This window comes from Berghia stephanieae, chromosome 2 (genome assembly GCF_034508935.2).
Source record: "Berghia stephanieae isolate SIO BIC M18660-M18661 chromosome 2, UCSD_Bste_1.3, whole genome shotgun sequence".
Taxonomy (NCBI): domain Eukaryota; kingdom Metazoa; phylum Mollusca; class Gastropoda; order Nudibranchia; family Aeolidiidae; genus Berghia; species Berghia stephanieae.
In genome coordinates this window covers 111578887-111633886 of record NC_088361.1, presented here as the reverse complement: position 1 = coordinate 111633886, position 55000 = coordinate 111578887, and the positions used below count along the sequence as shown (strand labels likewise).

Here is a 55000-nt window from a genome sequence, read left to right as displayed (position 1 = left end):
AACAATAACAAAGACCTGAGTGACGTCAACTTCGAACTATCTATAGCGTTAACAGAGACTTGGCTATCTCCTCACATACCATCATCATGTTTTAATATTGAACAATATTCACTATTTCGAGGAGATCGGACTAATGTAAATAAACGAACTGGGGGTGGGCTGTGCACATATATTAACAACAAATGGTGCCACCCCAATAATTGTCAGATAAAGAAAATGTATTGTGACCATTATATTGAATTTATTACTGTTTCGTCACGACCATATTATCTACCCCGGGAAGATAGATAGTATGCAGATGACGTCACTCAGGCCTTTGTTATTGTTTTTGCCATCCGCGTTTGTGAGTTGTTCTCACTAAACTGTATTAACCAGACTATAAAAGTTCATGGTTACACAGAGTTTGTGTGTTGGTCCGTTATACTTCCGGATGGCAATGTTGTGAACTCCTTGCCCAAGCGCATTCTATCTATAGATAGTTCGAAGATGACGTCACTCAGGTCTTTGTTATTGTTTTTTGCCATCCGCGTTTATGAGTAATGCTCACTGAACTGTTTTAACCCGACTATAAACGTTCATGGATACACTCAGTTTTGTGTGTGGGACCGTTATACTTCCGGATGGCAATGTTATGAGCTTCTTAGCCAAGCGCATACTGTCTATACGTGGACTGCGAGACAAGGGACACAAAAACATTAGATTTATTCCTGTGTAATATTAAAAATAGTTATAAATGTTTACCCCGTGCTCCATGAGGTTTATCTGACCACTGCATGCTCTTGCTACTCCCCACCTACCGCCCTGTTTTTAAACGTGTAAAACCAGTAAAGAAAAGTGTACAGATCTGGAACGGAAGTGTGTGTGTGAAGATTTGCGTGGTTGTTTTGAATGCACTGACTGGAATGTTTTTATCGAATCATGTGATAGTGTGGATGAGCTGAATAACTGTGTGAGTGAGTATTTAAAATTCTGTGAACAGCTAGTGTCTTGTAAAAAAGAAATAAAATATTATCCTAACAACAAGCCTTGGATAACAAAAGATCTAAAACTTTTATTGAACCAAAAGAAAAGTCTCTTTACTAGTGGAAACAAAAAAGATCTGAAAACAAAACAAAAAGAGATAAAGAGTGTAATATCTAGTTGTAGAGACAAGTACAAAAATAAAATTGAAAAATGCTTTTCTTCTGGGGATATACGGGACACGTGGCGGGGGCTTAAAACTGTTGTTAACTATAATCCAAAGCCCACGATTATATCAGAAGATATCGAAATTGAAACTTTAAATAAATTTTATTCACGTTTCGACACAGCAAACAAATTTGATATTGAAAATGAAAAACATAAATTAGACAGGGCTTTGGAAGATGAAATGACTATTGAGGTCAGTGAAGAGGAAACGAGATTCGTATTTTCGAAACTAAACGAGAGGAAGGCTGCTGGGCCGGATGGATTGAAAGGAAAATTATTAAAAGAATGTGGCCATCAGCTTTCCCCCATTTATACACATATTTTAACTGGTCCCTCCAATGCGTTTCGATCCCTGAAATTTAGAAAACTTCAAAAATTATTCCTGTTCCAAAAAAAGAAAAAGTTGAAACTATGAACGATCTCAGACCTGTTGCACTGACTTCAATAGCCATGAAATCTTTAGAAAAACTTGTTCTTGTTAAAATTAGGAATCAGTTTATGCCATTGAGTGATAGTCATCAATTTGCTTACAAACCAGGACGTGGCGTAGAGGATGCCATTTTGCTGTTTACAAACAACATCTACAGGCATCTAGATCACGCTAGGAGCTATTGCAGATTGCTTTTTGCAGATTTTTCTTCAGCGTTCAATACAATGCAACCTCAGTTGGTTGTTCAAAAATTGACTAGTCTGAATTTAAACCAGTATATAATTGCTTGGGTGCTCGAATTTCTTACGGAGAGAGCACAATATGTTCAATTAGGACAAAACAAATCTTCCTGTATAACTACAAATACTGGTGCTCCTCAAGGTTGTGTATTGTCCCCTGTATTATTCACAATATACACGAATGACTGTAGAAGTCAAAACCTGAGTGTACCTTTAATAAAGTTTGCAGATGACACCGCTCTTCAAGGCCTCATAACAAATGGCAACGAAGTGGCTTATAGGCAAGAAATTGATAGATTTGTGTCTTGGTGTGATGCCCACCACCTAGAGCTTAACATAAGCAAGACAAAGGAGCTAGTGATTGACTTTAGGAGAGTGAAGGAACCGATAGAAACGTTAAAATTAAAGGACCAATTCGTCCAGCGAGTTCCTCACTATAAATACCTTGGTGTAACGATTGATGACAGGCTCAAGTGGGATGAACACTTGAAAATAATTAGGCATAAGATGTGCAGACGTACATATTTTTTATCAAAACTCTCTCAGTTTAGAATAGATAAAACCCTCTGCACATTATTTTATAGAGCAGTAATCGAAAGTGTTTTGTCATTTTGTATAACAGTTTGGGGAGGCAATTGCTTAGCAGTGGAAAGGAACAAAATAAATTCAAATATTAAAAAATCCATTAAACGCTATATAAATGATGTTGACGATGTAGATCTTTTATACGAGAAATTTTGTATAAATAAAATAACTAAAATATTAACTGACCAGTATCATCCACTAAGACCATCAATTATTATGTCAGAAAGAAGTGGTCGCCCTTTCTCTATTTCAACGAAAACAGAGAGACACCGAAAATCTTTTCTGCCGTCCAATATTAGGCTTTATAACAACAAGCAATAATCATTTTATATAATTATTTCTCATTTTTACTTTTTAAAAATATAAATATTAATTTATTAATTTATTTGTTTTGCAATCATTTCAATTTTCAATTTATAGTGACAGTTTTAACTATTTTACAGTGTTGAAATTATTCATATTATAAAGCGCAGCTCTGGTTATAGAGCTGCTCCTTTTTTTATATATATATACATCCTATTTCCAATGTATTTTTATCTTATTGTATAAATTATAACACGTCTGTACAAAAAATTTACTTTTTGGGATGTAATCAAGTATTATATTATTATTATTATTATTATTATTATTATTATTATTATTATTATTATTATTATTATTATTATTAGTAGTAGTAGTAGTAGTAGTAGTAGTAGTAGTAGTTGTTGTTGGTTAGTTAGTAGTAGTGTAGTAGTAGTATAGTAGTAGTAGTAGTAGTAGTAGTAGTAGTAGTAGTAGTAGTAGTAAGTAGTAGTAGTAGTAGTGGTAGTAGTATAGTAAGTAGTGTAGTAGTATAGTAATAGTAGTAGTAGTAGTAGTATAGTATATAGTAGTAGTAGTAGTATAGTAGTAGTAATAGTAGTTGTAGTAGTATAGTAGTAGTTAGTAGTATAGTAGTATAGTAGTAGTATGTAGTAGTAGTAGTAGTAGTAGTAGTGATAGTAGTAGTAGTAGTAGTAGTAGTAGTAAGTAGTAGTATAGTAGTAGTAGTAGTAGTTAGTAGTAGTAGTAGTAGTAGTAGTATAGTAGTAAGGTAGTATAGTAGTAGTAGTAGTAGTTAGTAGTAGTTAGTAGTAGTAGTAATGTGAGTAGTAGTAGTAGTAGATAGTAGTAGTAGTAGTAGTAGTAGTAGTAGTAGTAGTAGTAGTAGTAGTGTAGTAGTAGTAGTATAGTAGTAGTAGTAGTAGTAGTAGTAGTAGTGTAGTAGTAGTAGTAGTAGTAGTAGTAGTAGTAGTAGTAGTAGTAGTGTAGTATATAGTAGTAGTAGTAGTAGTAGTAGTAGTAGTAGTAGTAGTAGTAGTAGTAGTAGTAGTAGTAGTAGTAGTAAGTAGTAAATATAGTAGTGAGTAGTATAGTAGTAGTAGTAGTAGTAGTAGTAGTAGTAGTAGTAGTAGTAGTAGTAGTAGTATAGTAGTAGATAGTATAGTAGTAGTATGTAGTTTAGTAGTTATATATATAATAGTGAAAGATTAGTATAGTCGTAGCATAGTATATCGTAGTATACAGAGCTTAAGCTATAATATAGCAAGTTACTTATGCGAAAATAATCATTTAATCGAAAAACTCAACGCACAACTCCAACAATCTAAGCGCTAAATACAATACTAAACTATCACACAACAACATCACCCAACAAATCTGCACAACACAACACAATACCAAATTATCTGATTCTCATATCATCTACTAAATCGAAACAGATATGTTTTAAGCGAACGTTTAAAAATAGACAAAGATTATTTTTCACGAATGCTCTGCGGTAAGGCGTTCCAAATAGAGGGTCCGAAATGAGAAAAGGATCTCATTCCACCATTTTTCCGAATTTGAGGGACAACTAGTTTTGTGGAATCACTGGCCGAACGTAAGGGGCGGGGTTTTGAATATCTTTCAATTAGTTCCGAAAGGTAGGAAGGGGCAGTACCTTCAAGACAACCATACACTAAAACACAAGATTTGAATTTAATCCTTTTCTCAGCCAATGCAGGGCAGAGTGGCACCTACGCTTCATGAATGCTAGTCTGGCAGCGCTGTTTTGGACAATCTGAAGACGTCTCAGATTGTATTGACAAACTGAAACTTCTGATGATTTTAGACAGAGCCAACGTACAGAACAAAAAGAACGGGTCCAAGTACTGAATCCTGGGGAACCCCACAATCAAGAAAGATTTCCTCAGATCTATATTATTCATCCACCGTAATAATCTGTTTACGATTAAACAAATATGACCTAAACCAATTAAGCGCTGCACCAGACACACAATAAGTAATTTCAAGACGTTTGAGAAGAAGATTGTGATCAATAGTATCAAAAGCAGACGTAGTAGTAGTAATACTAGTACTTCTACTACTACTACTACTACTACTACTACTACTACTACTACTACTACTACTACTACTACTACTACTACTACTACTACTACTACTACTATTAATAGTAGTAGTAGTAGTAGTAGTAGTAGTAGTAGTAGTAGTAGTAGTAGTAGTAGTAGTAGTAGTAGTAGTAGTAGTAGTAGTAGTAGTAGTAGTAGTAGTAGTAGTAGTAGTAGTAGTAGTAGTAGTAGTAGTAGTAGTAGTAACAGCAGCAGCAGTAGTATTAGTAATAGTAGTAGTAGTAGTAGTAGTAGTAGTAGTAGTAGTAGTAGTAGTAGTAGTAGTAGTAGTAGTAGTAGTAGTAGTAGTAGTAGTAGTAGTAGTAGTAGTAGTAGTAGTAGTAGTAGTAGTAGTAGTAGTAGTAGTAGTAGTAGTAGTAGTAGTAGTAGTAGTAGTAGTAGTAGTAGTAGTAGTAGTAGTAACTACCACCGCCGCCGCGAAAAAAAATTTATTCTCTATTGTCTTCTGGCACTTTTCTACTCACTTCATATCTTGTTGTTACCAACATAAGTGCCTGCTCCACTCACTTTTCTGAATTAAAAATTCACCCCATACACCGGAGCATACTCAATGTCTCAATCGTTTCTATGTTATATGTTTGTGTTGAGAATATTGGCTATTAAGCTTAACTGCTGGTCAAAATTACTTCGCGATGGTGGTGTGCGAACGAATCGGCGGTCTCAAGAAGTGGGTGAGAGAGGGATCTAGAAATGACTTGGGTTTGAAACGAATATTTTTGTATTCGTGGATAGCTCACACGGTAGAGCCACGCTCTCACCTGCCAGGCGGAGTTGTCGTACCAATAAGGTCGCAGGTTCAAACCCCACCACCGCCGCGAAAATTTTTTATTCTCTATTGTCTTCTGGCACTTTTCTACTCACTTCATATCTTGTTACGACTACTACTACTACTACTACTACTACTACTACTACTACTACTACTACCACTACTACTACTACTACTACTAATAATAGTAATAGTAGTAGTAGTAGTAGTAGTAGTAGTAGTAGTAGTAGTAGTAGTAGTAGCAATTGTTGTTGTTGAAGTTGAAGAAGAAGAAGAAGAAGAAGAAGAAGAAGAAGAAGAAGAAGAAGAAGAAGAAGAAGAAGAAGAAGAAGAAGAAGAAGGAGGAGGAGGAGGAGAGAATGAGGAGGAGGTTGTTACTAGCCACTTAGTAGGTCCAATTGCAGTAATTGTGGTCGTGGTGGTGATTATCTGTGAAGTAAATGATAATACACAATGTGTATAATATTGCATTTACATAACGCCCAGTAGCAGCAGTAGTAGTAGGAGGAGGAGGAGGAGGGAGAGGAGAGGGAGAGGAAATGGTAATATTAGTATTAGGATCAACAAAAATTCACGTCACTTTACGAGAACCGCATGACATTGTCGACTTTGACGTCGGTCATTTATTGACCACATTGTTACACCTTCCAACATTTTTGGTTATACCATGACAACGTAATATTATTTCTTTCATCCGCTCGTTGAATTTTTAAAAAAAAAATATATTCAGAAAAGATTATCTCTAAATGAGAATAGTTTAAAAACCGTACACGAATTATATAATATATCTAGAGAGAGAGAGAGATAGAGAGAGAGAGAGAGAGAGAGAGAGAGAGAAGGGGGGGGGGGGGGGGGGGGGGGGGGGAAGGTCATTGCGCCAGATGTAAACAAGTATGCCAGATAATCATCTAACCGTTAAGTATAAAAATTCTACATGATTTAGTGTAGAAAAAAACGAATTTTATATTTCTACTACATTTCGAAAAAATACGAGTCATCATTGATTAATCTATCTCAGTATTATAGTGTGTTTTGGAAAAATAATTAAACGGGAATCCCGAGAATATAGTTTTAAATTATTTTTTATATTTTTTTTTTTTAAATTAAAAATTCAATCTGGTAAAGCTAAAGCAAGAAAGACTACCGGAAATTATTACGCAGAAAACTGGATTTTGTGTTACGCAAGAGTAGCGCACCTTTGCCATTTGTTTACAAACAAGTGGTATAGACGACCTACAACTGGCCCTCTTTCCCTGTTCTTGATAAACCTGATATTTGCAGAAATATTCCCATATAAATGGGTGATGTTGAGGAAAAGATGGTGAGTATTGGCTTGTGTCTGGTGTAATTTAGCTGTAAGGTAATGGTTTTGGGTGTCACGACCAACCATCTGCAAAGATGACCCCAAAACTACGATGACGGAATAATGTTTTATCAAAAAGCCTAGCAGACTATACTATAGGACAACCTCAAGGAAGGAGTTATGTTATAGTGTAATCGGCATTCGAGAGGTCTTTGCATTGTGATACAAACATTCGCACTGTAACTTAACTACTGACAATTCTACAGTTTACAGTGTTCTGTGGTCTGTATAGTGTAGTGTTGTCGAACAGTCAGTAGCCGTAAGGAAGTTTTTAATTGAATATATTTATATGTTGGAATAAAAGAGGTTTTGGACAATTTAATAAATCTATGATAATTCACTGCCCCAGTCACATCTTGCATTATATAAGTAGCAGTGGTATAGTGGTAGCACTATCTAGATAGTAATAGTACTGCTATTATTACCATCAGTCAAAGAAAAAACGAAGTGGCAATTCGGACTCAAAGTCCAATATGTATGCACAAACATGGGGGGGGGGGGGGGGCTTTTATCACACAGCTCATACCTGTACTTCGGCCTGTAGAAGGATTGTTGCCTGCCTCACACTATAACAATATATTTTTTTTTTTCGACCTGTTTTTATGTGGACATCATGTTATGTTGTTAGAAAAGCTTTTCCTTTAGTTTTTAGATCAAAGTTACTTTGACTTTTGTTCATTATAATTTCTAACTGGACTTCCAATTGATCAATGATTTTGTCTATCTCATCAAATAAAGCGATTTTAGACTACTTTAGTTACTATGCCATTATTGACTGTTATTTTCATTTGCTTCAATTTTATGTAACTAGTAAAAAGCCCGCAATTTCGCGGGGAAAGAACTATTTTCATTCGATATTGCCAGAATCATTTTCTTGATTAGCTTGATTACGATTAGATGCACATTTTAATCGATGTGCTTGTCGTCGCTGCCATGCTTTATTCGGCATGATTTTAGTTTATCAGTCAGTAGATATCAATATCAATAAGTCGCAAGTCTTTACCACGCTTTACTTGGGAGTGCTTTGCACTATCTTCAATACTTCACAAATTAAAATCGCGGCCGAGAATCAAAACAATGGTCAAATTAGGAAATTTTAAACTTTCACAAATCTATCAAGGTTTGTTCTAGAGTTTTTAAAACGCTTTTATATGATGACAAATTGAATAAATAAACGCCTGACAAAAGATCAACGGTGAAAATACAAATTGAATGAATACTGGGGATGTAGGAGCTTTCGGAATGTCTCCCCTTTACTTATGTGAGGTCAAATGACAATCTGAAGCGGACGCGAAAAATATCAAGTCCCCGAATCTGTCTACTTCTGTTTGTTCGGGCTAGAAGTAGAAGCTAGACAGAACCAATTGACAGTTTGCCGAAGCGTTTAAATAAATATTTCCCAGGGCAATAATTATCACATCGATGGCATAAAAACGACAGTAATATCAGCAGTAATATTAGTTGATGTTGTTAATCGGTGAAACTTGTTTAAAATTTCTGTAAATCCGAATACCGTCATTTGATCAAGTGAATTATATCACTATGAATGCCACGATTTGCTGAAAAATGCCAATCTGACAGTTCCTAGCAAACACCCCCCCCCCCCCCCCCCCCTTACTCAGGAATTTCTCTACTTGATGGACACCCTCCCCCCTAAATTATAAAAGGAAATCAAGTTATCTGTTTATCTATCTGTAAAAAATACATTTCTATTTTTCAAATCTTTCAGTAGAGTCGTGCTCCGTATCAAATTTTTTATTGACTCAAATAAGCATAATGTTCTCCACAAGGCTATATTTTTTTAAGAAAGGATTATCAATAAATAAAATATATACAAAAGAAAAAATAACAACAACAATAGCTATACTGCCATGGGTGACTATTCAGACTTGAGTTTGAATATGAATAATCGGTTGATTGCACATGCGATTTGAAATTTGAGTCCGAATAGCCACAGGAGACTATTCAGACTTGAGTGCAAATAGCCGCAGCCAAGAAAAAATCCCAATGCGATACATCCATTAACTATCTGAGGATATATAATTCCCTGTGACCACTTCTTTGTGTTCATGTGTGTGTGTGTGTTTGTGTGTGTGTTTGTGTGTGTGTGCGCGCATGTGTTTTACAATAACCATGGCCATGTGTATATGTAGTAACTTGTAATTATAACTTTGTTGATATTCACTTATGACTGTCCTTTGATTTTACAGAGTTATAGGATTCAGTCATCTATATATTTATTAATTTTTTACTGTTTTCTTTTTTCAGGAAACCTTTCCGGATGTGATAGAGCTCAATGTTGGAGGTCACTTCTACACAACAAGTCTGACAACACTAACAAAAGGGGAGAGTGACATGCTTTCTGTCATGTTTAGTGGAAGACATAAGGTAGCCAAAGACAAAGATGGGCGATATTTTATTGATGCTGATGGAGCCTTATTTTCACATATCCTGCGTTACATGAGAAATGGAACCCTGCCCTGTCCCAATTTATGCACTCAAATTTACAGAGAAGCCAAATATTTTGGTCTGGAGGAGCTGCAAAGTCACATAGAAAAAATGCCTTTAATGATGGGCAGACAAGCTCGCCTTCAATTTCAATCAAAGCTCACTGGTTTTGATGATGCGATAGAACACGTCTTGAAGGCAGCAGGTGACCAGCAATGTATCATGTCAGATGAAGTTGTCTCATTTTCTATGATTTCCGTTACAAGAGATGTTCAACACACGAGTAATCCCTGTTTTAATAAGCACCATAAATGCAGAATTGATTCAGTTGATGTTAGTGCTGGTGATCTTAGCTATGCAGATTTTAAAATAGGACCCTGGAAAAGTAGTCGACCCGATGTTTCAGAGAGAGTTTATTTACGAGCATTAATACGTGAGCTTGAATGGAGGGGTTTCACAGTCACCTTTATGAAACAAGGCAAATGCATCTACACAGAATCAAATCCAGTCAAACTTGAATGCTTTTGTAATATGTACAAATTTATCTTTCACTGGCATAAATGTTTTTGAAAATTTCATTTTGAGTTAGGGTAATCAAATTTCAAATAGGCCAAGTCTCTCAATTTCTTCATACCCTGAACATGACTCAGAAAACTATTAAATAAGGAAGTCATGTGTTTTGTAATCAAAGTGTCTTCCTCCAATACCCAAGGTTTGTCTGTTCTATGTTTGATAACCAATAAGTATTTTTTTTTTAATCTTTTATTTTGATTTTGATGACAAATGGCTTGAATAGCTTTTGATTGTTTTGTTTTTTTTCAAAGAAAAAAATGGCAATGGATATTGATATGCACTGCCAACCCCAATAGATTTATGTAACTTTGTGGCATTGTTCTTCTGCATGCTTTTCATAAACCTCAATATCTAATTTTATTATTAGAGAAGATGCGTCCCAACAACTGTAGTGTATTTCTTGTGCTTATGAAGGGTATACCTACCTATGCTTTCACTTTCCAATGTGTATTGTCATTGTTTTGATCGTAAACAGTGCTCGAATGCCATTTAACAAAACTACCGTAAGGATAATCAAAGTGCAAATATGATAATACCACACTAGAACACAGCTGCACACATCTAGTTTTGATTTTAAGTAATATCCATGAGATACTTCTGAGATTTGAATGCCTAAATTTTTATTCAAGTACACCAACATTTACAAGTTACAAGCTTTTAACATTAGTAGGTCTACATCTTGTCATTATTTACATAGCTGCCTTTAGTATGCCAAATAAAATATAGGTCAGTCCCACAGGTAGTAAGTATTTATCACAATATGTTGACGCACTAATGAAGAAATTGTATTGCAACATCTGACAACAATGTGCATTTTGTTCCAATCGTCTATGTTAGAATTGTGAGTGATCCTCTGGATCTACGGGCTGTTTTCTCCGGGTGATAGGCAAGTACTTAAGATGGCTCTGGGTTGTCAGTTCAAGGTTATCGGTTGATACCAGGAGCAAAATATTCTTTATTTTAAATTTTGAGTCTGAAATCAAACCTCTCAAATGTGTATATGGCTAGCTTCAATGAAATATATGGTATTTGACAAAATGTTCCTCCTAAATGTATGAACTGTATGTGTTGATTGAATAACCCGAGACTCATACTCTCGGATAATAGCGGCACAAGTTTGTTAAATCTTGAAGACAGAATTCTTTTAAAAAAAGGTTTTTGTTATTTTAGAACTAGTGGAGAACCTACAAAATTTGAAGGTAATTATTTTGATAATTTTACTGTCATTGAAATTAAGGAAGATTGAAAGGAATGTTATGAGTCATCAACGATCAAAATCGGTTAAGTAAAAAAGTCAGTAGGTGAGCTCAAAAATTGATCAACGATTTTAAAAAAAAATGTAATAGATATTTTTATGCTTGGAAGTACTTTTTATTTCCAAATCACATACAAGCATTTAATTAAGTAATTTTTAAAAATTGAATTTTTTACTTTGTTGATAACTGTTTTTATGCATGTCATTTTTACATTCTATATATATAAAGATTATTACTACCATTTATGGTCGACTATTTATACTGCTAACAAAGTGTTATTGATTGATGATTCCGCATGGCTTCGGTTAAGAAAGGGACTCACATCGAAATAATAACATTAATTGAGGTGGTTTGAATACAGGATTTTCTTTCCGCAATCGTATTATTGAAATTGATGGGTAAACAATGTAAGGCTAGGTCTGTATTATTATTTGGTATTACTGCTTCACACATGATTGGTGTAAGAAAATATGATTGGTAGATCATTTACGATTTTCGCTGCTATGCTTCATATTTATGATGATTGCTATTATAATGTATTCAAAATCGTGAGATACCATTGAAGTGTTTATAATTGTCAAGAGAAGAATATTTATTCATTTTACTGGCTATGGATATTATTTTATTTCCATTGGTTTGAGTGGTTTAAATGCTTACTTTGTATTTACATATTACGAATACAGGAATATCTTATGCAAGAATTTTTATCCGGTTTCAATATAAATTTATCCAATGCAATGCTTATTATTATTATTATTATTATTATTATTATTATTTATTATTATTATTATTATTATTATTATTATTATTATTATTATTATTTATTATTATTATTATTATTTATTATTATTATTATTATTATTATTATTATTATTTTATATTATATTTATTTATTATTATTATTATTATTATTATTATTATTATTATTATTATTATTATTATTATTATTATTATTATTATTATTATTATTATTATTATTATTATTATTGTCATCATTATCATCATTTTTATTATTATTTTTATTATTATCATCACCATCATTATCATCAGCATCATTATAATAAATTATTATTCCAATCAATGTTGTGTTATGCATACTATTCCTCAAACATGATGTTAGTTAAAGCGTGAATTGATTAGGTAGGTTGATTTATTTTCGAAACTACTAAATTCAAGTGTAGAACGTTCTCATTTCTTGGTCAAAAGTGATAAGAATTGCTATAAAAACTAATGAAAAATCATTATTGTGGGAAGAAAAAAATTCTACCTAGGATGCCTAAATCATAATGTAGTTCTTTCTAGATCATCGTCACCGTCATCATCATCATCATCATCATCATCATCATCATCATCATCATCTTCATCTTCATCTTCATCGTTGTCGTTGTCATCAGTGTCATTGTCATCAATACCACCATTACCATTGTTATTGTTATTAGTATGTGATAGTATTTTATTATATTAATTACATTTTTTCAAAAGAATTGAATAGACCTTATATTTGATTTGGGGGTCCCATTAGCTCAGTTGGTCGAGCACTCGAGATATTTTTCTGACCCCTCCCCCCCCCCCTACCCTGTCCAGTGAATGGGTAGTTGATTCTGTTATATTGCCATAAAGTACTTTGCGATAGACTATTGTCCTATCTAGAGGGTAGCAAGCAATTGCTATTGTCCGTTTCACGCTATAGAAACTGGGATAAACTCCGGCTCCATGGTTCGAATGGCTCTGAAGGACTACTTTTATACTTGATTTAATATAAACGGATATCTTCGTTTCCTGTTATTGTAATCCACACTCCTGTGTATTGGGTTTTCTGTATGAAATTAATGACGTATCAATTCATAGCCTGTATTTTATTATTCATTTCATAATGTCTTCAATTATTTAAAATGCATTTTCCGCAAATTTATCAATTTCATACATGCAAAAATGTTTCACAGTTTACTGAGTTTGTAGTTTGTAATGACCAATTATTTGATATAAAAACTTATAATATAAACGGCTTATTTTTATCTGTGTTCACCGACTTCATTGACGTAAGTTTCCAACTATGAACCAATTTCAATTTTAGATATAAATCATAAAGCTATTATAGGATATGCAATGCATTTATTTACATACAGCATTATCGTTATCATTATTATCTGATGATATCAAATCTATCTTAAGTGTCAATATACCAATAAGAAATTTTCGATCCTCCCTTTCTGGGTGGGGTTCCTTACCTCCCATAGTGGGCAGGGGGGTACATACTGTGTCTTCTATCCCCTTATATCTGTTTTCCAACATGCTTTCTGTCTTTGTCTTGGAATGAGATTACTTGGTTTTGTCCTGGCCCTGGCCGGAGTCCTAGCTGGGAGGGAAACAGTCAAATGCATAGTTATTGTTTTGGGAGATGATGTTTTTTTTTTTCCTTGTAAATCATCTCTCTGTTATGTTTTATTATTTTTATTTTGAATGTATAATGTAAGTATTTGAGTGTATTCCTCTTTGTTGGATTTTGTGCTTGTGTCTGAATGAGACTTGTAGGTGATTTCAAACTAAGTACATTGGTGGTATGCTCTTGGAATCTACATCTGATCCCTATTTGTTCTCAGTTCCCCTTTGTCTTACTTTTTCTTGGGTGCTTTAATTGTTCTTCCCTTTTACTGGCGCTGATATAACCTAAATGTGTTGCAAGCGCCGTAAAACCCTTAAAAACAAAAAACAAACGATCCTCCCTTTCCACTGAACTCGAAATTAGGAGGTCTACATCAAGAACAACATTTTCCAACAGATCTTTGTCTAATAACGAAGCTCCAAAAATCTGAAATTCTCTGTCTTCCACGACCAGAAACTCTCCAACTTTTCACTCGTTCAAGTCCAATTTAAAGACTGAACTTTTTAAAATAGCCTTTAATTGATTTAGTTTAATGTTTTCATATTAAGCTTTCGTTGCTGTACTTTTTATTTTATTTTCCCTTTGTGAATTCGTATTTTATTGTAACGCATAAATTCATGGATTGTGCACACTATACAAATGATTTATTATTATTATTATTATTATTATTATTATTATTATATTATTATTATTATTATTATTATTATTATTATTATTATTATTATTATTATTATTATTATTATTATTATTATTTTTTTCTTCTTCTTCTTCTTCTTCTTCTTCTTCTTCTTCTTCTTCTTCTTCTTCTTCTTCTTCTTCTTCTTCTTCTTCTTCTTCTTCTTCTTCTTCTTCTTCTTATTATTATTTTTCTTCTTCTTCTTCTTCTTCTTCTTCTTCTTCTTCTTCTTCTTCTTCTTCTTCTTCTTCTTCTTCTTCTTCTTCTTCTTCTTCTTCTTCTTCTTCTTCTTCTTCTTCTTCTTCTTATTATTATTATTATTATTATTATCATTATTATCATTATTATTTATTATTATCATTATTATTATCATTATTATTATTATTATTATTATTATTATTATTATTATTATTATTATTATTATTATTATTATTATTATATTATTATTATTTATTATATATTATTATTATTATTATTATTATTATTATTATTATTATTATTATTATTTATTATTATTATTATTATTATTATTATATTATTATTATTTTATTATTATCATTATTATTATTATTATTATTTACCAGTTTGATAAATAGAATAACAACAGTAAGAGGTTTGACATTCTCAGGATCACATTGCCATTTCAATTATGAATGTATTGGATTTATTTAATAAATAATAATTTACTTATTTATAAATTAGTTGATCCCAGATGAAGTTCAGATTATTGTAGTCGCTGTAGTTAACTTTATAGATCAATAATTTTCTTTCAAAAAGAATAAATAACACTTCAAAATCCTCAAAATGATGTAGTGTGGCATCGGCAGTCATTTTAAATAAGTTTTAATGACTTTCAGATGCTCATAAAGTTCTGAAATTGAGAACCCAAATTTCGTAATTCTACGAGTTTTTTTATAGCATTAGGTATTTGTATGTCTGATATATTCGTTTTTCTGTGTTGGAATGAACTAGATGACCAAAGCAAATAATATCAAAATGTTTAGATTAGGAAACTGATGGAGTCTTCTGATCTCCCATCACGGGCTTTCGATCACGTACTGTGTCTTCTATCCCTCTTTTTATCTGTTTTCCGGATTGCTTTCTGTCTTTGTCTTTGAATGAGATTACTTGGTTTGTCCTGGCCCTGGCCGGAGTCCTTGGTTGAGAAGGAAACAGTCAAATTTCTAGTATTAGTTTTGGGATGTTAATTTTTACCCCTTGGAAATCATCACTCTGGTATGTTCTACGATATATATTTTTATTTTGTTTTGAGTAAGCATTTGAGCGTATTCCTCTGACTTGATGAGATTTATAGATGATCTCAAACAAAGTACACTGTTAATTTGCTCTTGAAATCTGTTTCCTATTTGAACCATCCCCTTTGTCTTACTTATTCTCATGTGCTTTTATTAAATCTAGACTTATATTGACTACCCCATTTTCTGTCTTGTTTTAAATCTTTATGGTGTGGGGGGTAGTTCGCTATGTTGAATCCATAATTTTCTTTTATTGGTGAATATATTTGTGTGTGTGTGTGTGTGTGTGTGTATGTGTGTGTGTGTGTGTGTGTGTGTGTAACATATCTTAAAGTGACAAAATACAGTACTCCCTGGATTCTTGCACGCTGTTGGGAGAAGCCAAAAAGTGTGCTATAATCCAATGCGAATGAGAGGAAACCAATACATTCGGTCACCCAGCTTCTGCGTGCTTGTCGTATTGAAGAGCGTGCTGGAATTCATCGTACAACTCAACAAATCCAGCGAGTATTGTAATTATTGTACTAAATTGTTCCATATTAGGTAATTTTAACTTTAAATTCCTTTTTTAAAAGTAGTGGTTAATCCCTGCATAATACCATTTTTTCTTAGGCGATAAGTATACGTGGATAGAAGCATGTGAATGAAACTTCAGACTTATCGTTGATTTAACCATAATTTTGCTCAATTGTTTATGATTCTTTCCCTAGTAGAATCGACGTGAACATATGTGCAGGTCTGACATCGGAACCCACTTGTGGTCTAGTGATATGACACTCGCTTTCGGATTTGAAGTTCCTGGGGTCGAGCTTTGCATAGTTGAGTCCTTGGAAAAAGGCTCTTTACTAATATTCTCTCACCACACTCAGATGTAAAATTATGAGTACCTGGCCGTTTACAGCGTTGTCTGTCCAAAAAATTGTAGTATCGCCTAACAGACGTCTTGTTACGTCCTACATGTTAAGTGTTGCTTTTGGCCAGGGATCCATTATAAAGCGCTTTGAGCATGTTTTACATCTGAGTACAGTGAGAGAATGTGAGTAAAGAGCCTTTTACAAGGCCTCAACTATGCCCCGAATGAGGCTTGAACCCAGGACCTTCGGATCTGAAAGCATATCTCATACCACAAGACCACATAGCCACACATTTGAAGGATGAGATTTCTGGCCAAGTTTTTAAATATTTTGTGTCTTTTCTTTTCAGAATAAGGCAATTTACTGACTAATTGATTCAGAAAAAAGAATCTCCCCTTCTCCCCCCCCCCCCCCCTCATGTTATGGAGGGCTGCCTCTTTTTTACATCGATTATTAGATTAACTTGGTGATAGAGCAAGGAAGTATTACATTTACATGTATTATTAGTCAAGACTTACCATTATTATTTTTAATAAACAATGACATTTTCACACATCACTTTAAAGCAAGTACATAATTAAATGACATTTTGTTTTGTAATACTGCTGTGAATATGATTTGGCTTTTTAATGACTTCATGATTTGTTTGGATTGTGATTTTTTTTTTATCGTCATGATCAACAAATATTTTATTATCTACATATTATATTTTCATGACATTTGAAAATGATGAATATTTATTACACATTAATATTATTCTTTATTTTAGAATTGAACAGAACTGTATTGTACTTTTAAAAAGTGAAATAAAGATATATTGCCAGATTATACCTTTGATATGCTGAGTTTAAACCATTTATTATTTTGTACAACAGCACACAATAATTATAAGAATGAACTTTTATCTCAAGAACATTTCACTGGTTTACCATGCTCAATGCTCATTACAGTGTGTCATTTTTCTCTCTTCTTTTTGTTCTAGAAACATTATCTATTACTGCCTAAAAGCCAGTTTTTTAAATTCACATCTGGGCCGATTTCAGTAATAATAATAATAATAATAATAATAATAATAATAATAATAATAATAATAATAATAATAATAATAATAATAATAATAATAATAATAATAATAACATACTTTATTCATTTTAAAAAAATGGAAATTCGTTTACAGACGTGGCATGCATAAAAGTGATTAATGTGTTTAAAATGGCTTACCTACATAGCACACTATGCTTGTACAGCCTTTCTTGATGATCATTGTCACCCATTCAGTCACTGACCATGCTTAACATTGCTTGACATTTAGGACAAGACGAAACACCGAACCGGAAGGTTCTGGGTTCGAGCCTCGCTCGGCGCATAGTTGAGTCCTTGGAAATGCTCTTTACTCACATTCTCTCACCGTACTCAGGTGTAAAATGAGTTAAAAGCGTTGTCTCTGTCCGAAAAAAAAAATGTAATATCGCCTAAAAGGCGTCATGTCCCGTTCTACATGTTAAGTGTTGCTGTTGGACCGGAACCCATTGTAAAGCGCCTTGAGCACGTTTAGTGGGTATCACAGATTACACATTAGTCTGTGGTGGGTGTCGCCTATATAAAAGTTCAATTTAAAACAAATTGTCACGCCCACTACAAAAGTGTATGGATTATCTTATACTTCAAAAGTTATCTCCTCTTCCCTCTTCCGGTTTTGTGTCACTGACAGTGACAGATTCACAGATGAAAAGTCTTATCTAACTAAATATTGTCAGTCTTAGAATTAGAAACCAGCTTGTGACACCCATTTGACCAGAATGTATACAATTGATTGATTACAACGAAATGTTTCTCCTGGATTTATTATCCAAACGTTATTTCTCGCTACGGATAACATACGAAGCCTCTAGCGTTTGGTTTAGTTGTGATTGATGACGGGGAAACTCACAAATTGATGAACATCATCGGATCATCGCCAATTTATTTATGTCCAATAAACAATAAAAATAGATACGTAAAATAACCCCATACATTTTGTCTGATTATTTGTTCAGTATATTGGAACATCTTGATGCTGTATTTGACACTCTAACTCACTTATCAACAATGGGTATTCTGTTCACAAAACTATGGAATTTGTTTACAAACGAAGGTAAGATTCGTAAGAATCGAGAAGAATAGAGTAAATAGAATAGACGTCTCTAGATCTAATAAATAAGTATAAAATATAATTAAGAAGTAGAAGTTAAGAAGAACAGTGATTGAAACGAAAGTGAGTTGAGTGAGCCAGGAAGGAACACGGGTAAGATTAAGATGTGTTTTTATGATGAGCGTGATAGGAGGAGTGTAAATCGTAAGTGTAACGTAAGTATCAATTATGTAAAAGTAAAAGAGAGGTCTTTTTAAAAAATCCTATAATATTATTATCCTAATATTCTATTTCTATTCATCATCGGACCACGGTTGGGCCTACCAATTTTTCTAGTTCACCAGGAAGTCAGAGTCAGATTTTTAAAATTTTAAATCATATGAATGTGAGATTATTTTTTTTAATAATTTTTATTTTCAAGAGAAGTCTGTTCAGATTTGGAAAGTCCATTTGCCTTAAACTTAAATTGATGTATTAGACAGAGGCCTCACATCAATCAAGTTAAAGTTGAACTTATTTTTCACAATTTTCCAGAGTGCTTGACCACTTGCCCATTTTGTGACACTTTGATGTCAAGCGACAAAGTGTGATTCAAAGAATGAATCATAAAACCTTAACAATTCCTATCTTTTCCTTTTAAAGAAAGCAAAGTTTGATAAAAAAAAAAGAAGATAAACTTCTTTATAATGAATGAATATGTGAAAATATAATGTAAATGTTGCTGCTCGAATCTCGAAGACATAAATAACAATGTGCAATTGAATGTAAGCTTCAATTTAATGTCCAAAAACAGATAAAATGGATGTTTTGGGTTTTGTTTATTCATCTTAACAACGCCAGTACCACATTATCTCATTCGTCTGTAGTGTTTCATTCATCCTGTTTTGTTGATAAAGGGGAAACCAGAAACGTCCATTTTATCTGTTTTTGTATACATTAAATTGAAACTTACATTCAATTTCACATTATTTATGTGAAATATATAATCAATCGCTTATATATATGGATTTTTAAAAAAGTTTAATTTAGAGCGATCAAAAATTTATATAATTTTGTAAATTACACTTTTGCATCAGGTCATCTCATCTTTAGATCATCTCGTCCGCAGAAGACTAGATGTATTTAGTAAAAAATAAATAATGTATGTAATTATCTCCTACAGTCCAGTGCCCACTTCTGTGTCCTATTAGTAAGGAAGCTGTTTCATATTTACCAATAAATGAATCGCTGATGAGTTCTTATGTCATAAATAATAAATAAACCATCTTTTCCCACAACATGTGTACTTTAATAAGTCACTGACTGTGACTGTATCTCAACAGAGGATGGCACGGACTTGCATTTTTAAAATGGCATGGGTTTCAAAAGTTTGAAGTAAAAATTTTTTCAAGCTAAGCCTCTACGTGAAGAACAACTACATTCCTTTACTCCAGTTCTTCCAAATCATTGGTCATTGTAATTTTACCTTTAACGTAAAGTTTTTATGAACCTCCGTTGATGGTGTACCTTAAAAGATCATTTTTATGCACCTGTTGCGCATGCGCAAACCATGCTATTCATTATCGATGTTGTCTTTTCTGTATTTGGATTTGACAAGAATTATATTGTGAACTTTGTACGTCTTTGTTTCGATTTTTAAAAATTATAAAACAAGTGCCGACGACATGCGATCGAAATGTAAAACCACAAAATAGAATTTGATTGAAGGTAAAATATTTTTCTATAAAAAGCTGATTAAATGTCATGAGCAGTCATGTGGCTCCGTATTGCAGTGCTTAAGTGATTCTAACCTTGAAGGTACTGGGTTTGGTTCCCATCAAGGACAATTATTTTTTTTTAAATTTTATTTTATTGATTTTTTAATTTTTTAATTTGCTGACAGAATTCAAATCAGGTATTCAAGGTGTTGAAGAATGTCAGAGAAGTTTAAAATCAGGATTGTCTTTGTTATTATAGAGAGAACTAAATGGCGGATTACACTGAAAGACATTAAAGTTGCTACTGAAGCTGAATCACACTTCTAAAAAGATTGCTTTATGTACTCAGCGTAAGTGAATATAAAAGCAATATTGTAAGAATACAAGTACAAAAAAGGTGATTATTATGGTGCAAAATATAAAACTGTTTTATTTTTGCCAGTTTCATAAATGAATGAACATTTGTGAAACCATGAAAATGTGTTTGGTGGACATAAATGAGCATAAAATGTATCTTTCATTTTTAAAATGTCCAAACTCTCCACTTGGTAATAGTTATATAATAGATGATCTTAATCACATTCAGGTTCTGAAAGATATTAAAACTAAAAACTTTGGGAAATAATAATTTGTTTCAGGTTGCTTATATCCACACCAATACTGATATTTAGCTTGACAACCTAGATAGATTCTGACAATTCATTTGCAAAGATTTGTTTTAAGTTTTACTGATATTTATTTTTGATCCACAGAACACAAAATAATTATTGTTGGGCTTGATAATGCTGGGAAAACCACCATTCTTTATCAATTGTAAGTAATTTCGAGATTAGATGAGAAGAATGTCCCGGGTGTCCCAATAAGAACATAGTTTACGGAAAAACAGAAAGCACAGTACAGGATGTTAACGATAATAAAGAGAAATAATTCAAGTTTTGTTTATGGCATACCAGAAACAGATAAATGACTTTTTATCAATTTTTAAAAAATTACACACATCTGAAATGGGTTTCAATATGTCCACCACTTTGTGTGATTCGTTGCTCAAATTCTCTCCAAGTGTTTTTCCTGACTGATTCAACTGCCATCTATAAACATGACAACAACATCAAAAAAAAAACTTAGATGATTTCTTTGTGGACTGAAACAAATTTCATAATGATATCTTCAATGGTTTCCGAACAGACACAAGTTGTTATTGGGACACCCTTTATTTTTGTTTTATTCTGATTTTTTTATTTAAATTTTTGTTGTTCCAAGCAAATATATAGGGAAAGATAATTTTGTATTATTAGTTTTAAAAAACAAAAAAAAACAAATTAAAAATGACAAGGGTCTTATTGTTTATAGTATAATATACAACTGTGTCTCTCCATTAATAACTCCATCATTATCTAAAATACGAATTAATTTCAGTTTCAATATATTGCCCAAAGTCTCAGGTTTTAAGGCTGATATTTTAAATTTTATATCTGAATTCATTTTTTTAGATGTGTGAATATTCTTTGATCCTTAAATCTTTTTGACAGTTCTGTCATGCTTTTATTATTATTATTTCAGGCTTGCCAACCAGTATGATTTCTCATATTTAAATACACTTTGAGGTCCAAAATATGATTATATGGGAAAGTTGACAAAATGCTAAATGCTGGAAGTAGGAGTTTATAACAAAAAGAAAAAAAAAAAAAAAGAATGAGAGTGGAATAATCAGTCATTAAATATCGTTTCCTAGATGAGCATCTGAGCAGCGGGACATATGATTTAATAGGAATTACAAGATTTTCCCATTCTCTACTAGCTTGATAAGTCTCCATAAATTCAGTGTGTGTTTGATTTGAAATTTTGGATGGTTGCATATGTTGAAAATATGATTTTTGGAGGGGAAAATATGCATAAAATTAGCATTAATGTTGGGGAAAATATGATAAATCTTTTCAAATGGTTGAGATTGGTTGGCAAGCCTGTTATTTATTTTCCTGGTACTGATGTAATCTGAAAAATATTAAAAGCTCTACTTTATTTCATGAAAACAAAAAGTTAGCATCTTCCTGAGTTGCCTTTTTGGAATACTCTCTGGTCTAAATTATTTCACCATCAAAGAATGATAAACTAAATACTAAAGAAAATACACCCATAATTTAAATTGATGATTTTTTTTTTTACTATCGCTTAATGGATGAAGTGGTTCACACATTCCCACTCATGTATTTTATTTATATCTTAATTCCCTGTCCTCCTTTAAAACCTCTCTGAAGACAGGGAGTAGACTTCCTTTCAGTTTGCTTTGAGTGATTTGATTGATTTTATATTATATTTATCTTTGTTTTAGCGCTTCCGAGCACATTTTGGTGGACAGGGGTGCTATAGAAGTTACGCATTATCATTAATATTATTATTATTATTATTATTATTATTATTATTATTATTATTATTTCTTAGAAACAAAAGAAATTGGTCTCATCTTGCTTTGCCCATTAGGAATACTATCTGACTGGAAGTATTTTTCCAACAAAGAATGAATCTAATTATGTTTTTTCCTTATTCTAGCTTAATGAATGAAGTGGTTCACACTTCACCAACCATAGGCAGCAATGTAGAGGAAGTTGTGTGGAAAAACATTCATTTTCTGATGTGGGACATCGGAGGCCAAGAATCTCTGAGGGCTTCATGGAACACTTACTACACAAATTCTGAGGTTTGTGTTAGTGTTATTGACATTACATATCTGTCTTATTGTGTTAGTGTTGGCATTACATATCTGTCTTATTGTGTTAGTGTTATTGAATTACATATCTGTCTTATTGTGTTAGTGTTATTGACATTACATATCTGTCTTATTGTGTTAGTGTTATTGACATTACATATCTGTCTTATTGTGTTAGTGTTATTGACATTACATATCTGTCTTATTGTGTTAGTGTTATTGACATTACATATCTGTCTTATTGTGTTAGTGTTATTGACATTACATATCTGTCTTATTGTGTTAGTGTTGGCATTGCGTTTCTGTCTTGTTGTGTTAGAAATTTCTGCTTTCTGTCAGAACTAACAATCACTGCTAAGTGGAAGTGCGGTCACAAATAACTTTCAACTGTTCACAGAGTCAATGTGAATACCTTTGCTTGAGAAGCGAGTGCCCTACCAATAAAGCTATCATTGGGGCTCGGATACTAATAAGACATACTAAAATTGTTGTGAATGGTTGTATCATTGATTATATTTTCTCTATCTGCTTCAGTTCATCATCATGGTCATCGACAGCACGGACAGGGAAAGGCTTCTCATATCCAAAGAAGAACTTTATAAAATGCTTGCCCATGAGGTATGATGACAATGATATTTTTAGAGCCCTTGACACGATAGAAATGATATGATGGTGATAATAACATTAATAATTATGATAATAATAATATTAATAATAATGATTATTATTATTATCATCATCATTAGTAGTAGTAGGAGCAGTAGTAGTACTAGTAGTAGTAGTAGTAGTAGTAGTCGTAGTAGTAGTAGTAGTAGTAGTAGTAGTAGTTTATTAGTATTCTTATTATGGGAAGACTTGTATATCAAATTATTTCCCTTAAGATTGTGCTTTAGGCATTTTACATGGTTTAGTTAATAATAAATGATATGATACATCAACTGTTTAAAAACCACTGCATACGTGGGGAAAGGAAGTATTATCAAGTTGTAAATAGGGGGCAGCATTGCTCTGCAGCAGCAGTACAGTTTTTGCTTTATACCCAAAAGGTACCGAGTTTGTTATGTGGCCTTGAACTTACTTACTTACTTACTTATCCGAACCAGCGACCACCTGAGCTCTAGCCCTTCGGTCTTGTGCCATGACGTAGATGTTAGACGTCTTTTGCAGTTGTTCCAGGTGACTATAAAATGTGTTACTGATGCTTGGATTTGGTGGGAGGAATGTGCACCTCAGTGTGGCCTTGAACAAGTCGCCTCATTCTAGCTCACTGTGCGGCGCTGCACTGGGGCTGATGCCTAGGTTTTTCCAGTCTTCCCTTGGAATAGACCCTAAATACAAATTTCCCCATGGGGATGACTAAAGGGAATTTCATTTTAGTTATGTATTATTTTTTTTATAAAGAAAAATATCTTAAGTCACTCTTGGGAGGAAATTTTTTTCTTTTCATTTAGATTTGGAGTAAAGTATATTTATTTATCTCAAATTGATGGAACTGATTGACTGACTCAAAGAGAATCATGAACAGTTGAGGTAGGGATAATCTTACTTTTAAATTACATTTAAAAAGAAAGAAAATTTTTTTTTTTATTCTTTCAGGATTTAAGGAAAGCTGCTGTGTTGATTTACGCCAACAAGCAAGACATCAAAGGCTGCCTGTCTCCTGCTGAGATCTCACAACAACTCAACTTGACGACCATCAAGGATCACGTATGGCACATCCAGCCTTGTTGTGGTCTTACGGGGGAAGGGTGAGTCTTGAGTCTTCTCATAGCAAGATTTTATCATTCCACCTGATGCATTTTACACACGTGTGCTCCTTATACTGATAATATTCACAAATTTTTTAAGGGAGCTAAATTTAAATGATTCTTTTCCCATATATCTGACCATAACTTCATGAAAAAGCACCCTTCTAATACTACTTCTAATAAAGATTAAAATGCTCTGGGAGCATATTCTTTCAGAAACTGCAAAAAAATGCAAATCTAAAATGCTCACCTTCCGATTGATTATGCACTGACATACAGATATGTTACCTTTATTGTTTCTCAGAAGATCATGTCATACATTCTTTGTTGCGGCTATGTGGTCTAGTGGTATGACACTCGCTTTCGGATCAGAAGGTCCTGGGATCGAGCCTCGCTCAGCGCATAGTTGAGTCCTTGGAGAAGGCTCTTTACTCACATTCTCTCACCGTACTCAGGTGTAAAATGAGTACCTGGCCGTTAACAGCGTTGTCTCTGTCCCAAAAATTTGTAATATCGCCTGACAGGCGTCATGTCTCGTCCTACATGTTATGTGTTGCTGTTGGCCAGGGACCCCTTGTAAAGCGCTTTGAGCACGTTTAGTGGATATTGCTCTATATAAAAGCTCAAGTTTTTTTTTTTGTTTTTTTTTAAATTTTTTATTCTCTTATTATTTCAGGTTATACAAAGGCCTTGAGTGGATAACAGGGCATATACACCGTAAATGATGTGTCCACATCGCACTAGGAATTATTCAAACCAAGTGAAGTCTGGTCATCACTATTCCACCATTCATTTTCAGTCCAGGATGTTTTGAGATAAAGCATCGTGTTGTAACGTCTTTGTTGAATCTGAAGTGTTTTGCATTTTGTCATGCTCAGGTTCAAGTCACATGATTATATTATTATACCCACCGCCTTGTTCCATTATTCTCTCCTGGAGCCTATCCTGACAAGTTGTCTTGTTGCTTTGTGCTAGACACCAAGATGACTGAAGAGAATATAGGTCTTGTGTTGCTGACAACAATAATGATGGTTGTAGTACATTATTGGCTTATCGTCTGTCGATGGTGGACTATAGATGCAGAAAGTGTGAATTATTTCAGGAAGGGGGGGGGGGTGTCCAACACTGTATAGAGAAGTTTTAAAAATGTACATTCAAGTGTGGGTGAAATTCATCAATTAAGAATAGAAATTGAAAGACATATATATATTATAAATGAACAATATTTGTTTTTAATTTTTACCACTTTGTCCGTGAGACTTTTGTTTTGTTTTGAAAGTGTAGGATGTTCTATTTATGATAATTGGCTCAAAGTCTATTGGAATTTATTTTTTTGTTTGTAAATCGTGTCATTTTGAAAAAAAAATTAAATATGGGATAAGAGACCATTGTCATATTTGAATGACAAATCTGGATATTTGTAAATTGAATACTTTGGTCGTATAATATTTGTGCCGTTAGTCCTATTCATGCACCGTCAGTTTTGCGTAGGAAAACTTAATTAAGGAAAATTCATTGCCTACACTATTTTTTTTTAAAGGAATTAAATTAATTTTGATCTCCACATAAAAAATGCTGCCAGCCAATAATGGTGATGTAAAAAAAAAAAAAAAAAAAATTCAAGGCAAAATGTTGAGGTGAGCAGTTTGTTATTCTCCTTAATTTGCATGCATGCCATATGCAAGGATTTCATGGATCAGAAAACAATTTATGATTTTATAGGTTTAATGTCCCATGGGTTTAAATGTCCATAGATATTCTTATAACATCAACGCGTCTTTTATGATTTTATCAATTCTTACTCGTTATTCGCTGCTTCTGTCTGGTATTTTGTAAAGGGGTGTACCTGCTACTAAAATTTGAAATGGTCAAAATTAGAGAAATTGATCATTTTAAGTCAGTAAAGTATCATTGCAGCTACAACAAAGAAACAAGATAAAGAAGTTGAGGTGGCAGAAATGAGGATGTTGAGATGGTCACTTGGCTGGATATGAAAAGATAAAGTGAAAAATGAAAGAATTTGAAGGTTGAGTGAAGTGAAGAATGTATCATTAAAGATGAGAGATGATAGATTGAAATGGTTCGGCCATGTAAAAAGACGAGAGAGGGAGTACGTGGGAAGGAAAGTATTGGACATACAATTTATGGGAAATACCAGATGGTTGGATAAGATAAAGGACGATATGAAAGAACTGGGCCTGAAGATGGTGCTCTGAACCGAGATGCATGGAGATGTGGCATTCATTATGGCAACTCTGCAAACTGCGGGATAATCTGAAAGAAGAATAAGGTATCATTGCAGTTAAGTAGTGCTTGCTTCCTAACCTCAAAGGATGACATAGGGTTTGCTGATCTGTTTATCCTGCAGAAAACGAGTAACTGGATCTCCTAAGATCTGGAAAAGTGAAGTCAATATGGAACGGTAACCCTGCCTCAAAATTCTGTTGACCTATAGATCTTGCCTCACATCTTGGCAGTTCTCAACCTCAATTTAACTTTAAACACTTTATCTTAAGTGTTACCCGTTTCTAATTTATTTGTCATCTTAGTTTGAAATGGGGGACGAAGTAGTTGAGTGGTTAAGACATTGCACTCTGACCAGGAAGGTCCTGTGTTCAAGCCCGGCTTCCAGCAAATTCAGTTTTTTTTTCCTTTGGGCAAGATTATTAACCTCGTGGCTCAATGTGCTCACTTTCGACAACATGGATGATTCCTGTCGACATAAAACGCTTGTTTGATGGATTATCTATATATCTCCTCGTGGAAGAGGCGACGTCATCTTACGATGCGCAAGGAAGGGTGTCATTTTAAAAAAAAAATTTTCGTTCAAAATACTGCAATCGCTCTTCTGCTATAAATGCACAACTCAAAATTCAATTTTCAGATTCAGGATCACCCCAATACCAACCAGATTGCTGTGGTATGTCACATTTTATGCCTGAATCAACGGCCTCAGCTGCTATTATTGTTTCATACCTTACTTGGTTAGGTTTTGATTTTATTGAATGTGTCACTTTTATTGCATTACAAAGTTATCATCAGCATCCATCCCAATCTCCAACTCTGCAAGCAACAGCTGCAATTTCGGATATATCCTCAGCTCAAACTCGGGAATAACTTCAATTTTTGGGGGTTTTTTTTTTAATCCCTAGATTTTTCTGTTCTTTTAGGGTTCTTTAAAAACAATCTTGACACTATTGTAAATCCTGTGTTTTGTTATTTTTGTTTTTTTTTATTTTTGCTTTTTGTTTATAATTTTTGTCTTTGGAAGTAGTGATGAAAAAAGTTTTTCCTGTGCGTGCTCTTGTCCTTGAAAGAAAATCCTAATTTATTTTTTTTTTAAAGTAGAAACCTGATTTACTTGTAATTTGGCTTGACATTTTTGAGATTTCACAGTTGAAATCCGACACAGGTAATCATCTTTGCTCAATTTGTCACTGTGCAAATTGCAAATGTCGAAGACTGCATCATGCTTGTCTCTTTTTGCTGTATACTGCGCTGTTTGAACGGGATGCTGATGAAATGCTGAAGTTAAAAGTTATTTGTGTTGCTTGTGGCGGTTTACGACACTTGTTGTTATGTTGTATATATCAAGTCGTGTATATATTCGAAATACTCTCATTACAATGCTGCATTACCATAATTATGCCTCAGATTAGGTTGTGAGTCAAATCAACTGGTAGAGAGAAAGATCTTTGTGAGTAAATTAGTGATTTGTGTTTGCATTTGTATGCATTATTTATTTTACTCATTTCAAACGAGAATTCTGTACGTAAGTCCAATTTCTTGCATGCTTTTATTATTGAGCCTGTCTATTTGTTGGAATATTTATTGTTGACCTTGACCTACTCGTGTTTATTGGGGGTTCCGATAGCTCAGTTGGTAGAGCACTCACGTCACACGCAAAGGACTGGGTGGGGATCCTGACCTCCCATAGCGGACAGGGGGGTACATACTGTGTCTTCTATCCCCTTATATCTGTTTTCCAACATGCTTTCTGTCTTTGTCTTGGAATGAGATTACTTGGTTTTGTCCTGGCCCTGGCCCGAGTCCTGGCTGGGAGGGAAACAGTCAAATGCATAGTTATTGTTTTGAGAGATGATATTTTTTTCCTTGTAAATCATCTCTCCATTACGTATTATTATATTTATTTTTAATGTATAATGTAAGCATCTGAGTGTATTCCTCCTTGTTGGATTTTGTGCTTGTGTCCGGATGAGACGTAGGTGATCTCAAGCTAAATACATTGATGGTATGCTCTTGGAATCTACATCTGATCCCTATTTGTTCCCAATTCCCCTTTGTCTTACTCTCTCTTGGGTACTTTAATTGTAATTCTAGAACTTTAGACTATCCCATTTTCTTCCTTTTTACTGGCGCTGATATAACCTAAATGTGTTGCAAGCGCCGTAAAACCCTTAAAAACAAAAAACAAACAAACACGCAAAGGACTGAGGTCGATCCTGGGTGCAGTCAAGATTTTTTCTGACCCCCCTGTCCACCCAGCAGTGATTGGGTAGCTGGATCTGTAAGATCTGGTGGAAAGTACTTTGCGGTAGACTAGCGTCCTATCCTAAGGGTAGCAGGCAATTTCTATTGTCCGTTTCACGCTATAGAATCCGGGATAAACTCCGGCTCCATGAGCCGAATGGTTCTGAAGGACTACCACTACTCATGTTTATTCATGTGCCTGTTCTGTTGAACTGTGACAAAATACCTTTCAATATTTTAACGTTAAAACTTTTACACTGCGTGCAGTGATCAATTTAAATAATCCCCATATTGTTTTTTAAAAATCATAAACTAGAGACTTTTTTATAAGTCCCAGGGTGTTTTTGTAATGGATTGATTTTTTTTTATCTGTCCTAAATTTGAAAAGTGTGTTTTGTCATTGTCCTGCAGTGTCGTCGGCCTGCCAGGAATTTGCAATTTAGATTCAGATTGAGATTTTGGACGAATTTGTGTCATGTCATGTCAGTGTGGGAAAAAGGGTAGAGGCTATGTGGTCTTGTGGTATGACACTCGCTTACGGATCGGAAGGTCCTGGGTTCAAGCCTCGCGCTCGGCGCATAGTTGAGTCCTTGGAAAAGGCTCTTTACTCACATTCTCTCACCGTACTCAGGTGTAAAATGAGTACCTGGTCGCTAACAGTGTTGTCTTTGTCCGAAAAATTTGTAATATCGCCTAACAGGTGTCATGTCCCGCCCTACATGTTAGATGTTGCTGTTGACCAGGGACCCCTTGTAAAGCACTTTGAGCACATTTCAGTGGATATTGCGTTATATAAAGCTCAATTTAAAAAAAAATTTTGAAGTGTGTTGTTTTTTTTGTTTTTTTTTGTGATGGTGAGGGGCGGATGAATTGGCATTGTTGAAATGTTGCCAGATTAGTTGAAGCGGTTTGATTGAATTATTAACAAAGTGTATGTAATTATTAGAGCTTCTTGATGGAGTAGTAGTTGTAGCGTATGGCTACACCTCCAAATTTATTTCGTCAACCCAGCTTCTAAAGTCTTCCTCCGCCCTAAGGACGGATTCATAGCCACCTTCAAGTTTAGTGACTGGACAGTGGAGGACGATGTGATCGCTGGTCTCTGGGGCTGCCTGACATTTCTGGCAGGTATCACTGTTTCCAAGTTTTCATCTGCACATATTTGATGCAGTTCGGCCATGTCCAGTTAAAAGGCGGTTTGAGGAAATCCATTATTTCCTGGCGTTATTGAATGCAGGCACTCTTTTGGTTGGATCTTTAATGATGTTTCCTCCTTTTGGTGTTTCCCTGTTCCACATTTCTTTCCAGTTTTCCTCCACACTGAAGTCTGCCATTTTTGTTAGATGGAAGGGTCTTCTCGATTTAAGTCTAGTTGTTTAAGGTGCCCCCTTTACGATTAATTTTATGGGAGTGTTGTCTGTGGCTTCGTCAATTCTTGCATGCATCCTTTGATTAGCATCTTGTCGTCTTAAACTTGGTGGTGCAATGCCGCTCATTGTTGGGAGCCACTGTGTTGGAGTTGACCCAAGACATCCTGTTATAATTCTCATTGATTCTCTTAATCGGATGTCAATGCGATTTACATGTGGGCTCCTCATCCAAACAGGGGCACAGTATTCTCCCACACTATAGCACAGTGCCAAAGCAGACGTTCTCAGCACCTGTGGTGAGGCTCCCCAGGTGGTAGTTTCTTGATGGACACCATGCAATATGCTGTTCCTTTGAACTGATGACATGATTAGATGTCACATGATATATTTTTTATTAGTGGTTTATATCAGTTGTATTTGTCTAGTGCTATTGGCATGAGATAAAAAATATATTTAAAACAACTTCTGGATTTTATAATGATTGAGTCGGATAAATGTGAGAAGGGGATTTATAGGGTGGTTCATCATAACAGATACAGTCTTTCTCCAATAACGTAGAGTTAGTAGTTATACGTGTCACTGCATGACGTAATTAGTCGGAAGGTGAAAATTTTGGATTTGCTTCTCTTTGCATTTTCTGGAAGCATATGCTCCCCAGAGCATCCAAATCTTTATTTGAAGTAAATCGGGGGATTTTTCATGAAGTTCTGGGCAGATGTATGGGAAAAGGTATCCAGCAATTTTTCTCAAATGTCATGATTTTTTTTTCAATTTTCATGCTTGACTAACTGTAAAAAATATTTAGAAGTGAAATCAAGCTTTGATATTTCCCGAAGATGTACAAAAAGGGTTGATATAATCATTTATGACAAGTACTCATTTTTGATCAAAATTGGCCTTTTAAATAAACTTGGCAATATCTCAGTTCAAACCTTTTCACCATCCGACTGATTATGTCATTCACTGTAACATATTTACATTTCCATACAGTCATTTAGATAGGTCAACATTTATCACTTTACAACAAATTGCATTATCTTGTGGTATCTTAGATGGCATGTAAAAGAAAATGATATGTTCCATTTTTAAATGTCTGTCCTTTATAATGTCTTATATTGAGAAAAGGCATTTTATAAAAAAAAAACAACAAACTTTGACCAAAAAGCGCTTACTTCAAAAATTGATTGACTTCATCTATGTTTGTGTGTCTCTGTGATTTTGTGGTATGATACTTGCTTTTGGATTGGAAGGTCCTGGGTTCGAGCCTCGAAAAGGCTCTTTACTCACATTCTTTCACTGTATTCAGGTGTAAAATTAGTACCTGACTGTTAACAGCGTTGTCCCTGTCAGAAAAAAATATATTATCTCGTAATAAGGGTCATGCCACGTTCTACATGTTACGTGTTGCTTTTGGTCAGGGACCCTCTGTAAAGTGCTTTGAGCATGTTTAGTGGATGTTGCGCTATATAAAAAGCTCAATTTTTTTTTTTTTTGAAGTGAAAGTTGTCTGGTCAAAGTCAAAGGGAAATTTAATGTGTAATGTCTGTGAATGACGTGTAGTGCTTATACATGATACATATATACAGGTAGGAAATTTCTAAATACAATTCATTATTAAACTTTAAAATTTTTTTTTCACCAGCATTTGTCGGAATGTGACTGAGGTTGAAGTATAGTTATTTATACAAGTTCAATTCTTTCGTTTCTAGTCTATTGACATTAGAAAATTTTTCACTTTTCTTCAGAGTTCTAAATAATAAAGTTTATTTGTATAGCGCCCAATCCCAAGACAAAACAGCTCTAGGCGCACAAAATTACACACCCATTTATAGAAGCGCGCGCATACACATACCCTCACAACAACACACACATTCACCAAAACGTGCGTATGCATACAGAGACGAATAATAGCTGTTCACATGAATTATTGAATAAAAATCATATCAGGACATTTAACAATAATGGCAGATGAAGGGAGATTATAACATTATGTCATGAGAATTCTGATGTAACAAATGTATATCTTACAAAAAAAAAAAACAATCTCTATATGATACACAGCTCCATCGCAGGTTAAATTGATAATTGGGCTTTTCATCCCATTCAGTGTCGTAAATGTGTTGAACATGACATTGTAATGAAACAGCCTTTGACCATTCACATAATTGCCTGTTTCGAACAAGATATAAAGGTAAATAAATTTTAAAGATTAAATAAATATTATAGATTGAAGTCTTCTGAGACAATTTCTCATTTGTGTCCAAGAGACATTAAATACGTTCTTCCATCCAATGTTGATATTAATTTTACATATGACGTACATGGACTATCAAAAAGTGAAGGCTTTGTTTTGTTTTTGACTCGATATTTTAGCCCTCGACTAGAATAAAAGCCTTCTTGAGCTGGTTTACTCAACGTGCTTACTTTCCTTTAATGATGTCATGAGTTATTGTTCAAAACATTATTGTGATGTTTCAATTATTTTTGGTTTCCAATACTTTTCATGGCCAGTACAGTCAAGTTTATTTGTGAGGTCAATTCTTGTCTACAGGGGATATTTATTTATTTATTTATTTATTTATTTAATGCAACGTAATGAAATTTTATTCAAGGTTGCCAATTTTCCATATATTTACGATATTTACGTAGTTCAATATGTTTTAAACCCTCTGTATATTTAACAATCACCTGCTAAATGGGGGAAAAAAGTAAGTACATAATGTTTTTTTACAGTGATCAGAAAGAGGTCGGTCACTGTGTTTGCGTAAATTTCTGTGAAATTGGCAACCCTGTTTTATAATTGCATGAACATTTCATCATTTGGATTTTTAAATATCTTTCTTTTTTTTTAAATTTTCAACATTTTCTCTTATACTTTCCTACACTAGTAGTAGTAGTAGCAAGCAATTGTTATTGTCCGTTTCATACCATATACACTGACTCCATGCGCCTAACAGTTCTGAAGGGCTACTCATTGCACTAATAATTGGATAGCTCAAAAATGCAAAGTTATCTCTGCTGATGAATGAAGGGAATATTATTTATTTATTTATCTATATTTAAGCACTGTGAATCCCATGAAACAAATATCATTACGTATGAAATGATTAATATTATTTATGACTGTCACAGACACAATTACTGGGTGGGGATCCTGACCTCCCATAGCGGGCAGGGAGGTACATACTGTGTCTTCTATCCCCTTATATCTGTTTTCCAACATGCTTTCTGTCTTTGTCTCGGAATGAGATTACTTGGTTTTGTCCTGGCACTGGCCGGAATCCTAGCTGGGAGGGAAACAGTCAAATGCATAGTTATTGTTTTGGGAGATGATATTTTTTTCATTGTAAATCATCTCTCTGTTATGTATTATAATATTTGTTATTTTTAATGTATAATGTAAGCATTTGAGTGTGTTCCTCTTTGTTGGATTTTGTGCTTGTGTCTGGATGAGACTTGTAGGTGATTTCAAACTAAGTACATTGGTGGTATGCTCTTGGAATCTACATCTGATCCCTATTTGTTCTCAGTTCCCCTTTGTCTTACTTTTTCTTGGGTGCTTTAATTGTAATTCTAGAACTTTTTACTATCCCATTTTCTTCCTTTTTACTGGCGCTGATATAACCTAAATGTGTTGCAAGCGCCGTAAAACCCTTAAAAACAAACAAACAAAACAAACAGACACAATTATCTAAATTCATAAGAAAGCATCACTGCTACACATTTTTGCTTTGTTTGGTTTTTTAAAATTTTTTTGCTAACTTTGGTTTATTGGCTCTTATCATGCTAAGGGTAAAATGATAAAAAACAGAGTGAATATAATTTTATTTGTTGCTTTTGATGAATAATTGTGGTGACACGAGTCTAATAGTTGCATCCTCCCATAGTGGGCAGGGGGGTACATAGTGTGTCTTCTATCCCCTTGTAACTGTTTTCCAACATGCTTTCTGTCTTTGTCTTGGAATGAGATTACTTGGTTTTGTCCTGGCCCTGGCCGGAGTCTTAGCTGAGAGGGAAACAGTCAATGCATAGTTATTGTTTTGGGAGATGATATTTTTTTCCTTTTAAATCATCTCTCTGTTATGTATTATTATATTTGTTATTTTCAATGTATAATGTAAGCATTTGAGTGTATTCCTCTTTGTTGGATTTTGTACTTGTGTCCGGATGAGACTTATAGGTGATCTCAAACTATGTACATTGGTGGTATGCTCTTAGAATCTACATCTGATCCCTTTTTGTCCCCAGTTCCCCTATGTCTTACTTTTTCTTGGGTGCTTTAATTGTAATTCTATAACTTTTTACCATCCCATTTTCTTCCTTTTTACTGGCGCTGATATAACCTAAATATTTTGCGCGCCGTAAAACCCTTCAATACAAAAACAAAACAAAAACATAATAGTTGCATCTTTGAATGGGATCAATTTTGCTGTACATTGCATGATTTTATAGACTGCTTTAGTGTGTTTTGTTTGGTGTGGCCAGTGTTGTGTATTTGTGTGTAATGCTGTGTCATGGAGAAACAGTTTTAAATGAAGTGTAATTTGTGACTGCTGCATCAATCGGGTATGTCCTTACTTACTTACTTGACTTATTGCCGATCACCTCCTAATCTTCTGGGTGGGGATCCTGACCTCCCATAGCGGGCAGGGAGGTACATACTGTGTCTTCTATCCCCTTATATCTGTTTTCCAACTTGCTTTCTGTCTTTGTCTCGGAATGAGATTACTTGGTTTTGTCCTGGCACTGGCCGGAATCCTAGCTGGGAGGGAAACAGTCAAATGCATAGTTATTGTTTTGGGAGATGATATTTTTTTCCTTGTAAATCATCTCTCTGTTATGTATTATTTTTATTTTTTGAATGTATAATGTACGCATTTGAGTGTGTTCCTCTTTGTTGGATTTTGTGCTTGTGTCTGGATGAGACTTGTAGGTGATTTCAAACTAAGTACATTGGTGGTATGCTCTTGGAATCTACATCTGATCCCCATTTGTTCTCAGTTCCCCTTTGTCTTACTTTTTCTTGGGTGCTTTAATTGTAATTCTAGAACTTTTTACTATACCATTTTCTTCCTTTTTACTGGCGCTGATATAACCTAAATGTGTTGCAAGCGCCGTAAAACCCTTAAAAACAAAACAACAAACAACCTCCTAATCTTCGGACTCGGATGCTTTTTTCGGTTTGTGATTGTATTTTTTCTGTAAATCTTCTGCCTGTTTGTTCTTGGTTATTTATAATTTAGCTTATGATATCTTTAGGTTATGATTTTGATTTACATTTGTACTATTTTTGTTAGATTGCTTGTTTTTTTGTTTCAGCGGTCTCTCATATAACCTCAATTGTGTTGGTAGAGACCTAAAGCAACAAACAAACAAACAAACAAAGCTTTTTTTGGCAGCTTCTCTGATTTGTTGAGTGAGTTCTTTCCACCGATGATGGTCTGCTGCGATGGGTCTCAGGTTTTCTAATTCCTTTTCGCATCTCAGTTCTTTGTATGTCATCTAGGCGCTTGAGGTCTTCATTTATCGTAGTGTATATGCTTGTTGTGGGTCTGCCTTTGTGGTTGTTATGTCCGCTTGGTGTAAAGAATAACGCCATTGCCTTATTAGCTGGAATATTTTAAACTTTCCTTAAGATATGTCGAAATAGTCTCGATCTCGTTTCCAAAATTTGAATTGATAGCGGTGTTTTTTCGCATTTTATGTACAGCAATTTGTAACTTATTTTGGATCGAGTGTGTAGTTGAGGTAAAATATTTTTTAAAAAGGTGAAAATTTGAAAAGTAACCACCAGTGAACTACCGTACTATGGACAGACAAATATTTAAAAATTTGGCCAGAAATCTCGTCCTTTAAATGACCTTCATCTTGTCAAAAATTCTCAAACCTGGGACATCGTGAGTTTTTGATTAAAAGTCCCAGGTTTTAGAGTTTTTGCCAAGATGGGCGTCATTTATATCTATCGATATTTGAAGGACGAGTTTTCTGGCCAAAGTTTTAAATACGAGTTTTTCCAGACTACGGCCATTGATTTGTTAAAGACAAAAGCCATCAAGATAATGAAATTTAAGATTTTTATGTTTTAAGTTTTAAGAAAATATTCGACAGACAGCATATGGAACTGTCATATTTAGTTTTAGTGATTTAGATTTTCACTTTATGTTACGTGTTCACTCTGATGTAGACAGTTGTTCTAATTCCATACAAAATATGTCCATTAAGAATTATAATTTGTTGAAATAATTTCTGTTTGTTGTGAATTGTAGTGAAGTCTGTGCTAGTCATTTGACATTTTGAAATGAATAATTCGATTTTTTATTAATAAATCTTGTTATGAAATCTGTCATGTCATTGTTACTCAGTGCCTTGTATGCAATTCGTCTCATCTGCTATTTCATTCATCTTTCTCAGCATGTTTAGATTTTCTACGGAGTCAACAAGATAATGATATCATGATAATATGTATTGTATGGATCCAACATTAGGCATTGAAATGTTTCAATTTTAATGATATCATTATAATATGTATTGTATGGATCCAACGTTAGGCATTGAAATGTTTCAATTTTAATGATATCATGATAATATGTATTGTATGGATCCAACATTAGGCATTGAAATGTTTCAATTTTAATGATATCATGATAATATGTATTGCATGGATCCAACATTAGGCATTGAAATGTTTCAATTTTAATGATATCATGATAATATGTATTGCATGGATCCAACATTAGACACTAAAAGGTTTCAATTCACATGTTTTTATCATGTCATGTATGCTAGGAATATTTTGTAATTCATCAATAAACACAGTTTACTTTTTTTTTTTTGTTTTTAATTTGTAATGAGCTACCTCATATTTTGCCGATAACAGCAATTTTGAACTTCATATTTCCAAAGAATTAGACAGGTCATTGTCGAAAACCATTTCATGGCAAAGGTTGATAGGACTCTGTTTTTTTATATCTCTTGTCCTTTCTGCTCAAGTCTATAAATAAAAAGATTTTGTTTTCTATTTTCTGTTTATTATCTTCATGCTCTGGCCAGTCTTTTCTTATTAGTAGGGCGACAGTTGGAATGAGAGAGAGAGAGAGAGAGAGAGTGTGTGTGTGTGTGTGTGTTAATGTGCATGCATTCATCCCTGAGATATTTATTTTTTTCTTGTAAATCATCTTTCTGAATACTGGGGATGGGCCTTTATCGATACTACTCATTAAGGTTGAAATTATTGAGTAGACAATACTTTTAAGCGCTTAATCGATATTCTAAGTGTGGCTTGATTTGGGTTTGTTATGAATAAAAGTTACCCTTTTACTCTTGAAAAAGATAAATTAAATAAAGTGTTGTTTTATTGAAACAAAAATGCAAACAAGCAAAAAACAGTCTCAAATTCATTCAATCACGTATTGACGAAAGGAAGACAATCAAAACAATGTGTTGTATGCCCGTTGCTTTTATTTCTCTTAGCTAGTGTCGAATAAGTTACTCAATATTGAAAATCTTTATTCGATAGAATACAGTCGAGGACGAATATATCGACATCGTCGGGATTGTGGTAAAATGTCAATATAAACGTGATGTCGATAAATCAGTCATTCCAAAAAATGAAAGTGAAACAAATAAGAGAAGGCGATATAATAACAAGGGAAGTCAATCTTGATGATTTAGTGGCCTTTAAAAGGACCCGATTTAGAAATTTATTACAGTTCACTTTATTTGATTTTAAGAAGTCTGTTATTGTGGTCTGTCTCTGAAGATGAATATTTTTATGGACCCTTTCCTCAGGACTGACAAGGATGTCAAATAAGGAAGTGCCCTCGTGAAGTTGCTGCCCAAAACAGTGGTGCGTCTTGATAGCCACTATAGTGGAATGGCCAGAAACTGATCCCAATGGTGCACCATCCTCATCTGGCTTCACATCCGCAACAATGGCGTCTTCTAAAATTTAACTATTGTCGCGTGTTATCGAGACTAAGTACCAGTAATAGTGGCAATGACCTTGCTGATAATATCGAAACTGAGAAGCTGAGCATTGACACTGCATATAAGAGACATTGAGAAAGTGATTTTTTTATGATCAGTGACGATTCACGGGAAGCCATTGAACAATCATGTCGTATTTTCTTTGAATGTTATTTTACATCACAACGGGATATCTCTGCATTTTCCTTGGTTGTTGTGTTTTTAATTCACTGCAAGATATCTTGACCATATATAAATTGTATTCAATCTATTTTTAGATACACCGTCGGTATCAATGGTTTGCAATGTCAATATAACCGTTGTGTGGTAGAATTTATATTGATGTAGGTGATTTTTATTTACTAATGTGTATAGCGGGGAAAAAATGGGACTTTGATGTCATGACGATATAACCATTGTCGATATATCCGTTCTGCACTGAATTTTATTTCTATCAGTTTCGATTAAAGCCCATCCCTACTGAATATGAATATGAATATATGTAAGAAATGAGATAAATGTCATCCGTTTGACAATAGATATGAATGTTCTGGTGCCTGGATTCCGGGTGGACTCGGGTTGGTTGCCAATTCTATTATCGAGATGGAAGATTCTCCTTACCTTTCTACCTCTGGGTGTGTGCGACCCTAACAGTGCTGCAAACCTTGACTGCTACATCTCGTTATACTGTTGAGTATTATTAATTTCATTCTTTTTCCAAGTCGCTTATCTGGGTGGGGTTCCTACCTCCCATAGTGGGCAGGGAGGTACATGCTGTGTCTTCTATCGCCCCGTACCCGTTTTCCAATTGTTTCCTTTCATTGTCTTGGAATGAGATTGCTTAGTTTTGTCCTGATCCTTGCCGGAGTTCCTTCGCTGGGAGGAAAACAGTCGAATGTATAGTTATAGTTTTGGGAGATGATATTTTTTTTCCTTGTAAATCATCTCTATGTTATGCATTGTATTATGTTTAGTTTACATATTATATTATGTTATATTATTACCTGGATACCTGGATACCTCTGTATAGAGCTTTTAGACTTGGTGTAGTCTCCTTCGCTCCTCCTCATCTATTAATGATTGGACCCATTTTTATAATTGAACTTGTTTCCTAGGGTGTTGCTTATCTCCAACTCTGCTTTGAATTTATTCAAATTTTTTGCTGATACTGTGGTTTCTTGTAGTTTATTCCAGTTATTTACAATTCTAGATGAAAAAAAGTTCCTTCTTTCATTTGTTTTAAAACGTTCTTTTTTCAGTTTCTTGCTGTTTCCTCGTGTCTGAATGTTCTTGTTTGGTTTAAGGAATCCTGCCTCTACCCTGTCTATTCCCTTTACTATTTTATATGTTTGGATCATATCTCCCCTTCTTCTCCTGTAATCTAAGGTCGGGAGATTTAATTCTTTCAATCTCTCACAGTATGTTTTGTCTTTCAGGTGTGTGATAAGTTTTGTTGCTCTCCTTTGCACTCTTTCCAAACAGTCTTTGTCTCCCTCAAACTTCGGATACCATATGCAGTTAGCATATTCCAGCTTTGATCTAACCATAGTCTTGTAGATGGTAGTCATGTGTTTTGTTTTCAGATTCTTGAAATTTCTTTTCACTATTCCGAGTGTTTTACTAGCCTTAGATTGAACATCTTTAATTTGCTTCTTGAAGTTTAGCTTCCTATCAATAAATACTCCTAGGTCTTTTTCCCCATTGGATTTCTGCAGGGGTTTTTCTTTCATTATATAGTTTGCTTCTCTGTTGTTTTTTCCTAGGTGAAGAACTGCACATTTATCTACATTGAACTCCATCTGCCATATTTCGGACCATTCTTCAAGCTTTTTCAAATCTTGTTGTAAGGTGTTTCTTTCTTCTTCTGTATTAGCTACTCCATAGAGCTTAGTATCATCGGCAAAGATTTTACATTTAGATGATAGATTGTCTGGCAAGTCATTGATATAAATCAAGAAGAGAACTGGTCCCAGTACACTTCCTTGTGGAACTCCACTTGTTACCAATCTCTCTGTTGATGCTGTTCCATTCACTATCACTTTTTGTCTTCTATCTTTGAGGAAATCTCGGACCCATTTGACTGTCTGATCATTAATTTGATACTGTTCCAATTTCCTGATTAGGCGCCAGTGTGGAACTTTGTCAAATGCCTTTCTGAAGTCGAGGTATATGACATCTAAATTGTTGCCTAATTCCAGGTCTCTCGTCCAGTCATCCATTGTTTCAAGTAGGTTTGTTACTGTAGACCTTCCCGCCATGAAACCATGTTGATCTTTGCTGAATAGTTTGTTCTTGGTCATATGATCAACCATTTCTTCTCTAATCAGCTGTTCCATGAGCTTGCAGACGACAGATGTCAGGCTCACTGGTCTGTAGTTTTCTGGATTTTTTCTGTCTCCCTTCTTGAATATGGCTGTGACGTTAGCTTCTTTCCATTCCCTAGGTAGTCTTCCTTCTTTCATCGACTGGTTAAATATCTTGGTTAGGGGTTCTACTAGCTGCTCTGCTAAGTTTTTTAGGATGTAAGGATGAAGTTTGTCAGGTCCAGGTGATTTACTCTCCTTTAGGTTTTGTAGTCTCTTCATTACTCTCTCTTCAGTAATCGGCCATTGTGTAGTATCTATATTACTTCTTTTAGCAATATCTGGCAAGTTTTTCTGGTTCTCCACTGTAAAGACACTTGCAAAGAAGAGATTTAGCACCTCTGCCTTGTCTTCATCTTCAGATGCCCAAGTGCCATCTTCTTTTTTTATATCACAGGTTCCCTGTCTTGTCTTCATTTTACTGTTTACATAACTCCAGAATACTTTTGGATTTTCTTTCGTTTCCTCTGCTATCTTGTTCTCATACTTTTGATGCGCTTGTCGGACTATTTTAGTAGTTGCGTTTCTCACTCTTTTGTATTTGTCCCAATCCTCTTCCTTTTTGCTTCTAGAGTATCTTCTATTTACTGCCTTCTTCTTCCGTAATGCCTCTCTCACTTCCTGCGTCATCCAATGTTGATTTCTTCTCCCAACCCGGTTCCCTCTGCTTTTCGGGATGTTTTTCTCGAAGCATTGGTTAAGTACTCTGGTAAATCTACTCCAGTTGTTTCCTACGGTGTCCTCTATTAGTATTTCCTCCCATTTGATATGCCCCAGTTCCTCTTTCATACTCTCTAGATCAGCCTTCCTATATCTGAGTGTCAGTTTTTCATCTACAGTCTCTGATGTCGCCCTCAGTTTTAGGAATATGGTCGCATGGTCGCTTTTTCCCAGTGGGTGGCTCAGTCTTAGGTCGATTATGTCATTTTCTTCCTCCATCAATATCAAGTCCAATACGTTGGGCTTCTGGTTTTTTCTCTGTCTCGTGGGTTCTTTTATTATCTGTTGTAGGTAGCAATCTTCAATGGTTTCTATGAAACTTTCCTCCAGGCTTCCCTCTTTTGGTTCGTCCATCCCTTTCCACTCCAGTTCCGGCATGTTGAAGTCTCCCATAATAATTATCTCTGAATGCTTTTTTTGTGATGCTCTCCTTATCATCTCCAACATTCTCTCATTATTTTCTCCTGTGCTATTTGGGCTCCGATAAATCACTCCTACTAGTATCTGATTTTGTCCAGTTACTCCAATCGAGCACCAAGCGCTCTCCCTAAAGTCGTGATCTGTGAGTTCCTCTATGGGGTTAACCTTGAGGTTCTCTCTCACCAATAAGTATACTCCTCTGCCGGAAGTTTCAAAATCTCTGCTAGCTATTATAGTGTATCCCTCAATACCTAACTCTGCTATGGTTGGGTGTGTTGTTGCATTCTTTGGCTTAGCTTCTGTTATTGCTATCACATCTGGATCTTCTTCTTCTGCCATAGCCTTTAGCTCCTCTCTCTTATTCATCACACTGTCTGCGTTCGTGTACATGAACTTCAGGGTATTTTTCATATTCACGTGCTGCCCCTCCTTATCATTTACTGGTACTTCTCTTTTTTGAATTTTCTTGTTGTCTTCGAGTCCTTGCTCAGAAACATTTTGGGCAATTGGACTGACATGTTTCCAATATAGTCATTCCTCATCCCAGTCCCAGTCATTTCCTCCAACATCGCAGTCTCTCTTTCTTATTTGTTCACTAAACTTTTCCCTGAAAATGACCCTTTTCTTATATATGACTACATCTTCCCCTGCTTCTCGTCTTCTCTTCAGCTCCTCTCTTAACTCCTTGGCCTGCTCTCTTTGCATAATTGTTTGGTCAGCTCCAATATACACCTTCTGTAAGCATTCCCGTTTATGGTCTTTCAACTGTTTGCTGTTCCTAAGAGCAGTGTTACGCTGATCCATTGACATCAGACTTATTTTCATGGGTCTTGGTCTATCTTCTCTTCTGCCCAATCTGATCACTTGCTCTATAGGGTTGAGGCTGTCTTTGTTTCCATGAACCTGCAACTCTTTGAGTACCATTTGGGCTTTTCTTATATCTTCCTTGTTGTCGCCATCTTTAGCTTCTGGTATGCCATACATAATTACATTCTTCACTCTCTTAGCCCTTTCATTTCTCTCCTCTTCTAGTTCCAGGTTCTTTTTCACCATTGCCTGCTTCTTCTCCTCAGTTTCATTGATTTTCCTCATTTCATTTATATCTTGTCTTACTCTATCTGACTTTTCTTCTGTACTTCTCTTGAGTCTCTCCTTAATCTCACTCGCCTCAGACATAGGGTAGGCCTCTATCTCATCCTTTGCTGTTGATTTCACTATTTCTATCACCTCCTCTGTGAATTCACCTTTTTGAATGATATTCACACTTTTATCAACGTCTTCTACTTTTTTCCTGAGTTTATCTACTTCCTTTTCAAGCTGCATGAAATTGCCCAAGAACTTTGAGGCCACTTTGTTGCAGGACTTAGAGCAGTAGTAATGCAGCAGCGGACATTCTTTTTCTGAGTCTTTCTTCAACAGTTGATAGGTGTCATCATCTATCTTTTCGCACAAAGTATGAAACCACTGGTCACAGAGCTCGCACTGTAAGCATTTCTCAATCTCTTTGCATACATATTCACATTTTCCGCAAGTCTCAGTCTCAGCTTTTGCTTTTGCCTTATTTGTACTCATCGGTGCAGGGCTTTCTTTCCTACTACTGCCACTACTAGTACTGGCACTGCCAGATCTACCTTTCCTACTACTGCTGTTTAAGCTCATCTTCTTACTTGTTAAATGACTAGATCTATCTAAGTTTAAGCTGTACTGTATCACTGTATCTTGTTGTTCACTCCAATCTGATAAGTATCTAACTAATCTCAACTAGATATCTCAAGTACACACACAAGCCGGAATCCTCTCGAAGGCAGAAATTACATAAATCCAATTCGAAAATGAACAAGTTTTGATGTCCGATATTTCATTCAAGTTTTGTGTTTCTGGTGAGGGGAGCGAGAAGATTCAATATCAATATTGAATAATAATATTGAGTACTATTGTCACTGCCTAAATATTTCTAGAATCGGGATTGGCCTTGAGGGATCTGAAAATGGGGGTCAAGAACAATTCATTTATTAAATCATCAGACAGATCGGTATTTGAAAATTTAAAGAAAAAAAGAAAAAGTGTAATGGCCAGTAGACAGCAATTTAAGTTGGTAAACATTTAGTTGGGACCTGTGCTTGTGTCTGGATGAGACTTTTAGGTGATCTCAAACTAAGTACATTGGTGGTATGCTCTTGGAATTTACATCTGATCCCTATTTGTTCCCAATTCCCCTATGTCTTACTTTTTCTTGGGTGCTTTAATTGTAATTCTATAACTTTTTACTATCCCATTTTCTTCCTTTTTACTGGCGCTGATATAACCTAAATGTGTTGCAAGCGCCGTAAAACCCTGAAAAACAAAAACAAAAACAAAAACAACAAGTCGCTTCTAATATATTGGTTATATTATTGTGTGGCTATGTGATCTAGTTGTATGACGCTCGCATTCGGATCTAAGATCCTGGGTTAGATAAAGCCTGGCTCGACATATTGTTGAATCCTTGGAAAAGGCTCTTTTTTCACACTCTCTCACTGTACTCGGGTGTAAAATGAGTATTTGTCTGTTAACAGTATTGTCTCTGTCTGAAAAATTGTAATATTGCCTAACAGGCGTCATGTCTCATTCTATTTGTTACATGTTGCTGTTGGTCAGGGGCCCCTTGTAAAGTGCTTTGAGCACGTTTAGTGGATATTTCGCTATATAAAAGCTCAATTAAAAATAAATGAATAATAATTTTTATCCTGTTGAGAATTATTTCATTTTTTTTTCCAAGTTGCTTATATGACTTTAGAATACTGTAACGACTCTTTAAACTACTAAAACAGATTTAATAGGAATACATTGATACATTTCAGATCATTGACTTCTTATAAATGAAGGGAAGTTTCTGGATTTTTGTTGTTTTTAAAAATATCTCTTTACTATATGTGTTGAAAAAATAAATTGTATCAATATTTGTATAGCATGATGTGGTTTTGTTGTTATCCAATTTGATTCATTTGCACAAATTCTTATTAAATTGTACAGCTTTATGGTCAAGTGATGTGTCACATGGCTTGTATTCCGTAGGTCAAATGTTCGGATCTTACAGTGAGCATTGAAATTTCAGTCCTTGGAAAATAAAATAACAATGTGAAATTGAACGTAAGCTTCAATTTAATATACGAAAACAGATACAATGGACGTTTCAGGTTTCCTCTTTAAACGTTTTTGTTGATAAAGGGGAAACCCGAAACGTCCGTTTAATCTGTTTTCGTATATTAAATTGAAGCTTAAATTCAATTTCACATTGTTATTTATTTCTTTGAGCTTCGAGCAGCAACATTCACAGTCCTTGGAAAAAGACTTTACTCGCATTTTTTCCACTAAATTAGGTATAAAATGGGTAGCTGAATGTGAAGAGCAACATCTCTATTATGAAAAGGAATTATAGCCAGGTCATCCATACCTTGTCCTATTTTCTTTACTTTTTTAAAAAGTGCATTGAGCACGTTAATGGATGTTTTGCCACATAAAAATTCATGTTTTAATTTGTTAACAGAAAATATTCTATCTCTGGCCCACCACTACGTACGACGTGATAGCATTTTATCTTGAAAGTCCTTTAACATGTCACTATAGTGGCCTAATACTGTCATGTTCCATAACTCTGTCATGACATGTCACTATAGTGGCCTAATACTGTCATGTTCCATAACTCTGTCATTACATTCGAACACGGGAGTAGAGTCAAATCTTCCCTCTGGGTGGGGTTCCTGACCTCCCATAGTGGGCAGGGAGGTATTTACTGTGCCTTCTATCCCCCTAATCTGTTTTCCAACTTGCTTTCTGTCTTTGTCTTGGAATGAAATTACTTGGTTTTGTCCTGGTCCTGGCCGGATGCTCTGGCTGAGAGGGAAACAGTCAAATGTATAGTTAGTTTAGGGAGATGATATTTTTTTCCTTGTAAATCATCTCTCTGATATGCACTGTATTATGCTTTCTTTATATTATATATGATTTGTAAGACATTTGAGTGTGTTCCTCTTAGTGGGGACCTGTGCTTGTGTCTGGATGAGACTTTTAGTGATCTCAAACTATGTACTTTGATAGTGTGCTCTTGGAATCTACACCCGTTTCTTATTTGAACCAATTCCCCCCTTGTCTTACCTTTTCTTGGGTGCTTTAATTGTAATTCTAGAACTTTGTACTATCCCATTTTCTTCCTTTTTACTGGCGCTGATATGACCTTAATGTGTTGCAAGTGCCGTAAAACCCTCAAAAACAAAACAAAATCTTCCCTTATACTGACACGCACGGACAGAATGCCTTTTTTTTTTTACACTTTTGCCAGAAAATTAATTTACATAATATTTCATGTATGGATGGATTAAACTTGGATTGGAATGGATCTCAATTTGTCAACAATTTCTAAACCTGATCCTTCAAAGAAGTTTTGAATTATTTCGAGGTTTGACTTTTTTTCTTTTTTTTTTTTTGGTCAAAATGTCAAAAGGTTTTTTCTCAATGTATGGCAAAATTAATCGTTTTTACCATTTAAAAAAAATATTTTTGGGTCTATTTTTGTATAACAATTTTGCTGTATTTTCTCTGTCACATGCCATGTATATAGTCCGTTTTCATATCATTGTAATGATTGAAAATATTTTTTTCTTTTTTCTTTTTCTTTTTTTTTTTAAAGAGAGGCCTAAGTCAACTTTGTATGTAGTATGACTGGTTTTTGTTTGAATTTGAATGTTTAGGATGTAGATAGAGATCTCACATGAATTGCATATATGACCCCTCGCCTCAAAACGGTATTATGTCGGGATGATTAAGATGTTATTAAGTCAAATTAAAGTGAAACTGGTCAAAAATTGGAATGATTGCTAATTATTATCACAATAAAATAAAACATTCATTCTCCACAATAAAACATAAAAAACTCAACATAACACAACTCTGATATTTCTGGCTATAAATTCAATTGTCAGCTCCTTCATCATCCCGACATAATACCGTTTTGAGGGGTCACATGTTATGTCATTCCCGTGAACCGTCTTCTTTAACTTACCTTTCCTTTGGTTGTTTATGTCAACTCTTGAAAATCTTCTATCTTAATATCTTTCTTTTCTGAGGTTCGTCTGTGTGCAGTTCTGTTAAATTGAACCCCCCCCCCCCCCCCAAAAAAAAAAAAAACAAAGAAAAAAAAAAGAACATGATTCATTTACTTAATTAATCTGACCAGCGATAAGTAGGGGTTCCGCCATTCGGTCTTGTCACGTCATAAATATTGGATGTCTTCATTAGCCGTTGTTGGTGGCTGTAAATTTGGTCCTCTAGTGTCTTGATGTCCGTGATAAGAGGTTCATAAGAAGTCTGAAGAAGAAAATAAGTAGTCTGATTAAATGAAAACATTTTGTACGAAGAAGTCAGTTATTCTTTGCAATCTGTTTTGACTGAAATATTAAATATAAATATATATCTTCTTTCCAAGATGCTTTCAGTCTTCAGTCTTTGTCTTGGGATGAAATTACTTGGTTTTGTCCTGGCACTGGCGGATACCCTAGGGGCATGGGTGAAAGTTCGCCGGAAAAATCCGGCATGGCCGGATTTTTATTTTTGAAAAAGAGGTCTCGCCGTTTTTTTTTTAGTCTGGCCGGAATTCGAAAATGAAAAAAAAACCGGCATTTATATAATTAACCGCACTTCTGTTTTTTCCTCTTATTGGTAGTTGCAGGATTTATTTTTCTGAGCACCTGCCTTTGCAGGATTAATATCATTGAGTAACTTTCACCCATGCCTAGGGGGCTGGGGGGGGGGGGGAACAGTCAAATGTATAGTTAGAGTTTTGGGAGATGATATTTTTGTCTTGTAAATCATCTCTCTGAATGCACTGTATTTTGTTTTGTTTACATATTATATATGATTTTAGACATTTGAGTGTATTTCTCTTAGTGGGGACTTATGCTTGTGTCTGGATGAGACTTTTAGTAGGTGATCTCAAACTAAGTACTTTGATAGTGTGCTCTTGGAATCTACGTGTTTCCTATTTAAACTAATTCAAGTAATTCCCCTCTGTTTCCTCATCGTTTTCTTCGATAGTTTAATTGTAATTCTGGAACTTTTTACTATCCCATTTTATTCCTTTTTTTTACTGGCGCTGATATGACCTTGATGTGTTGCAACCGCCGCAAAACTCTTAACCCTCTCCATACCAACCATAGGAAAATCGTCACATTCGTTACGATACAACCATTTTTCTCACTCTGATTTCTTTTGTACATCTCAACACTTGAGGAAAAAAAGTCTATTATAATTATAAAAGAGGCTCGTTTTGCCGAAACCAAATTATGAATAGCATGAACTTTGAGGGTGAGATGTGTGTGTGTGTGTGTGTGTGTGTGTGTGTTTGTGTGTGTGTGTGTGTGTTTTGGTAGCCTGATCTTCTCGTTACGCACGACAAGGAAGAGGATATTGACGCTTTGCGTTAATGTAAAATACTCGCAATTTCCGCCAGCCGGATATATCGTGCCAACGCACCAAGTTATGCGTAACCTTGAACGTTTATTTCGTCTGATTGGTACAATTTCGTGAGAACTAATCATTAAAATAGCTGCCTAAAAACAATAATAAAGAGCTGAATGTCGTCAATTTCGTTCCTTCTATTGTTATCAGGGATTGGGAAAGGGGTGTAACTCAATTAGTTTTCACGATTCTATTTTCGAGCGGTTGGGACGGGTTGCTGGAACTCTCTCTCTCTCTCTCTCTCTCTCTCTCTCTCTCTCTCTCTCTCTCTCTCTCTCTCTCTCTCTGTTGTTGTTTTCCTTCCTTCTTCTTTATCGGATTCAAACGACCATCTAGTTTTGCCCTAACCCTGACTGGTTATCTATTCCATAGTATATAATATTATGGTCACGCTGGTCCCTTTTATCTTTGTCATTTCTTAGTTGCTTCTGGGTGGGGATCCTGACCTCCCATAGCGGGCAGGGGGGGGGGGGGTCCATACTGTGTCTTCTATCCCCTTATATCTGTTTTCCAAACATGCTTTCTGTCTTTGTCTTGGAATGAGATTACTTGGTTTTGTCCTGGCCCTGACCGGAGTCCTGGCTGGGAGGGAAACAGTCAAATGGATAGGTATTGTTTTGGGAGATGATATTTTTTTCCTTGTAAATCATCTCTCTGTAGTAATATTATATTTGTTATTTTGAATTTATAATGTAAGCATTTGATGGATTTTGTGCTTGTGTCCGGATGAGACTTATAGGTGATCTCAAACTAAGTACATTGGTGGTATGCTCTTGGAATCTACATCTGATCCCTATTTGTTCCCAGTTCCCCTTTGTCTTACTTTCTCTTGGGTGCTTTAATTGTAATTCTAGAATTTTTTACTATTCCATTTTCTTCCTTTTTACTGGCGCTGATATAACCTAATGTGTTGCAAGCGCCGTAAAACCCTTAAAGACATTAAAGACATTTGTCATTTCTTAGTTGCTTCATAGATTTAAATGAGTTTTTTTGTTGTTTAATTTTTATTTTTTTAAAACTATTCTGTCATCTTAATTTTTTTACGGGCGCTGAAATGACCTAGAAGTTCCGCAGGCGCCGTGAAACCCATAAAAACAAACAAACAAACAAACAAACAAACAAACAGGCTATCCACCTTTGGTCTTGTCCTTTTATCATTTATTCTTTTTCTGGATGGGGTCTTTGACCTCCCGTAATAGTGGACAGGGAGGTACTTGCTGTGTCTTCTATCCCCCCGTATCTGTTTTCCAATTGCCTTCTGTCTTTGTCTTGGGATGGGATTACTTGGTAGTTTTGTCCTAGCGGGGCCTGAGTCCTTGACAGTCAAATTTTATAGTTTTAGTTTTGAGAGATGATATTTTCCCCCCTGTAAATCATATCTCTGTTATGTGCTATCGCATTCATTATTTTGTTAAGAATATATATATAAATAAATAAATATATATATATATATATATAATATATATATATATATATATATATATATATATATATATATATATATATTCTATATTGTCTTCTGGCACTTTCCTACCCGCGTCATATTGGAAGTTGGGTGAAATTAATCAAGAACTAGATTCCCAGACCTGCCAATTTGAAAATTTAAAAATTCGTAATTTTTGAGAGTTACAGATTGTAGTCGTTACAGTTCACTTTAGATATCAACAATTTATCCTGACAAGGATTAAATAACACCACAAAATCCTTAAAACTATGAAGTCTGTCATCAACTTTCATTTTTAATAAGTTTCAATGACATATAGAGATGGGATGCTCTTTTTTGTAGTTCAAAAATTGGAGTCAAAATTTCGTAATTTTACGGATTTTGTATAACAGTAGACAGGTCTTGATTTCAATGATTTATTCGGTGATGGAATAATTCACACAGATTCATAGATTTATGATATTATTTAAAGATTGAATTTGTATATCATATATATATATATATAATATATATATAATATATATATATATATATATATATATATATATATATATATATATATATTATATATATATATATATAAATATATATATATATATATATATATGGAATTGCATTGTAAATGTTGTATTGAGTTACTTTGTTGTACGCTGCATTGTTTTGTCATGATAATGATAATGATAATAATACTATACTGATGATGATTTATTTTGGAAATAAAACGATGATATTATGATTGTCAACAAGACAGTGAGTCGTGGTATTTATTTATTTATTTATTTATTTATTTATTTATTTATTTATTTATTTATTTATTTATTTATTTATTTATTATATAATTTTAAAATTATTTTTTGAAAATTTTAACCATTTTTTAGTCACCTCACCCCAACTCATGGTGGGCGGGGAGGTCACTCATTTTCCATGTTGCTCTCTCTCGATTTTTCCCTTGTCCTGGCGGGAATCCTTAGCTAAGAGGTAGACAGTCAAATACAAGTAACCTCTTTTGATAGAGGATTTATTTTCTTTGTACATCGGATCTCTGCCATGAGATATGAAGTGAGTAGAAAAGTGCCAGAAGACAATAGAGAATAAAAATTTTTTTTTTTTTTTTTTTCGCGGCGGTGGTGGGGTTTGAACCTGCGACCTTATTGGTACGACAACTCCGCCTGGCAGGTGAGAGCGTGGCTCTACCGTGTGAGCTATCCACGAACACATAAAATATTCGTTTCAAACCCAAAGTCATTTCTAGATCCCTCTCTCACCCACTTCTTGAGATCGCCGATTCGTTCGCCACCATCGCGAAGTAATTTTGACCAGCAGTTAAGCTTAATAGCCAATATTCTCATCACAAACATATAACATAGAAACGATTGAGACATTGAGTATGCTCCGGTGTATGGGGTGAATTTTTAATTCAGAAAAGTGAGTGGAGCAGGCACTTATGTTGATAACAACAAGATATGAAGTGAGTAGAAAAGTGCCAGAAGACAATAGAGAATAAAAATTTTTTTTTTTTTTTTTTTCGCGGCGGTGGTGGGGTTTGAACCTGCGACCTTATTGGTACGACAACTCCGCCTGGCAGGTGAGAGCGTGGCTCTACCGTGTGAGCTATCCACGAACACATAAAATATTCGTTTCAAACCCAAAGTCATTTCTAGATCCCTCTCTCACCCACTTCTTGAGATCGCCGATTCGTTCGCCACCATCGCGAAGTAATTTTGACCAGCAGTTAAGCTTAATAGCCAATATTCTCATCACAAACATATAACATAGAAACGATTGAGACATTGAGTATGCTCCGGTGTATGGGGTGAATTTTTAATTCAGAAAAGTGAGTGGAGCAGGCACTTATGTTGATAACAACAAGATATGAAGTGAGTAGAAAAGTGCCAGAAGACAATAGAGAATAAAAATTTTTTTTTTTTTTTTTTTTTTCGCGGCGGTGGTGGGGTTTGAACCTGCGACCTTATTGGTACGACAACTCCGCCTGGCAGGTGAGAGCGTGGCTCTACCGTGTGAGCTATCCACGAACACATAAAATATTCGTTTCAAACCCAAAGTCATTTCTAGATCCCTCTCTCACCCACTTCTTGAGATCGCCGATTCGTTCGCCACCATCGCGAAGTAATTTTGACCAGCAGTTAAGCTTAATAGCCAATATTCTCATCACAAACATATAACATAGAAACGATTGAGACATTGAGTATGCTCCGGTGTATGGGGTGAATTTTTAATTCAGAAAAGTGAGTGGAGCAGGCACTTATGTTGATAACAACAAGATATGAAGTGAGTAGAAAAGTGCCAGAAGACAATAGAGAATAAAAATTTTTTTTTTTTTTTTTCGCGGCGGTGGTGGGGTTTGAACCTGCGACCTTATTGGTACGACAACTCCGCCTGGCAGGTGAGAGCGTGGCTCTACCGTGTGAGCTATCCACGAACACATAAAATATTCGTTTCAAACCCAAAGTCATTTCTAGATCCCTCTCTCACCCACTTCTTGAGATCGCCGATTCGTTCGCCACCATCGCGAAGTAATTTTGACCAGCAGTTAAGCTTAATAGCCAATATTCTCATCACAAACATATAACATAGAAACGATTGAGACATTGAGTATGCTCCGGTGTATGGGGTGAATTTTTAATTCAGAAAAGTGAGTGGAGCAGGCACTTATGTTGATAACAACAAGATATGAAGTGAGTAGAAAAGTGCCAGAAGACAATAGAGAATAAAAATTTTTTTTTTTTTTTTTTTTTCGCGGCGGTGGTGGGGTTTGAACCTGCGACCTTATTGGTACGACAACTCCGCCTGGCAGGTGAGAGCGTGGCTCTACCGTGTGAGCTATCCACGAACACATAAAATATTCGTTTCAAACCCAAAGTCATTTCTAGATCCCTCTCTCACCCACTTCTTGAGATCGCCGATTCGTTCGCCACCATCGCGAAGTAATTTTGACCAGCAGTTAAGCTTAATAGCCAATATTCTCATCACAAACATATAACATAGAAACGATTGAGACATTGAGTATGCTCCGGTGTATGGGGTGAATTTTTAATTCAGAAAAGTGAGTGGAGCAGGCACTTATGTTGATAACAACAAGATATGAAGTGAGTAGAAAAGTGCCAGAAGACAATAGAGAATAAAAATTTTTTTTTTTTTTTTTTTTTCGCGGCGGTGGTGGGGTTTGAACCTGCGACCTTATTGGTACGACAACTCCGCCTGGCAGGTGAGAGCGTGGCTCTACCGTGTGAGCTATCCACGAACACATAAAATATTCGTTTCAAACCCAAAGTCATTTCTAGATCCCTCTCTCACCCACTTCTTGAGATCGCCGATTCGTTCGCCACCATCGCGAAGTAATTTTGACCAGCAGTTAAGCTTAATAGCCAATATTCTCATCACAAACATATAACATAGAAACGATTGAGACATTGAGTATGCTCCGGTGTATGGGGTGAATTTTTAATTCAGAAAAGTGAGTGGAGCAGGCACTTATGTTGGAAACAACAAGATATGAAGTGAGTAGAAAAGTGCCAGAAGACAATAGAGAATAAAATTTTTTTTTTTTTTTTTTTTTTTTTTTTTTTCGCGGCGGTGGTGGGGTTTGAACCTGCGACCTTATTGGTACGACAACTCCGCCTGGCAGGTGAGAGCGTGGCTCTACCGTGTGAGCTATCCACGAACACATAAAATATTCGTTTCAAACCCAAAGTCATTTCTAGATCCCTCTCTCACCCACTTCTTGAGATCGCCGATTCGTTCGCCACCATCGCGAAGTAATTTTGACCAGCAGTTAAGCTTAATAGCCAATATTCTCATCACAAACATATAACATAGAAACGATTGAGACATTGAGTATGCTCCGGTGTATGGGGTGAATTTTTAATTCAGAAAAGTGAGTGGAGCAGGCACTTATGTTGATAACAACAAGATATGAAGTGAGTAGAAAAGTGCCAGAAGACAATAGAGAATAAAAATTTTTTTTTTTTTTTTTCGCGGCGGTGGTGGGGTTTGAACCTGCGACCTTATTGGTACGACAACTCCGCCTGGCAGGTGAGAGCGTGGCTCTACCGTGTGAGCTATCCACGAACACATAAAATATTCGTTTCAAACCCAAAGTCATTTCTAGATCCCTCTCTCACCCACTTCTTGAGATCGCCGATTCGTTCGCCACCATCGCGAAGTAATTTTGACCAGCAGTTAAGCTTAATAGCCAATATTCTCATCACAAACATATAACATAGAAACGATTGAGACATTGAGTATGCTCCGGTGTATGGGGTGAATTTTTAATTCAGAAAAGTGAGTGGAGCAGGCACTTATGTTGATAACAACAAGATATGAAGTGAGTAGAAAAGTGCCAGAAGACAATAGAGAATAAAAATTTTTTTTTTTTTTTTTTTTTTTTTTTCGCGGCGTGGTGGGGTTTGAACCTGCGACCTTATTGGTACGACAACTCCGCCTGGCAGGTGAGAGCGTGGCTCTACCGTGTGAGCTATCCACGAACACATAAAATATTCGTTTCAAACCCAAAGTCATTTCTAGATCCCTCTCTCACCCACTTCTTGAGATCGCCGATTCGTTCGCCACCATCGCGAAGTAATTTTGACCAGCAGTTAAGCTTAATAGCCAATATTCTCATCACAAACATATAACATAGAAACGATTGAGACATTGAGTATGCTCCGGTGTATGGGGTGAATTTTTAATTCAGAAAAGTGAGTGGAGCAGGCACTTATGTTGATAACAACAAGATATGAAGTGAGTAGAAAAGTGCCAGAAGACAATAGAGAATAAAAATTTTTTTTTTTTTTTTTTTTTTTTTCGCGGCGGTGGTGGGGTTTGAACCTGCGACCTTATTGGTACGACAACTCCGCCTGGCAGGTGAGAGCGTGGCTCTACCGTGTGAGCTATCCACGAACACATAAAATATTCGTTTCAAACCCAAAGTCATTTCTAGAATATTTTATGTGTTCGTGGATAGCTCACACGGTAGAGCCACGCTCTCA

At 35.0% G+C, this 55000-nt stretch overlaps 2 protein-coding genes across 2 annotated transcripts; both read left to right on the top strand.

Annotated features, from left to right (window-relative positions):
• Positions 1–6582: 6582 nt before the first annotated feature.
• Positions 6583–12010, top strand: LOC144966245 (BTB/POZ domain-containing protein KCTD7-like). The gene is made up of 2 exons (XM_078902430.1): positions 6583–6958; positions 9269–12010. Exons 1-2 carry the CDS (start codon positions 6935–6937, stop codon positions 10016–10018), a joined length of 774 nt encoding a protein of 257 aa, XP_078758556.1. The 5' UTR covers positions 6583–6934; the 3' UTR covers positions 10019–12010.
• A 6118-nt stretch (positions 12011–18128) lies between these two features.
• Positions 18129–26299, top strand: LOC144966244 (ADP-ribosylation factor-like protein 5B). The gene is made up of 6 exons (XM_078902429.1): positions 18129–18580; positions 21027–21087; positions 22822–22969; positions 23513–23596; positions 24575–24726; positions 25403–26299. Exons 1-6 carry the CDS (start codon positions 18535–18537, stop codon positions 25449–25451), a joined length of 540 nt encoding a protein of 179 aa, XP_078758555.1. The 5' UTR covers positions 18129–18534; the 3' UTR covers positions 25452–26299.
• Positions 26300–55000: the final 28701 nt, after the last annotated feature.

What these genes read in the sequence shown, in the direction of transcription:
- LOC144966244 (XM_078902429.1), top strand. Translation starts at nt 18,535, where the DNA reads ATGGGTATTCTGTTCACAAAACTATGGAATTTGTTTACAAACGAAG. An exon ending in ACCACCATTCTTTATCAATT is followed by an intron (nt 21,088 to 22,821) that starts GTAAGTAATTTC and finishes TCCTTATTCTAG; the next exon opens with CTTAATGAATGAAGTGGTTC. An exon ending in ATAAAATGCTTGCCCATGAG is followed by an intron (nt 23,597 to 24,574) that starts GTATGATGACAA and finishes TTATTCTTTCAG; the next exon opens with GATTTAAGGAAAGCTGCTGT.
- LOC144966245 (XM_078902430.1), top strand. Translation starts at nt 6,935, where the DNA reads ATGGGTGATGTTGAGGAAAAGATG. An exon ending in GTGATGTTGAGGAAAAGATG is followed by an intron (nt 6,959 to 9,268) that starts GTGAGTATTGGC and finishes TTCTTTTTTCAG; the next exon opens with GAAACCTTTCCGGATGTGAT.